This window comes from Salvia hispanica, chromosome 6 (genome assembly GCF_023119035.1).
Source record: "Salvia hispanica cultivar TCC Black 2014 chromosome 6, UniMelb_Shisp_WGS_1.0, whole genome shotgun sequence".
Lineage (NCBI taxonomy): Eukaryota > Viridiplantae > Streptophyta > Magnoliopsida > Lamiales > Lamiaceae > Salvia > Salvia hispanica.
In genome coordinates this window covers 5,214,804-5,285,236 of record NC_062970.1, presented here as the reverse complement: position 1 = coordinate 5,285,236, position 70,433 = coordinate 5,214,804, and the positions used below count along the sequence as shown (strand labels likewise).

The window sequence follows — 70,433 nt, the reverse complement described above, 5'->3', positions numbered from 1 at the left end:
TTTGGCTGGAGGTGGCTGAGTTTCTGACATTTTGATGAGGTTTTTTCACAGGTTAACTGCTTTAGAAATGTATTGGTACTGAACTAATCTTTCTTCATCCTAATACACCTCTCATAGCATTATAAATACCGCTGATTAAGTCTGTTAAAAAGGAAGGAAAAAAAAGCAATCCCATGATGAAAATGTTACAAGAAGTGCTTTATACCCCTCTTTTCTCTAAACAAGAGAGAGAATCACAGTACTTAATTGTAAGTAACAAAGCAGTCAATCCTAGATTGTATTTTTCTTGTTCCATGACAGATAAGAGGGATTCCCCAAAGGCCTGTACAAAGATGATCAACAACAAGAATCTAAGAAATTCATGAAAGAAATTTGAAATGGAGAGAGAGAGAGCAGAAGTGATGAGTGAATTAGTTACCTTGGCTTGAAAACATAAAGAAGTGAGAAGATGATAGCAAAAAAAAGGCTGGTTCCTCCAAAAGCCATGTACATTCTGCCAATGAAGTCATTTTTCCCCACCAATCCAGGTCGAGTTGAGACCACCAGCTTCTTCTTCCCATGGAAGGAGTATGTGTTGTAGTTGTTCTGTATTGTCACTGTAATCTTCTCGTTGGCTTCGAGGTCTGTCTCAATCTTCCCGTATAGTTTTTCTGAATGTAGGCAGAGCTGCAGTCCGCATCCACACCATCAGATCCTCTTGCTGGTTCATCTGTTTGTGTATACATATATATACCAAAGATCAGAACACAGTTATGGAAAGATTCATCATTACTGCTCAAACATTTGACGGAAAATCAATTGCAAGAAAATGAAGAAAAATAACATATGACAGCAGATTCAAAGTTGCAAATAAAAATAGGCACAAATAAAAAGTGTATTTTCTGATTTAGGTGCTGTTTTGGAAGTTATATATGCTAATTGATTGTTCTTGCAAGAAGAAGGCAGATAGTGATAGTCCCATTTGACTAAATATTCAGACAACAGAACATAGGACAAACAAATAAATATTTGCAAGAAAAGAAGCAAAAAAGTTGATTAGGAGGCATACTAACAGGTATACTCTCATCAAGTTTTCCACCCCCAATCAAGGTGCCATTCTGGAAGTTCTTGGGGTAGATATTTTCGTCGAATTTATGAATTCTATCGCTTCTCCAAGCGATGTCCTTCTTGTTAATTGGTAAAGCAGCATCGTTCTTGGACAACATGTAGGTGTCGTTGAATAAACTCCAAGCAACGAGCCCACATGGAACAATGGGCTTACCATCACCTGTCTGCCCTCTGGATCACATTGAGTGGTTCTAGACTCGGCTTTGGGGTTCCATAGCTGACGATCACTTCTACTTTTACGTATCTGCAGCGAGCAAGAGGTTAGTTTTCCTTCTCTTTCAACTATTCCAGATTGATCTAATTCAAACGCGATGATTTCACTGACCTCCTATGGTTCTGATAGAAGTTGTCAAGCTGGTAATACACATAGATTGGTTTCTCATCTTCTTTGGAATCTATAAGGTGAGAAATAGGTCATGTAAGAAGAGATTATGAAATAATAAATGTTGAAAAATGAAAATGAGAGGAGATTACAGTGATGCTCCTGATGCAGGTTTTGTTTGTTGCAGGATCTTTGATGTAGCCAACCTTCTGGTTTGGTGATGGGATGCACAGTCGTCATAACGGTCCACCACCTCAACTACCTACATACATACATATAAGTGTCTGAATAAGATATGTATGCATATATTCATGACAATTGGAAAGAATAAGACAATCTTGCAGATGATGAACAATTACATTTTTTGATGCGGAAAAGAACAGACCGATCGGAATGAAGATTATGGCGAGGCATACGAGAGTTGCAATCACCTAAACAAGAAATGCAAAAGAAAAAAGTGATCACAGACAAATTAGCATTGATTTGCACACACCAACAAATCTATGATGAATGAACAAAGGTTGAGAAAACATACCAATGCAGGAGTAAGAATCGGTTTCCAGGCAGGGAGATCTTGCTGAGTAAATCTTGAATCTGCAAAAAGACAATATTTTTTGACAAACCACCATGAAAAGATATCAAAAATATATATAGCATGCATGGCACAATTGATACATGATTCAATTGAAAATAAATGCAGGGGAAATATGAAATTTTACATGTGGGCTTCTTGGATATCTTATTAGATGCTTGAGAGGATCCATCAGGGAATCATTTGAAGAAATGAAAGATTATTTAGGCGGAAAGATGTCCCTTTTTCAGACAAAGAACATAATCTGGAATTCTTAAATTTGTGCTTTTTCTTTGAAAGGAAGAAGATCAAGTCATGTAATGATATGCTTGTTATAACTTAAACTTATATTACTAGTATTCATCAAACAAAATGGATAACATAAAATAACACACTAGTATAAATTATACTATTAGTAGTTTATTCATTCATAAAAAATAATTTTATTTTTTCATTTTGAACGGTTCACTTAATTAGTTTTTATTTATTTGTAATAAGTTCCTCTTTAATAAGGATGATGAATTATTTTACCAATTTTGTATTTAAATTTGGATTATTTAATATTAAGATTAATTTTTATGGACTAGTAATTTCTTTGACATTACAATTATAATTTTTTAGAACATTTTATCACTTTAAAATAGCATACTTTCCGTTATATAAATCTGGAGTAACTATATTATGCAAAAGTTTAAACTTTTGAAAACATCTTGCCTCAAAATTAATACTCCCTCCGTCCCTAATTAATTGTCACTCTTTCTATTTCAAATCGTCCTCAATAATTGACACACTTCACTACCTCACTTCACTCACTCACTTCATTCACTCACCTCATTTTAAATTCATATTCCACTAACTCACTTCATTCACATTTTATTATAAAATCAATATAAAAGTAGATCTCACATTCCACTAACATTTAAGTTTTAACCAAGTTTTCTTTACATTTCTTAAAATAAGCTATCCACAAAGAATGACAATTTATCTGACGAAAGGAGTAATTTAAAATAAAACAAATTATTTCATTGTAGTACAACACAAGAAGGCATATATTTAATGTTTCTAGAAAATAGTGAGTTTGGCTGTGAGTGACATTTTGAGCTACAAATTTGCCATCTTTAACACTACCAATCAACATTTTTACAACTCAAGAACAATTTGGTGGCCATAAAAATGGCTTCTTTCCACGCCCTAATCCCTTGGAATCCATTATTCAGACCCAATTCTACACCCACTACCACTAATAGAAATATTACTACTATTTTTAATTTCAACAATGGGATTGGAATCCATTCATTCAGTTGTAAAATTCATGGTGGGTGCAGATTTTATTGGAATTATGGAAAAAGTTTCGATCTTTTTGCGCCTTCTTCTTCTTCCAATGGCAACAGACTGGAGGCAGCAGCAGTTGCTGCTGCTGATAAAGAATACGAGGATGAAGAATTTATTGTGGTTAATTTTTACCGTTTTGTGCTTGTCAAAGACCCTGAAGAGGAGCTCTCTAAGCACCTCCTTTTTATGAAGGTGTTTCCTCTCTCTCTGTTATTCATTTTTAGGTGAATCTTGCTTTGCCCTTTTCTGCAATGTAAGTTCACTCATGTCCTTGAGATTATTATCTGCTGCAGCTTTGCCCAATTGTAGAGTAAATAGAATATATGCAGAGAAAATGTAAGAGATTACAAGTAGTAGTAAAATTTAATTGCCAGAAACATTGATCTCTTGTAGTTCTTTGGCCAAAAATTGGCCTTATCAAGAAATTCCAATGTGTATTGTTGCTTCTTCTCTTCTCTCTTTGTTTTGCCCCTTGTGTGAGTTGGGGGGATGGGGGGTGCTTTCATTATGTAAGATCAGCTCTTTGTTGGGGGATTAAGAATTTCTGATAAACATTGTTTATTTGTTGAATTAGATATGTTTAATTTGACACATGATGAGTTCAACTTTTGTTTTTTCTCATACTTATGTTGGAACCATTGCCATATCAATAAATAACTATGTGCCTTTGATGCTCAATATAGGATCGTAACATACATGGTCGCATATACTTGAACGAACAAGGGATTAATGCGCAGGTATTCTGTTTATCTTCCTTTCCTCAGTTATTTCACCAGGTGTGTGTTGTCCTCAATATTAGTTAGTTCCAATTAAAATGCAAGATTTTCTGATCATAGATTATTGAATTGAAGCTAGCTGCTCTGAGGTTATATGAGAGTTAATTTGTCTTCGACTGATTCTTTTTAGCATATATGTTGAGCTGTTGTTGGCTGAATCTCTCTCTCTATTGCAGTACAGTGGACCATCAAAAGATGCTCTTGCATACGTTGAATGGGTTAAGGAAGATCCCAAGTTCTCTGACATATTGGTGCAAATCTCTCCGGCCATAAACGGCCATGCTTTCCCAAAACTGAAATTGCGTTACAAGCCATCACTTGTGCAGGCAAGCTGAATAGTACCCCCTCTGTCCCATTTGAAATGAAACGTATTCCTTTTTTGTCTGTCCCATTAAAAATGAAACATTTCTAAAAATGGAAACAATACTCTCTCTACTTTTTCTTCTTTTTACTTTACTCTTTCTTCATTAACTCACAAAACAACACTACATAAAATCTCGTGCCGAAAAACAAATGTTGCATATTTAATGGGACAGAGGGAGCATATAATATGCCTCATTGTTGTAAAATTTCTTACTTTTGATTGAGATACCTTTTGACACCAAATATAGTCCTCTCAAGTAAGTTCCACTAGCCGAACCAATCTCCCCCCCCCCTCTCCCTGTCTCTCTCTCACACACGTAGACACTCACACATTGTCTTCATTTTGCAAAAGTAGTATGCTCTGTACATTCTTTGAGTGCTGATGTACCTGAATTGAACCCAACGATTGTATGTAGATCCTAGGAGCTGAAGTAGTAGGATTTTCATTGTATTTGTAATGCAGAATAGTCATCTTTAGATCTGTTTCTCATGATAGTTGGAAGAGGGCATTTCACATCTCCCTTTGCTCGACCCATCAATGCGGGCTACACCTCTTACACCTTCTGAATGGAGGAGCAAGCTGGAGGAAGCAAACAAGATTGAAAATTCATTGGATACATCAAACTCCAACTTTGTGCTACTAGATGTGAGAAATGGTACAGTCCTTTTCCAGTCATAATTAAGGCCTTCTGCTCAATGTGTACCTCAGGTTTCCCTTGTCGTTACAGAAAAGCTTCGTGCTTTTTTCAATTAAAATAAACTGTAGAGCTAACAATGTTCTTGAGGTTTCCTTATTTGTAATTGTTGTAATCTTTAACAAATACCAGTAGCACTTGTTCTCATCCTATATTGTTTGATTTATGTGATTCCACAAGTTTGCTTTCCTTTAAATTTTAGCTAGCTTTATTATTGTTTCACTTACATTCCCATTTGATTGGTTTAGCAATTAGTTAAGACTTTCTGTGGTATTAGGTTATGAATGGGGGCGTTGGTCACTTCAAGGGGCTCATCGTCCCGATGTTGATTGCTTCAGGAGCACTTCATTTGGCTTATCCGAAACGGAGACAGAGGCAAGCCCACCTCCATCTTGCTATTAAAATTAAACCACTTGCTGAATATTTCATGTTGCATGTATGATGAGAACAAAACTGAGTTTCTTGCCTTTGCTTCTTCGAATTTCTATTACTATAATACTGCTAAATATATTAGCACTTTATTGTTTAATCAGGTTAGACCTTCAGACCCTTTAGCTGATGCTGATAAAGAGAAGACAGATGTATTGATGTACTGTACAGGTGGCATTCGCTGCGATGTATACTCCACAATTCTTAGGTCAACCACATTAACATAACGCCAATGGTTATTGCACATTCTCAGTTTCTTGGATTTGCCTGAAATTGTTGGCTGTGACAGACAACAGGGTTTCAAAAGATTGTATACCCTAAAGGGAGGCGTCTCTCATTATCTCGAGAACGAAGGTCCTGTGGGATGGGAGGGGAATCTATTTGTTTTGACTCCGTCTCTCTCTGCCACCTTCCACATACAAGCCAGAAGCCGGTTCACAGCAACAAGTGTCTCACTCATTTGCAAAATGTTACATATGCTCGTCTCAAGTCTCTGAGTTGAGGCACGAAACTGTGCGAATCTTGATTGCAACCTGCTCTTCCTGTAAGTTCTGTTTCTTGTTGGTACCTAGTGCTCAGATTGGTGATCTTGAGCGTACCATGATGAAGTCAAATAATCATACAATCTGATGCAGATGCTGTTCGGAGTGTGTGGATGGTTTGAGAGGATGCTGCTGCGTGAAGTGCACTGGTGCTTCTCGTCTGAGGCCTGTGCTACCAGGGTACCAAAGATACCAGAAGTGGCATACTTATCGAGATGTTGAGCTGCAGAGCGGTGAAATCGATCTTCTTTGAATGCACAGGAAGAAGGGAAAGGAAGGTAAATGTGATGAGAACAAGAGTGGCATTTGTTAGTGGAGATTGATTTGTTTGGTTTGAGAGAAGAGAGGCAGCCATGTTTCTGATGATTGGAGCTTTTACAAGCACATAATACTATGATTTTGGTGGAATACATAGCCATAGAATACATGTTGAGAATTTCGGTTGTAATTATAAAAATCAGCCATTAAAACTTTTTTACATTTTTCTCAATTTTTTCGTGATGAAATATTCTGATTTGTGAGTAATATGTTTTTGATTTAGACACACATATTTTATGGGTGGTCTTGTCCTACAATTTTCCGGATGTGACTTATATACATTTTCATCCAAATTAGACAAAATTGAGAAAATGTGTTAAAATTCATGAATTTTAAGGCTGATTTTTAAACTTAGTTTGACGTTGTACAAATGGATTTTTTCCACAATATTACTACACATTTAGCAACTAATTTTTCGCATATTATCTATTTAAACACGGAAAGCTGGTCAGTAACCAAGGCACAAAACCCGACTAATAAGGTGTCGATGCGTTACACTTCCTAATTTTGGAGAATTTCTTTGTCGTTTAACTAACAAAAGCGGTTTGTTTATTAATTGTTGACCTAGAATTTGACAGTTAATCTTTGAGTTGTTCTTTGGATCTATTTATTGAACCCAACTTAATTGGACCACAATAACATACCGATTAGAAATGACATAATTTCTATATAGTGCTCATGCATGCACATATGGTTGTATACGTGTCTCACTAACGACCAACAACGCCAACATCGAGTTCTAGTCCGTTAGTTATAATTTAACAACAACAATAATAATAGTAATTAGTTTTATGAGATTTAATCTATTTTTATTAGGATTTTATGTGCGTAAAGTAAATAGAAAGCAATACTATTAAAACTATTTTTAATAGTATTTTTAATACTATGTCATCAAATACGGAAAAATGAAATATCATTCAACTTTAATACTATTAAAATGATTTTTAATTTTGAAAAATTTCAGGAAATAAGAAATTATTTTTCTAAGTTAAATCATTCTATTATGATTAACTTTTATAATTTGGTTTAATTGTATTTTTCATTTCAAAACTTTATTTTCACAATTAATTTATATAAGTATAAATAGTTGTGAAGATAAAATTTTTAAAAAAAAGTGAAAACCAAATTACAAAATTAATCATAAAAAAAATAAATTTAATTTAAAAAAAACAATATTTTTTTATTGAACTAATCAAAAAAAAATTTAATATTAGAGTTAATTGTGTTTCATATTTCAACGTTTATTCATTTTCAAGCGTTTATAAATAAGACAATGCACAACACTGTATAATTTCATTTATACCCTTCAATTAAATTTATTATGAATAAAAACCCCAAATAAAATTTCAATCTACTATACAAAAATGCAGAACGACGTCGGGGGACAACAACTCCCCCTCCCTTTAAATAGCAGACAGCCTTCTTCTTCAAAAGATTTTTAGAGAAAACGGAAAATAGCTAAAAGGGGGGGTTTGATCCATTACTTTGCAATTCACGTCATTTTGTGAGTGCCATTTTCAACTTTTTAGCATTTCAATTTTGATATTCTTTGACCAACTTTATTAATCATCGTTTTGGGTAAATTCTTCAAAATTGACAGATTTTCGACTTCATTCCTGTTGTTGTTGTTCAGGGTGTTTCGAGTTATTTTTGTGCATTGTTAGTTTTTGTTTAGTTAAGTGGGTTTTGTTTGATTAAGACTAATTTTTATTTAATTTCTGTTTTTTTTCGATCTAGGTTTGTTCGACTGTTTCAGTGAAAGGAGTTATGAAAAGGTTGAGTTCGTCGAAGCTTTGCGGGGTTTTTATTTTTGAGTCATTATAAATTTTATTTATCATGAACAATTGTTGGGAATTTAGGTGGAAAAATTAAATTTTTTTGTTGGGTTTGTTTTTCTTTTAAAAAAGTTATGTCATACCTGTTTTCAACTTTAACCTGGATGATGAAGAATCAAAATTGTTTTCTGAATTAATAAAAAACAATTTTCATTTATACATTCCTTTATGTTTTAATTGATTTTCCTTTTTGATAATTTATTTGGGTGTCATAAAACCCGTTACATAGATACATTTTTTTTGTTTGGGGATATGGATTAGTCGTTTTTCTGGTGGGGTTACGTAGATAAACATTTGTTGTGTAGCGTGGATACAAATTACTTGGTTTTTGGTGATGTTACATATATGTATATACATCTGTAGTGTTGCCTGGATACAAATTAGTCGGTTTTTTTTGATGTTGAAAAGATACACATTTTTTTGTATTTTCCGGGGAAAAAATTTGTTGTTTTTTGGGGGGGTTAATAGCTCATATTTGTCATGATGCATTAACACATTTGTTGTGTTGCATGTATACAGATTAGTCGTCATTTTTTGGACGTGGATAGAGATGTCGTGTATAGATATAGATGAATTGTTCTTTTGTTTTTGGCGGGGGGAAGGGGGTTAAAATGCACATCTGCCGTGTTTGTAGATACTGATAGATTTTTTGGTGAACAATTTAAATACTAAGCCAGAAAAATTTGGGGCCTTCCAAACAAAAGAAGGAATGGATAATCTCTATTTTTAAAGACAAATTTGTTAAGTCAGGGTTTGATTTATTAACGAATCTTTTTGACACACTGGTCATCTTCTAATAATCATGCTAACTAAGTGGGCACGTCTATTAGTTTTGTCCCAGCATCAATTTATGAAATTTAATGTGATCTAACCCCAGTTACTGTAATTTGAATAGCATCAATTTGTTGGCATGTTCAATTGATCATTTATTGCTTAATCTGGCCTGGATTTAAATGATGATTGCTGATGATTTTTATCCATAATATTTTCTCTATTGATCAAGATAGATTGGAATTTGCTTCATGGATGAAATCGAATACCTTTTTTTACAATAAACCTCCTTTTATATGTCATAAGCTCCTATTACTGATATTACAATGACCATTTACGGCAGGAAACTTTAAGGTATCGGAGCTGGCGGAACTTGTCGTGTGAGTAAGACACACGAGTCGAAATTGAAGTGGCATTGACAGTAGTGGTGATTGTGCAGTGGCGGAGTCTCAGATCTTTTGTTAAGCAGAAGGGTAGAAATTGAAGGAAATTTGTATCTGATTTGTCGCTGAAGCATCAATTGCTTCTTTGGCTGTATTAAGGAAATAGAAGGAATCTGTATCTGATTTCACAAATTAATTGGGTTCCATAATGGAGTGGTCAGAAGACACTATTAAGAAGCACGACAAAGAACTCCGAGGGTTCGACTGGGATAATCCCGTGGCCTGTCATATTGAGGAACTATTGACAAAACATTTAAGTGCAATATTGTGCAGTGCAGTGAAGAAGATTGTTGAAAGTGGGTACACTAAAGAAGTTGCTGAGAGGACCATTTTATATAGCATCCTCTTCAAAGGTAGTAAAGACATTGCATTCAATGTTGTCGACAGTGCTTTGACTATACTAAAGAGGGAAAAGGGGATGAGTATTGGAATGAAGTTTCCTGTATTTGAGAGGTTGCAGAGCCTAGTAGACTACACATTACTGGAGATGATTTGTGTGCTTCGAGAGGTTAGGCCTTCCTTGAGCGCATCAGAAGCGATGTGGCGCCTATTAATAAGTGATTTGAGCCTCGTGCATGCATGTGAAGCGGATGGAGGCATTGTGGGTGGTTCTTGTAGCCAGGAAGCTTCTGGAGACAGCCGGGCACTTCCCCAGGCTAATGATTGTTACTCTTCAATCCGGTTCGACGAAACTCTGCAGCAGTACATCGTTGAAGATATTAAAGATGAAGCCATTCAGATACTGGTCCCCCACAAGTGCATGATCGAGAAGGAGCTCCAAGGATGGACTGAGTGGGCTAACGAGAAGGTCATGCAAGCTGCACAGAGGCTTGGGAAGGACCGGGCAGAGTTGAAAATGTTGAGGCAAGAGAAAGAAGAGAAGGAGAAACAAGCTTTGGTTGATAGTACCATAAAGCAGCTGTCGGAAACGGAGTACGCCATGACCAATGCTACGGGTCAGATTCAGATGGATAACTGCACTATCGCTCGCCTTAAGGAGGAGAATGCTCTGTTGATGAATGATATGGAAGCCGCTAAGATGCAGGCGATGAGGGTGGCCACTAACCTGCATTCTGCTACGGAAAGAGAGCAGGAGACCCTCAGGAAAATGCAGTCATTGGATGCTGAAAAGGCCATCATCCAAGACCAACTCACGGATCTCAAACACCAGATAACTGCACTTGACAATCAACTAGAAAAAGCTAGAGGCCGCAAGGATCAGTTCAAGGTATGCCATAAATTGTTTTTTTTTCTATATCAATTAGTTTGGCAGTGTAAACATCTTGCCTTTGATGGAATTAGAGTAAGTTCAATCTCCAAACTATGCACACACAGCGCGCGCACGCACGCACATGCACACACACTCACAATACTTATGTGTTTATGTTTGTGTGACATTAATAAATCATAATCTGGGATTGATATGCACAAGTTTTTACCTTTCTACCATTTCAGGCTTTGTGGAAGCAGGAGGAGGAGGAGAACACAAAAGCCCAAAAGAAAATTGATTCCTTGAGGAGGAAACTAGAGGAAGAAGAGGCTGCGATGAAAATTGAAGCCGAGAACATAAAGCAAGCAGCCGAAAAGGAGATGCAGAAATGCGCTGAAGACATCAAGAAGCTTCAGAAAATGGTTATGGAGCTGAGTCTAGAGTCTGAAAAGTCAAAGATAGCAGCATTCAACATGGGCTTCCCGGGATCACGGCTTGCTAACGCGACGGAAAGGTTGGCTGTCTTTCTGGACAACTTCAATGAGGCTCCAGATGTGAAACCAGAGAGGGAGTGCGTCATGTGCTTGTCAAACGATATCGCTGTGGTTTTCATCCCGTGTGCACATCAGGTTCTCTGCGCTCAGTGCAACGTGATCCATGAGAAGCAAGGGATGGCAGACTGCCCTTCTTGCCGGACGGCCATCCAAAAGCGTGTCTCTGTTAGTTATCGCCCTGATTAGCACCTCAGTTGGTTGTAGTTGGTGCCCCTTTATTGCGTTTAATACAAACTACAGTTTTAAATAGTTTAGAGTTCAAGAATCAAAAAGAGGTTCCGAATTCATGAATGAAATCAGGGGAGATGGTTTACCTCGCACAAGCAAGCACTAATACGCACACACAAGCACCATTTGATTTGACATGAGTTTTAAGAAAGTACTGTGGACTAATTAATATCTTCTTTATTGAACTAATAAAAATAAAAAAAATAATCTGAATATTAGAGTTAAATTATGTTTCATCTTTTAAAGTTTGTTCATTTTCATATATTTATAAATAACAAAATGCGCAATAATTTCATTTATTGCCTTCAATTAAATTTATGCGGAGAAAACTCCCAAATAATATTTCAAAATAGATTCTATAAATAATAAAAGGCGGAACGACGTCGTGTATTGGCAAACATCGTTGCTTCTCTTCTTCTTCAGAGAGAGAGAGAGAGTGAGAAGATACTAACAACTCAGAAAATATGGTGCGTTCGATCTATCACTTGGCAATTCATACCATTTTGTGAGTTCCCTTTTCAACTTATTAGCATTTCAATTTTGATGTTCATGGCACCAACTTTATTAATTAGCACGTCAATTGGTTGCAGTGTTTAGTACAAACTGCAGTTTAGAATTCATGAATGAAATTTGTTTAGTATAAACTGCAGTTTAGAATTCATGAATGAAATTAGGGGAGATGGTTTACCAAGTAATATACACACATAAGCACTAATACGCACACACAAGCACAAGCACATGCACATGCACACGCAGGCACAATTTCACACATAAGCACTTGATTTTTTTCTATGCCACTTCTTAATTTTTTTTATGTCAAATCTGTATAAAAATATCTCCTTTAAAAGAATTAATAGTGAAATGGGATAAGAGGTGCTTAAATTGGCAGGGGAGCACTAGTGTCTTTTCACCCTTAGAGTCACGACATTCTTTCAAGGAAAATCTAAATTATTTTTCGGATATATACAATTAATAAAATAATTTTTTCGTTGGTGATCATTTATATAATCAAATTACATAAGAAAAACAAGTATGTATGTGTCTAATTTTCTGTTCTCTTTGTAAGACCTTGTTAGATTTTCTAATAATTCTCCCATTTAGGTATTTGTGTGCTTGATTTTCAGTGTTGTTAAGTTTTCTAATGATTAGTTTTATGTGTAGGTTGTAATATTTTCATAGTATTTTAAATGTATTTAAATTTTCTAAGTTGTGTAATTTTATATCTAATAAATAATAAATTTTATACTCCCTCTGCCCACAAAAAAATATACCCCTTCATCCCAAGGAAAATGACTCCTTCCTTGGGCGGTACGAAATTTATGCAACTATATTTTCTGTGGGAAGTGGAGAGAGTAAAGTAAGAGAGATGCAATAGAGTAGAGATAAATGTGTTTCCATTTTTAGTAATGAGTTATCTTGGTTGAGACAAACCAAAAAGGAAAATCGGTCATCTTCAATGAGACGGAGGGAGTACTAGTTTTGTCATTTTGGGCCGTTCACCAAAATTAGACTAATTCTAAAAATGGAAAGCTTTAGACCAATACTCATCACCAAAATTAGACTAATTTTAAAAATGGAAAGCTTTAGACCAATACTAACTGTACACATCATTCTAAATGTAGACCCCACAACTAACACTACTTCTACCACATTTTTTTCCTCTCTCTCTTACTTTAACAATTTCACATTAAAACTCGTGCCGTTTACAACTTTGTCTATTTTTTGTGGACGGAGGGAGTATATAATTATACTGCTCCATCCGTCCCTAATAATTTGGCACCATTTGACCCGGCACGGAATTTAAGAAATGTAACCGAAAGTGGATTGAAAAAGTTAGTGGCATGTGGATCCTATTTGTATGCATTAGTTTTATTATAAAATGTGAGTATGAATGAATTAGTGGAATATGGGGTTGATACGCTCGGATTTTGCACTGTTTTAAGACCATTATTTGGTCCATTTTTTTGTCAAAGTTGCATTACATGTCCATTAATTACATATTTTTATCTATTATAGTACTTTGATGTGTTTTGTGAGAAATGTGCAAAATATAACCTAAAAAGATAGCAAAAAGTCGAAGATGGAAATCTGGAGTATTTGATCCGTCCAGCGGGCCGCTGCAACTCAGCCGACGACCGCTGAACAAGTAGCGGTCCACTTCGAAAAAATTGGGCTGAAAAGAGGAACACGCCCAGTGACCGCTGGGTTGGGTTGTGCGCAACGACCGCTCCAGGAGATCTAGTAGCTACGGGATGATCGCCAGTGATAGCTGAAACAAGTGTAGCGACCGCTGATCAAGAGACAAAAGCAACAGAACAATTTGCAGCGACCGCTGAACAAACGCAGCGCACAGAATTGACATACTTTATCTCTAAGATTTACCATTCTGTGCTGAATATTTACCAAATTAAGGGGCCCGAAATTAAAAGCTATAAATACCCCCTCAAGCTTTATCAATTGAATGATCTTTTGTTGCATAATTTCCAGAGAGAATATTTGAGAGTTTTTCCATTGTTCATCAATATCAGGAGCAGTTTGAAGAAGGATTCAAGAGAAGATCAATGCTGCAAGATTCAACCTTTGAGTTCTATCATTTTAGTTCTTATGTTTTCTTATTTTTCCCTACAAACTATGTTTTTAGATTATTTAATCATGTGTAACTAAATTAATAAAATTCTAGGGATGTGTTAGTAACAACTTTGGTTATACAATTCCAATTTATTTAAAATTCGTTTTGTTCATTACTTTACTTCTATTCTAAGTGTTGGATAATTGCTTCACGTTTGAGTAACACATTCTGTGATGATCTATTGGCTTGCAACATAATCGTGAGAGGACGTTTGCGAGTTAGAAGAGCTTAGTTGACGTTACAATTAGCTTCCCTTAAAACGACACTGTTAATTGAGAGCGAGGACATTCTGAGTCTTAGGAGCTTTTAGCAGTTAATAATCTAGGGTTGACTCCCCTAGTGTCTGTAATCCACTTTGTGCCGCATGAACAATATATTTGTGCCTCGTTCTAGTGATATACGAATTGTGCTAGGGTGTTGTAGTTGGAATTTGTATAACGATAACTATGAAAGCACATCCTTGGAATTTCCTTATCTCATCTGATTTTTCTCTGTGTTTTTTTATCTGCAATTGTTACTTGCTCTTGTTTTTACAATTTTCATTTTCAAAAAATTCTAAACATTTTGTTTTTCCAAATAGTGAAAGACGCTTATTAGAATGTAGACAGTCTGTGATCGTTTTCCCTATGTTCGATATCCAACTACTGATCAATAGCTATACTATATGGGTGGTCTATTACTAAAAGTAGTAAAACATAAGATGTGCCAATTAATTGAGGAGAGACGAAAAAGAAAATCAATGTCAATTAATGGGGGTCGAAGGGAGTAATAACGATTATCTACGTAAACAGTATAGTACGTATTATTTCACTATTACTTCGAATTGTTTTCTTGGTTTTTTGAGATGTCCAAATACGTAAGTTCATAGTAGTGTAATTTTTTATGCAATGCAGATAATTACTGGAAATATCTAGAATAAGGAATTAAAATAGAAAATTGAATTATGAGAAAAGTATTTAAAAACGTTGAGAAACTGGAAAGAAAAATTAAGAGGAATTGTGGAAAAAACTAAGCAAACTTACAATTATTAATCCAATATCTCAACTTCATAATCAGTAGCGGATCCGAGATTTCAACTCTTAGGGTAAATTATTATTAATAATTTTGGGATTATTTGCATCATTGAAAGTAGTTGCGACATGTTACTTTTATGGGACAGAGTGAGTGGTTATTTTTAATTAGGTTATTTTCGATTAACTAATTAACTATTCAGTTATAAATGATCATTAAATAGGTTAACCGATTATTAATCGGTATTGAAACTCGCTTCTTTTGCATGCGCATTTATATATTGAATCGCGGACTGGTCAAGTAGACTCTCTATGTTGGTCGTGGTGAATCTCTAGACCTAGTCTCGTGTCGTTGGACGTGCAATCCAAGCGTTTTCAAAACCATAAGCTACTGCTACTTGCTAGTATAGAGGAGTGAGGATCAATCCCACAGAGATGGTGGGCTATCGAGAGTTGTTTGTGTGAATAGGATGATCTGGGGAAGATTGGCCGCTGCCACGCAACTATTGAGTGATTTAAGTTTAACTACTTAATTGGAATGTAAAACTAGTAACTGGACTTGGGAGACGAAAGTAAACTATAACTAACTAACCAACTAGACTGCAGAGGTATGGAAAGAAAATATAACATGAAAATATTTTTGATCATTTTAATAAAACATGAAAGAAAAAAAAAACAATTGAAACTTACTAACCAAGCTAAAGACTTTCCTAAAATAGGCATGCAACTGAAAAAAGTGAAAAGAGGACCACTACTTTATCTGACCTGCATACTAGAAAAGCAAAAACATGTAAAGACAAAAACAGTTAAACCTAAGCTACTTTTCTGATTTTGTTGTGGTTTTCTACTTCATCTTCCTCATCTATCTACACAAAACAGAGCCGGAACACACCATAGATGAATTGACCAACTGGAAAACATGTAGACAACACGGATTTAAACATCTAAGCTAACTGGCCAACTGGAAAGCACGTAAGGAGCATGAATCTAAACATTTAAGCTAACAATTATGAAAAGCATCCAACAAGCTTAAATAAAAGGCAACATCACGAGATCTAACTAAAACTTCCACTATGCAAGAATTTAAACAATATCCACCGGATAGTGATAAAATGCAAACTTATATATTGTACAAACTCAAAACTCCTCAGCACAGGTTCAACATAGTTTCAATACAATATCAACACAGTGTAAAATTCCAAATTTTAATGTCAACACAGTATCAACACAATATCAACACATCATCTATCATTGACTACCGTTGAAATTTTGTTGACATTTTCCTGTTGATGCTTTTTTGTGATCTGTTGACATTTTTCAATGGTCCAGATCATAGTTTTGAGTTTGTACAATATTTAGAGTTTTCATTTGATCACATCCCTCCACAGTGGAAACATGAGATTCAACTTAAAAAAACAACGAGAAACCAAAGCATCAAATACAAAAGATTTTCTAAAGCTAAGATGTTCAAACACTTCAAAAACTTGAAATCTAAAACTGAAATGTGCAGGAACTAATCTGAACGGCTGGAACAAGCTGGAAACAAGCTAAACTAAGAAAAATCTGGAGTAAAAATAATCTAAACTAAGAATGTGGTGGCGTTAAGCGCCCTAGAGAGCTTTCTAACTAAGCAAAACTAAGAAGATGGTAGCGTTAAACGTTGCTTCTTTCTCAGCAAGACCCTCTATTTATAGGGAGGCTTGGCCCAAATCCCTAGGGTTACATCCTTCAATAATTTGACATTTCTGCCCTTAGGAATTTCTCAAGCAGTTACCTGACTCCATGGTGTAGTCTAGAGGTGTCAAGTGGGCCGGGCCGGGCCAGCCCGGGCCGGGCCCGCTGAGCCCACTGACATTTAGGCCCGGCCCAGCCCAGCCCAGGCCCATGTCTGAAGCGGCCCGGGCCGAGCCTGGGTTTTGGTATTTTTAATGAGCCCAGCCCGGGCCCGGGCCCATTTGACAAGTGGGCTGGGCCGGGCCGGGCCTAGTTTGCTATTTGATTAAATGGCTAAATAAAATTATACTTACATTCATTGCATGCATAATAAATTATAGAACTATGAAAAAAAAACAATTATTGAACTATGATATGGTGTGGAGTAATATAATTATAGGTTAATCAATCAACTAATTACACGCATATAAATTAATTTTGCTCCTATAATCCCACTATTCCCACAAAATTAGGAGTTACATATGATATATGAGATGCTACTATTATGGAACTATTTTAAATATTACTAGTTATAAATCAAATATAACTACTATCTATAATCATGCAAATCAACTACAATTATGTGAATCAAATGTAATTGGAAATCAAATTTAAATAAGTGTTGACTTAAGTTAGTAATTAAAATAATTGATTTTTTTTCATAATATTATTAATAAAATTTATGATTATCTTTAAAATATATAAATATAAAATAACATGCAATCTAGTAATAAATTAATAGAAAAGATATGAATATCTAGAGATAATATCTAAATTTTTTACCCATATGAATACACGTAAGATAATAAAGCATAATAGATAATACATATTTATACATATCACATAAATATAAATGTCTAATCAATCACTTTATATATGGAACTAATCTCTTCAATTATATAAATCAAGTAATAAATTCTAAGATACGCTATTTTTAAAAGGAAAAGTAGTTAACAATTAATCTATATAACCATGGAAATAAAATTTGAAAATATAAGTTTTGATTTAGATTGATTAGGTAATTTATTTAATACTAAATAAAATAAAGAATATGTATAATATGATATGAAAAAAACAAATATATTCATATAATTAAGAATATATATACTATAAAATTGAGATTCTGCCGGGCTGGGCCGGTCCTGGGCCGGGACCGGGCTTTAAGTGGGCCCGGGCCCGGGTTTGAAGAAAGGCCCAATTGGAGCCCGTTTAACCTACTAAGCCCAGCCCAAGCCCGCTTTATTTCATTGGTGGGTCGGCCCGTTTGACACCTCTAGTGTGGTCTACTGACCAATTTGCACTCTTATGCTCAACTTCTTCTTAAATTTTTTACTTTTCTCGTATAACTTGCCATGTCAGCGAGCCATTTGTTCCCCTTAAGGCCTTAATAGTTGGCGACTTCTTCTTTGGTCGGTCTTCCAGACGTAGCCTTTGCAGACTTTTTTGCTGTTTTTTTACTTCTTTCACCAATAGCACCCCTTTTACGAATATATACCCCTATTTCAATTTTTAAGGGTTAAGATTATTAAAGTATAAGCAGATTTTTGTAATATTGATTCAAATTTCTAAAACATTATTATTGTCTATTATAATCTGATCTCTTCCAAAATATTAATTTCAATTTTTAAGGGTTCAGATCGTTAAAAAATAAGCAGAATTTGTAATAATGATTCTAATTTCTAAATCATTATTATTGTTTATTACTACTCCTACTATAAACTGAATTGGCTGGAAAAACGAAAATATAAAAGCAACTTCTATGGGAGTAGGACCATAAAATTCAAAAGCAACGTCAAAAGCAAAATTCCAAAACGCTTAAATTCTTCGACGGCGGAGCTCCGACGCCGACGACCGCCTGTGGTGGTGCGGCTTTATTTGACCCTATAACAAGGCGTAAGCTTCATTCGCTTCAGAGTTTCATATCCACGAGCCCTAACCGAGATGAATCACACCAACAAGAAGAAAAAGATCAAAAACGAACAGCAGGAATTCGAGTTCTGCGAGGTTTGCAGATTGAACCACAACAACGGCCGCCGCCACAATTTCTTTCCAAGCCACAAAAATTCACTCTCCAGCCTCCTCGCGCGCTTCCAATCGAAGCTTTCCGACGTCAAATTCTTCCTCAAAACCCCGATGCTGATCCTTCCGGAGCACGCGCACCTGAATCGCCTCTGGTGCGTGTTCTGCAATTGCGACATTCTCGAGCTTGATAGCCAATTCGCTTGGTCGGTAACTCTAGGGTTTTGCATCATTCGCTGCTTTGATATTTTTGCTGTCATTTATGTTGTTTCTTAATTGTGCTTGAGGTTATCAGTAGCAATGCAGTTGGTCATTTGGCCAGTGAGGAACACTGGAAGAGAGTGAAGGGGTTTATGTGGAAATATGGAGGTGGAATGGACCGTGTTGATTTGTTTCGCATTACCGAGGCTGACTTTGCTAAGGTACTTCTGAAAAATATTGAGATTATGGTTTGACGTTTGTGCACTGATTCGTTATTCGTTTTTGATGAATTGGATTTTTTTCGCAACCTTGACTTACTTGAAGAATGCATTATGTTTAGCCCTATGGTTTTGGAACACGATGCATCTTATGATATCTAAGAATGCAGTTTGAATTAGTGTGACTATCAGCTTCTAATTATGGCTATGTTATGTTCTATTATTATTCTGTTGAATGATGTAGCTCTGTCGTCTATTACCAGTGATATACCTTTGATATTGTTTGAGTTGTTTAGTTATTTCGATATCCCATTAATATGTTTTGGGTGTTATTCAGGTAATTGTTACGTCTGTTAACATTTTAGCGGAGCTGTTGTGTCTAAAATTGTTTAATTCTCAAGTGATGCATAGCTTATGTGTCTTTTTTGTTTTATATTGCAGTGGGAGAAGAAGTGCAAGTCATTGAAGATGGAAGCTGCTAAAACAGAATCAGTTGGAACATTGAATGATATCCACAATAAACATAATGCTGAATTTGTTAATAGTTCTTGCAACAATAACTTCGATGCTCTTAATTCTTGCATTCCAAAATATGTTGTACCTTTACATAGCTATACGAATAAGAGAACTCCATTTTCCAGTTCGGTGTTATCATCTTCTGTCTCTGATACTGGCCCTTCATTGTATAATATACCTGGAGGCAGCCATGTACAAGATGCACATTACTTGATGAATTCAACAGGTATACCCACATGCAGTTTTGTTTTTACTTAAGTTTTAAATGAATAATTCCTGTTATCACAAGTTTGCTGTAGAACCGATGATAGTGTTTTTGATATTTTCTTTATGTGTTTACTAGGTTATGTTGATAATCAGCATTTCCCCAACTCTCTTGCTAGGGAATACTCATCTTATGGTGATGCTAGTAATGGATCTGTAAGTTTACTGTTTAGCATAACCTATCACTTGCCTTTGTTCCTCTAGATTCATTGACAGATTCATGGTTGTTACTCTTCATTCTTTTCCTTTGGATTAGCAAGTAGTATTATTATGTGTTACTATAAGTGTTTCTACTGCAGGTATATTCAGGAGCAGTTATCGGTGAGGTTTCTCCAGGTAACTGCCCCAAGTTTATTTTTCTTGCCTTTGTTGTTTTTCTACAGACAATACAACTTTGTCCAGCTACTGCATGAACGGATTTTCTTCACTCCCTTTTCTTGAACAGGTTTGGTGAACTTGACTCACATTAGTTCTACATCTAAAGTTGCTTTAGAAGGAAATGTCCACACTGGAGCACCTCCGCCATGGCTTGATGGAACAAAAGGAGATTACCTTGATCCTGCACTGAAACCAGAATCGAGGGACGCTGTTTCATCCAGAGCAGGGAAGTCAAAGTTGAACCCAAAACGTGTTGGAGCTGCATGGGCAGAGAGAAGGAAACTTGAGTTGGAGATGGAAAGGAGAGGGGAACGTGTTAATAACAACTTCGATGCAAATTGGCTCCCCAATTTTGGTAGAGTGTGGCAGTCTGGCACAAGAAAAGAATCTAGGAAACAATTCCAGATCGAGAATGATGCAATCCGGGAGCCGGATAATCATTTGGAGGCACCAATGCCAATACAGCCTTACATCAGCAAACGAATGGTAAATTATGCACATCTCATATGTTGAGCGCTTTTTATATGCACCTGATGAGGCTATGAAGTGGATCTTTCTACTACTTCTTCCTGCCAAATGTTCACAGTAGTTACATCCATTTTGAGATTCTGTTCCATTTTCATAGTGTTTTTGCTCGTTCTCTCAGTTTATGTTTTCTGGAAGTCTCATTCTTTTGCTATGTGCATACTAAGCTATGAAATCGGTGTCGAGTCTCTTGTTGACATTTTACCATTGAACTCCTAGAGCCTACTCATCCAATCTTTGATCTGCAGCGTAAGGATGCAACGCAGGATACTGTCGACAAGTCTATATGATGACGAAGCATACTGCCAAGTGCCAAAATATGTGCAGAGTGATCATCCTGTACGATGCTGAAGTGGTGCACCGCCAAGATATGCAGTGAATGATCTTCCCGAGAAGCCTATATGATGCTGAACCTAGGAGAATGATTCTCTCTCCTTGGCTCTCGTGAAATTTTGTCAATATAGATTTACTTCTTCTGCCATTACTCAATCAAGCATTGTTTTGTCTGAATATAGATTTAGCACTCACTTTGGTGTGTGCATCCTTTCATTGAAGATGTATAATACTGTGAGTCTGTGACATGATTTATCAATTTTTGGAATTCTGGGAACTGTTTAGCTAATATGTTTCGAAATATATACATGCGCATAAGAAGTAATAATTGTTCTAAAAATGTAGTACTAGTAGTAGTTTTTTTTTTGCAGTACATAAAAACCAATGTTCAATAACATTTCCAACCAAAGTTGAATAATAGTATTGCACAGCAACTGTATAAAAAGCACACCATAACTTGAACTTCATGTATGCACTATCAATCATATTAAAACACATACTCCTACTAGTATTACTATTATTCTTAAAAATTTATTTTCACGCATTATTACTCATATAATCATCCAATCAAGTAGTTCATGCTTCAAATATACATATAGTGATATTTCTAGATTTATGAATACAATCAAGTAGTTCATGCAAACCCAAACTGAAACCACAATTTATGAAATACATATAGTAATATTCGTTAATATACATATTGTAATATTCATTGAATACGATCCCTCGTCTTTCTTGGGCGGCACAAGATTTTATGCAATTTTATTTTGTGTATGAGGTGGAGAGAGTAAAGTAAAAAAGATGAATAAAATAGAGATAAAAACCAGTTAAAAAACCAGTCATTTTGGGGTGGATTGGTACAAGTTTGAGCTTTCGTTGTTTTAATCCGTATACTAATGCTTCTTGCACGCCTTTTTGGAGGCTTGTTTGCAGCTCTTGGATATTGATGCAGAGGAACTTGGTTTGAGCATTGGGGATAGGCAAGAGTGTCCAATTCTGGAATCACCGATGGGTCCCAATGTTAAGTGGCCCGTTGTCTGAATCAGCTATTCAACTTATCCTAGAGCATTTGCTTTACAAGACAGCAGACTTTTTTGTTGAAAACTCGGCTTGGAATTGATCTAAATTTCAACATTTAGTGCCAAAAGAGGTTGTTGAGATCATAGGTGCTATTATGCCATGATGTTGTCATTTGAGGTCCATCAACATCTGGAGTATTTTCTATTCAATCGGCATATGATGGATTCAGGGAAGACCAAAGCCCGATGGTTTTCCTGCCATGGAGAAGAGTTTGGAGTTGGTATGGTCCTCAACGAATAAAAATATTTTTTTGGTTGTTACTTAATAATGGTGCATTGGTTAATGAGGAGAGAGCTTGACGACAATTATCTACATCGGCGTCTTGTAGTATGTGTGGTCATGACTCAGAGAGTGGATTACATATGCTACGTGATTGTCTTGTTGCGAGACAGACATTAGACATGGGAAGGCTTGCTAAGATATGGTGAGATTGATGATTTTTTTGATAGCAACCTAAGTTTGGCAGAATGGATTGTTAGAAACTTGAGCTCTAAGCTATTGTTGGGTAGCGGCAGTGGTGCACATTGTTTGGCGTTGGATGTTGGCAAATTTGGAAGAACAAATGCAACTTCATTTTTAAAGGGGACAAGTTGAGTCCAATAAGTATTATGGCACGGATTATGACTATGGTAAGGAGTGTGGAAGAAGCTAAATAAGTAGAAGGTATAGGAGCTGGAGTGAATAGAACGCCGATAATGGTACGTTGATCTCCCCCTTCACTTGATATACAGATGTTTCTTTGGAAGGGAGCTCGGGTTGTGCCTTTGGGGGAGGACTTTTCCGTGACGCTACAGGAAGTTGGAAAGGTAGGTTTGCTACCAATATTGGAGTTTGTTCCATTTTGACTGCAGAAATTTGGTGTATATTTTATGGGTTGCAGCTAGCCAAGACTTTGGGCTTTCGAAAGTTGGAGATAGAGAGTGATAGTTTTGTTGGAGTTTTCTATGATTATGGGGTGCCTCGAGGTATCCATCTGTTGTCGGGTAATTGTGCACAGGGTGCAGTAGTTATTGAAGAATTTTGATTCAGTGGTGGTACAACACGTGCATAGAGAAGGGAACTTTGTTTCTGACTTTATGCCCCTTTATGCTTATAACTTTCAGAGGGGAATGCATGTGTTAGAAACCGTCCCTATGGACCTCCATAGTTGGTTCTTGCATGATAGAATAAGCGTTTCTTATATTCGTTAGTATGTTTTGATATCAGACTTTGTCTACGTTAGTTACAAAAAAAAACGATAAAGGAGTTTCCATTTTTGATAATGGGTCAAAAAATCTCAAGAGTGACAAATTAAAAAGAGAATGGTTCATGGTTTCATAATAAAAATATTTATAATTAGTTTGGTTCGGTTATTATAACTAAACTGATTTATTTGAAACATAATGCAATGAAATTGTTGATGATCAAGCCTCATCAAAACTCGGGCATGGTAAAACAAACTTTAATTTTGATATTTAAATCTGTGATAAATTAAATCTCCAAATCTAATACAGTAATGCTAGTACTCCTATTCCATCGTATATAAGTTTGTTGATATAATGTAGTATATCAACATAAAATCTAGCTTCCATCGTGTATCTAGATTGTTTTTATTAATTATATTGGTTACGTACTAAATTATTTAAATCTTATTATTTATATATCTCATCAAATTAAATCCCCAAATCTAACTCCTACTCATATATAGGTTTTGCTGATATCAGCAAATTAAATTCCCAAATCTAGCTTCCATATAATCAAATGGTAAATATATAAGTAAAATATAAATAGTGCATTAAAATCAAAGGTTGAATCAAATTCAATAATTCAGTTGATTGAATTCAATTTCTACAATGGCGGCTGCACACGATAGTGTGATCTTGGGGTGGAAGATGAGCTGTATGAATATTGGGATTTCCCGCCCAACGCAATTCTCCCCGGTCTTCCTCCATTCCTTCCCCGCTTCAGTTAGGGCTGCGATTTTCACGAAATTGAGGTGTCGCTCCGCCACTACAGAGGAGGCAGCGGCGGGGAACACTGACATCTTCTCTGTGACACCGTCCACCGCCGCGGATTTTGACTACCTCGGCGAGAGCACCAAGGGCGACCTCAATCTCAATTCCGGTACTTCTGATTTAAGCCTCTCTATCCACTCATTTTGTCATTCCACTAAGCTTTACGATAGTAGTATGTGATTATATTTGTAGCAATTGATGGAGAGGCGGGTTTGGACGGACCTATTGAGGACGTGGCCAAAATGGAAGCTCAAGAAGCCGAGCATTTGCTTAATCACTTGGGCATTCCGGTTTCCCTTTTTCTCTACTCTTTATCAATGCCCATTCAGTCTTCATACAATTCGCATGCACTTTAGGCTAAGTGTCCCTTCAAAAAACTGATTCTTTGGGTGATGTAACATCCTCGAGCTTCAAAAAATTTGATCAAGGAATAAGTTCTTTTAGGGTACTAACCGAAACTCTCACATTGTATAGATCCTGATGAGAAGTGATCATATCTCCTTTATTACCGTACCGAAACTCTCAAATATATCGTTTCGGAATAAACAAAGTCACAAAGCTCCACACATTGTTCACACAAGCTTTATTCTTTCTTATGATACTGGTATCTACTGAATTTTAGTTTAATGGGCATTTTACAGGATCCATTTTCTGCTAGACATTCTGCCCGTGGCATTTTTTGCAGCAGGACACTTAATCTGCGTTCTATTAGTGCCATTGGCTATGACATGGACTACACATTGATCCATTATAATGTGGCGGTAAGCATTCTTCTTCTACTAATGTTCTTAACTAAAGCTAATTGGATGGCCTTCATTTCATGTGTTCTATGATTATTTTTCTATGAATTATATGACCAAATAATTATGTTTAGTGATATGAAACTTGGAACTGCATCATGATGAACGTATCCATACGTTTATCATGAATTTCCTTCTCGATTGTAGCATAGTTTTCCTTCTTGACCTGCATCTTTATAATGATAAGAGTAATGCAGCAATTGCTGAAGTCACAAAGAGGAAAAGCTTTCTTTTATATGATTCGGCTAGAGTTTGAAGCTGTATCTTGGATGTGGTATAATCTACATTGGCGGGATGAATCTTTCCTTTCTAATGCTTCATCTTTTCTCTTACAATTCCTGTAGTTATTAACAAAAAACATATCATCCATTAACAACTGCTAGCTTATATAACTTAGGCTGGTCCCCTTATAAATTAACTTCATAAATTTATAAATACTTCAACTCAATAATTGTTTAATCATGCATTGGTTGGTTATATCGAAGTGTGCTATTTGAGTTGAAATTTTTAATGATCAGAACGAATGTGCCTTTGCAGGCATGGGAGGGAAGGGCTTATGACTACTGTATGGAAAATCTCAGAAATGTTGGTTTTCCTGTTGATGGACTTGCATTTGACCCAGATCTGGTATGCTGCATATTTATGTCATCTTCTTTTCTTATTAGTTATTACTATTTCCTTTACCTAGCTTGTGTTTGTAGGTCATCCGAGGCCTAGTTATAGATAAGGAGAAAGGGAATTTAGTTAAAGCGGATCGATTTGGCTATGTTAAGAGAGCAATGCATGGCACTAGAATGTTATCTACTCAAAAAGTGAGGTTTGTCCCAATCTTTTCTTCCCTGCGTATTCAATATTTGTTGTGAATGGTAAAACATCTTTCCGAACCAATCTGAGTAAATGTAAAAGAAATATCAATCAGGTAGAGATCCAAAAAACATATTTTTGAAGAATTAATGAACTATTATAATATTCAGTTATTCACCATGAGTTACTATTTTAATCTTTGAGGGTGACACACTCTGAATCTCTACGGTAGTTAAAGTTTCTATTTATACTGGGTTATTATATTTGTTTTTAGTGGAACTTAAGTAGAAACTCATATTTACTCTATTGAATTTCTTTGAATGGAAGTGAGATATATGGGAGAGAACTTGTTGATCTACGAAAGGAAGGCCGGTGGGAATTCCTCAATACACTGTTCTCGGTTTCTGAGGCAGTTGCCTTTATGCAGGTACTCAGCTTCCAGATTTTGTGTCAATGTTAGAATGAATAGCACTCTCAATTTCCTATGTCAGTGATTGGTGTGCCATCCACTTTATAGTTATTTTCCTCACTTCGGGAAGGCACCTGCATGAGTCCTGTGCCTAGGCTGAAGGCTCCATGAACTCTTTAAACCTCTAATATGGCCAATAATGATTACTTGCAATAATGCCATGATGCGCTTCTATTTGCTTTTAATGTGCAAAGAAGAAGTCAGATGGCGGGCTATTTAATGCCGTACCTTAAACCTGCAATTACTTTCTTGCTGCTTTTGAGTACGATATAATCAGACCTTTCCGTTTGAAGTCTCACTACTTAGGACTTACAAAACGAAAAGTTATGTAGTCGCCTATTACACTCCAAATAGCTCAGGGCAAAGTTGTTCTTACCTTGCAGATGGTGGATAGATTGGATGAAGGTGCCATAGCCGCAGACCTTGGTCCACTTGACTATAAAGGGCTTTACAAGGTTTAATATTGAAAGCATTAAATGGGACTTGGCTTAATACTTGTTATAATTCCTTCAACTTTATGTATTGGATTCAGGCTGTTGGAAAAGCACTCTTTAGGGCACATGTTGAAGGCCAATTGAAGGTTTATATCTTTTATGCTTTTGTCTTTTCAATAACCAGTTTCACATGCATCATCTAATAAAAGGATTCATTACAGAGTGAGATTATGTCCAAACCTGAACTTTTTGTTGAACCTGATCCTGAGTTACCTTTGGCTTTATTGGACCAGAAAGAGGTATATATCCACATCTCACAAGAGTTTAAGCAATGCATGGTTGTTAGATATCTATACTTGTGATTTGTGAAGAATTGCTTCTTAGCAGACTAAACTAGCTGATATGTAACAGGCTGGCAAGCGGCTCTTGCTTATTACCAACTCAGATTACCACTACACTGAAAAGATGATGCAACATTCTTTCAATAAATTTCTCCCAAATGACATGAGCTGGAGAGATCTGTTTGACATTGTAAGTGAACCCCATTGAGTAGCTATATCTATAATGTGCCTGGATTCTCTGGACTATTGGTTGATTGGAAGTTGTTTATTGTTGGTTGCAGCGATTGTAAGTATTGATTTCTTGAGGCCTGAAATACATAAGTGACTTATTGTTTCTATAGGTAATAGTCTCGTCCAGGAAGCCAGAGTTTTTTCAGCTGTCACAGCCAATGTACGAAGTGGTGACTGATGAAGGTCTTATGCGTCCATGTTTTAAGGCGCAAACAGGTGATTGCTAATGATGTTTTAAACATTCAATTTTATATTGGTCTTTAATGTCATTCTTACACTGCCTCTGTAATTAAGTCGTGAACTCTTTTAACTATTTGCATGCTTGGTGCACTGCTATCAGGCTGGATAGGTGTGGATATTTTTTTTGGTCAGGAGTCATGTTAGAGTCCATTGAGCAGTATTTATGACAAGTTAACCCATTCATTATAGCTAGTAGCATGGCTAGGAATGTTGTCATATATAGGAATGACTTCCTTGGACCTAATGGCTAGCTCAAATTTTGCAATAGGAGGGTTATCTAGTTTTTAGTTGACTAATTGATTGTATGACACTTGCTTATAATAACTACTATTTTTATTGGGAGTTTGGGACGGTTTGTTCTCATATTGAAGTCTTGAAACAACTTTTACGTATTTATCTTGCATACCAGGGGGAGTATACTCAGGGGGAAGTGCTCAGATGATTGAGAACTCACTTGGCATTCATGGAGATGAAATTTTGTATGTTGGTGATCATATATATACAGATGTTAGTCAATCCAAAGTTCATCTTCGGTGGCGTACAGCACTAATTTGTCGAGAACTGGAAGACGAGGTTTGTAACTGCCTATATCTTTCAATGAGATGCTTTATGTACCACCACCATATGAATCCCCAGTTTTGACTCTCATTGCAGTATAGTGCTCTAATCCGTAGTCGAGATCACCGTGCCACACTGATAGAGCTTATAAATCAGAAGGAGGTCGTGGGAGACCTCTTCAACCAACTCCGCCTTGCTCTTCAAAGACGAAGTAAAGGACGTCCTGCTCAGGTAACTTGACCACCTGTTTGCAAGGAATATCTTTTGTCTATTCTGGTATTAATGCTGATCTGCTGTGAGATATAATTATGTGATTACCTCATACCGATTATTTAATTTCCATCAGACCATTGCTGCTACTCATATGGAAAACAAAGAACTCGCTGAGAGCATTCAGAAGCTACTCATTGTGATGCAGAGACTGGATCAGAAAATTGCTCCGCTGTTGGAATCAGATGGGGAGCTCTTTAATACAAGGTTCTGTATTTGCTTGCTTCGGGTTGAATCGGTGTTTCAAAATCTGAAACGATGGCTATTTATAATCGTTTCAGGTGGGGTTTTCTCTCGCGAGCAGGCCTATGGGACAAAAGCCACATAATGAGGCAGATTGAGAAGTATGGGAAGCTCTTTGGTTGGTTTTTTCTTGTATATCATCATCGTTCATCAATGGTATTAAAAGATGTGTTTTGTTTTTGTAAAACTTCAGGTATGCTGATATATATACCTCAAGGGTTTCAAATTTCCTCCACTATACCCCTTTTATGTATTTCAGAGCCCAAGAACAGGTAATGTCTATTTTCTTTATTATCTTGAAGTTTAAATTATGATATTCTAACTTGTTTTGAACTATTGGATTCAGTCTCTTGCTCATGATTCCTATTCATTCCCTCATCACAAGTATAATGATGACGAGTCAGCTTCATATGAGTGAGAAGTGCTCCATACTTGCATTGTTGTGTAATCTTATCATGTTTTGCCTTATATGTAAGTTTATCAAACAGCCTCTTTATTGTGTAGTAGTATAATGGTAGTGGAATATTTATCTTTTCTTTATTTTTTTCACGTTTAACTCGCAATCTTTTCATCTATTCTAAGAAAAATCCTCCCTAAATATGCATGGTATAAAGACTTGTTATATGTAAATCTTTTATTCTGGACACAATAATTAAAAAAATGATGTTTGATATATAAAGTGAAGTGGGAATAAAAATGAAAAAGAAGATAGAATAAGTAAGAGAGGGAATTATAAGAATAAATTGTACCGATAATTTATTTTAAAATATCTTAATAAGAAATATTATCTTCGTTCCTGAAAGTTTGTCCCATTTTTCTATTTCCGTCTCTCCTACAATTTGTCCCGTTTCACTTTTTATAATTTTTGGTTGTGAACCCTATATTTCACTAATTTATTTATACTCACATTTTATTATAAAACTAACTAATATATAAAAGTAGAATCCACATTTTACTAATTTTTTTAACTCACCTTTCCATACATTTTTTAAAATCTGATAATATTTGGGGGACGGCTACGTACTAGACTACTAGTAGCAAAAATCATGGAATGGATGAAATAATTACTATATATCTCTATTACAGAAAGAAATAAAATGTTTTGAGAATTTTTATCTAGTAGATTTCTGAGATTACAATAAAATTAAAAATGCAAAAAAATAAAATAAAAAAGAAAGAAGACAATGGACTAAGTACTTAGGGATTAGGAGTTGGTGTTAGGATTTTAGCAAGAAGCGGAGAATAGAGTGATGTTGATGGAAGGTAATTGAGATGACGATGAAGAAGCTAAGATGGGCGATGGAAGGAGAGTTCTGGGAGCTGGACTCCTCGACGCCGGCGACATTGGACGGAGTGGCGCGGCCTGTGGCAGGGGACCTTCCTCTTCCGCTGGGGTTAAGCCGCGGAGCGAGGCTGTCGCGCCCCAAACAAATTGATTTCATGCAGCGCTTCATGGCGGCGCCGTTCGTCCCCTCCTTTTCCCATGGAGTTGGATTCTCCCTGCAACGCCTCCTCTCTCTCCCCTCCTTTGCCCGCGATGCCTGGTTGGTTAAATAGCTCCCCGTTCTCGTTCTCTCATTCATCAAATTCAAATAATTCATCTCTCTTGCAGTTTTACCACATTGCTAGGGCAATTCAATGTTCAAAAGTTTGCAGCTTCTCTCAAAAAATCGGAGAGCATTTGGAAACACTTTTCCGACCCCCAATTTTACAGCCTAAATCTGTGCTGGGAGTGGTTGATTACACCTCGAGATACTCTGCTGCTCACTTCAGAAGCACAAGCTGACCACAAAACTCCAAGGAAAAAGGCAATTTTTCATCACAAGGCAAGCAACTTATTAATTGAAAGTATTCATCTTGATCGATAACAACCAACAAGAAATGATGATGATAATACTTTTGAGGTTGACCTTGGTAGATAAAATTAGTACTATAGGTTAATCTTGTTTACTTAGATGGATTGGAAATTTGGGGATATCCCAATGCCGTTGATAACTCCTATCATTTGAGCTAATTTTGGTTGATTCATGTCGCATTGAAAAGAAAAGGATTGGAGAAATCCTAGTAATGAGGTTAGTGTGATGTTTCTTGTTGCAGTTTCCAAATCATAACCTAACCGTGGAGGCATCTTCTCCATCACTTTTTGTTGATGATGATGGTAATTACTGGGATGTGCCATTCACATTGGCTATGGATGTGGGTTCAATAGCTCCTCATTCGGACACTAGCTTTCATTTCTGCATCAGCCACAATGCAGGTTCTCCTCGCCCTCTCACCCCAAACCAAATACCTCCTCCTCCCACTTTACTTCCTGGTCTCTCTGCTAAATCTGCCTTTTCATTCAACAAACACTTTGACATTTGGAAGAGTGAGGCTCCAAAGGCAAGAATGGTGCAACCATATGATATACTGCTCTCTAATCCTCATGTATCAGCATCAACAATCCTAGGTAATCAAAATTTATTTCTCTTGTTTCAAGGTTAAAGCATACACATTTGTACTCACTAGTTATATGCTGAGCATTGCTGCTTATCTTGGAAGTTTGGTAGGATAGATAACTCATCTATCTTGTAGTTATTAGATAAAGAATGGCCTAAAATGTGTGTGCTTATCACGTTTTGTTTATCTATCTTCCCTATTAAACTGCCCCTTAGATTATATGTTGAGCATTGCTGCTTATCTTGAACTTGAACCAACCAAACCAATTGCTTGGACCTTTTGATTTGTTCAACATTCTTATTTTGTTTTTGCTTAGTAACATTTGGCTTCGTTTTTAACATTAGGTAGTGTAATTACTGCATCTCTTGGTGAAAATTCAATGACACCCCGTGGACAAGATGATGATACATTCAGGCTTTACGCCAAAGGAGAAAATTATGCCGCTTCAGCTGATCTCTTTGCATCTGCATCCCTTTCTGCTCAGCTTGGAAATTTTCAAAAGAATTTTTTAGATCTTACCCGCTTTCATGCACGACTAGATATACCTTCAGGCTCCAAATTCATAAATGGAGCCTATAAGGTTGCTCGGGCACTTTACAATTCCGAAGCACCAACTGCAGAAGCACTTCAGACAATTACCCCTTCTGCCACCCTCTCATTTCAGCAGCAGGTAACCTTAGCTTTTGATTCTTGAGATATTATACAGACTGCTTACCGCTTATTATATGGCAAACTGCATCTCACTCTTATACATGTGCTTTGAAATTACGTTTCTCGGCTTATTATTATTGAATAGTAGTATTTGTATTTATTTCCAAGCACATAGGACAAATATCATTTCCATATCTATGGGCGATGTGCCCAAGGGTAGCATGCGTTGAAAGTTTCAGCCCTTGTTTAGTTCATTAAGGCATAGTTGGCTTTAATTCAATTTTCAGCTCATGAAGTGGGCATGCGGTATCGTTATGTAGGCTTGCAAAATCTATGCGTATTCCTATATGTGAAGCTTATGTTGGCCGCTGTCTTATAAATGCAGATGGCTGGACCTTTCAGCTTGAGAGTTGATAGTGGAGTGAGTGTTGATCTGAAGAAAGAGTGGTACTTGAATGTGAATGATCCCGTATTTGCTGTCGAGTACGCGTTGCACGTTCTTGGGTCGGCGAAAGCTGTTGCTTGGTATTCCCCAAAGCAAAGAGAATTCATGATAGAACTCAGATTTTTTGAGACTTGAGGAGACAGGAAGATGCTTATAGTTTCTTGTATTTTGATAGTAGACTTTGAAACTCTCATACTTTTGGTAGTAGCCTTTGATATTTTTTGTACAAGGGATTCACTTGCAGCTTCAAAGTGTTCTTTCTTGTAAAGAATGAAGGGAGGCTTTGATTTGGGTTGGGTTTCTTCACAACCTATTTTGTTTACTTCTTTTATATTGAATCCAACAACAATAATATTTCCATCATTTCAACCTATGATTAGCGAATAATGCACCATAGCAATTTTCTACCTACATGGAATTTTCATATTTTCTTAGGTTTTATTTAAAAAAATAAAAAAGACTTGTAATCCCACATTGACGTTTGATGAAAATTTATCAAACAAAAACTTATATAAACACATAAATATATTTTCTGAGTTCCAACCTAAAAAATCACTTTTTAATCCATATTTGACCAGATGAATACATGAATGATTTTGGCTGAATAAATTTTTTCTTCAATTTGATTTAGTCAAATTATCTTTTTTATTAGTATTTAATAAGAAAAATATTTTGAGTATCTATAGCTTAATTAGGTCATCAAATTTGTATTCGATATATTTGGATTTCCTAGATTTTATTTTATTATATCCCCTAAATGAGTATTCAATATTTGACTATAAATGAAATCATAAATCTGTTGCTTTTTTGAAGGACAAACCTAAATATAAAAAAAAAATTATCAACGCATTATTCAGTAATGAATGATGATAGGGGAGCGTAGGATGAAACAATGAGCGGCTGAGATTTGTGGTAGGCGATATTGGTTTAAACGGGCTACTTCTCCACCAGACTCGGAAGAGGGCCTTCTCTCTCTCCGGAAACCCTTTCCCTCTGTGGTGCCATCAACATTGTGTCTCTGCATACATCAATTTCCTTGCAGGTAAACCTTGCTTCCCCGATTTCATGACTAATTTTCTAGGGTTAATTTGTTACTTCTCTCTTCTTTCTCCGCTGATTTTGCTGAATTCTCAATTTCTCGCCCTTTTATGATTCCGTTTTACTATGATTGTTTCTTCACTGCCAATTCCATGAATCTGTTCTCTGTTGTGTTTATGTGATTTTATTTTGTGTAGAAGTTGTGGTTGAAATCGATTATTATTCGCTGGGGTTGTGCTTATGGCCACTAAGAAAATCATAGGCATATGCCAATCTGGTGGGGAATTTGTAACAAACAAAGATGATGGGTCCTTATTTTATACTGGTGGTGAAGCCTATGCCCTGGACCTCGACCAGCAAACTCAATTGAAGGATTTTAAGCATGAACTAGCTGAAACTTTTCAGTGCTCTGCTGATGGCATGGCAATTAAATATTTCCTCCCCGGTAATCGAAAGACCTTGATCACCATATCTAAAGACAAGGATCTCAAGCGTATGGTTAACTTCTTTAAGGATGCTGATCAAGTTGAGGTCTTTGTAATTGCTGAAGAAGCCGCTGGTCGGAATGTTTCCAACATGCCTGCCACTGCCAGTAGGTAATTCTACTCTTCAACTATGAACTATTACCTAATTATAGTATTATCGTATGTGGTTTTTGCTGTATTTTAATAAACAGCTAGCTCTGATTTTTTTGTTTTCCTGAAATTGTGCAGGTCAAGCAGGACAACTGTGTCTGAGACTGCTGTAATTCCTTCTGATGTTCCTTTGGATCTAATGCAGACCGATGATGCAATTGTTTTGGATGAGCCTATTGAAACTGTGCCGCTTGCTGCGTGCTCTTTTAGCACTGAAGATAAGCATCGGAGAGCAGCAACTCAGTGGGAGAATATTATCACTGGTGTGGACCAAAGGTTCAACACTTTTGCTGAGTTTCGCGAGGCTCTTCATAAATACTCAATTGCCCATGGGTTCACCTACAAATATAAGAAAAATGACAGCCATAGAGTGACTGCCAAGTGCAAGACAGAAGGTTGCCCGTGGCGCATATATGCATCAAGGTTGGCAACCACTCAGTTGATATGCATTAAAAAGATGAATCCCGAACATACTTGTGGGGGAGCAACTGTGAAAGCTGGATACAGAGCAACTAGGGGGTGGATAGGAAGCATTATCAAGGAGAAATTGAAAGTTTCCCCAAATTATAAGCCAAAGGACATTGCTAGTGATATCAAGCGCGACTATGGCATTCAGTTGAACTACACGCAAGCTTGGCGTGCTAAGGAAATTGCAAGAGAGCAGCTTCAGGGGTCATACAAAGAGGCATACTCACAGTTGCCATATTTTTGTGAGAAGATAATGGAGACTAATCCAGGTAGTCTAGCTGCATTCAGCACTAAGGAGGATTCCAGCTTCCGTCGTTTTTTTGCATCATTCCGTGCCTCAATAGCTGGGTTTCATCAGTGCCGTCCTCTTCTTTTTCTTGATAGCACTCTGCTCTACTCAAAGTATCAAGGAACCTTATTAGCTGCAACAGCTGCCGATGGAAATGATGATTTCTTTCCCGTTGCATTTGCTGTTGTTGATGAAGAAACAGAGGATAACTGGCATTGGTTTCTGTTGCAACTCAAAACTGCTCTCTCAACATCAGAACAGATAACCTTTGTCTCTGACTTCCAGAAAGGCATAAGGGAGTCATTGCTTGATATATTTGGAAAGGAATGCTATCACGGGTATTGTGTACGTTGTCTAGCTGAGAAGCTCAACAAAGACCTGAAAGGTCAGTTTTCTCACGATGCAAGGCGCCTCCTGATCCAAGATTTCCATGCTGCTGCATCTGCACGGAAACATGACGAGTTTGAGAGATGTGTTGAGAACATAAAAGCTATCTCGGTTGAGGCATATAATTGGGTTATTAGCAGTGAGCCACACCACTGGGCCAATGCATTTTTTGGCGGGGCTAGGTATAACCACATGACATCCAATTTTGGGCGAGAGTTCTACGATTGGGTGTCTGAGGTAGATGAGCTGCCTATAACGCAGATGGTTGACGTGCTGCGTGGGAAGATCATGGAATTAATATACAGGAGACGACTTGAATCAAGCCAGTGGGTGACTAGGTTAACACCTTGTATGGAGGAGAAACTTGCGCAAGAGAATTTGAAAGCAAGAAACCTCCAGGTATTGCTATCACATGGCAGTACATTTGAGGTGCGTGGTGATAACTCGGTCGAGGCAGTTGATATTGCGAACTGGGATTGTAGTTGCAAAGGGTGGCAGCTGAGTGGATTGCCTTGCTGCCATGCTGTAGCAGTTCTTGGCAATAACGTGTATGATTATTGCTCAAGATTCTTCACAGCAGACTGTTACCGCGGAAGCTATGCAGAGTCTATAAACCCAATGCCAAATGTGGAGAAACCAGAGACAAGTGAGGCTGCGCTTGTGACGCCGCCTCCTACAAAACGGCCACCGGGCAGGCCGAAGTTGAAACTGGTGGAATCTGTGGATATCATTAAACGGCAGCTGCAATGCAGCAAGTGCAAGGGCTTGGGCCACAATAAGAAGACTTGCAAGTAAGAAGATTGAATGAGTATCATATCATATACTAGTATCATGCATATTTTCCTTTTTTTGGTTAAAATCTTATTCTTATTTTGGTGTTGGTTGTTTGTTAATTGACATAATTGGTGTATCGTTGTTGCAAATGCAGTAAGGTGAATGGAATTGAGGAAGTGGCGGTACAACATCCAGTGTTGGTTGGGCTGTTGGAAGAAGAACCGGAAGGAAACACACTTGTTAATTAAAAGGCATGCATGTGGAGCGAGCTAGCTATAGCTTAGTTTTAGTTTAGTTTCTGTTCCATTCCATAAAGACAAGTGAGAGAGAGAGAGAGAGAGTGAGTTGATACGGAATTGAAGATGATTGTAGGAGAGTTGATTGTTTTTCTTTCTTGTTGAGCAAAATGGTGTTAAAATTTGAGGCTGGACTGGACTCGTGTTAGTGATGTTGATGTACATGTACTTAGATGTGTTATAATCAATTTTGTAGTTGAAAGTTTCTCTCTTTGATTCATTGTGTTTTCAATTGCAATGCAGGTTGTGTAGCACTGATTTGGTCTCTCGCTCTCTCTCTCTCTCTCTATTGTAACAAACCAATTAAGCATATTGAGGTGGGAATTGATTAATAAGTTAAATGGAGTAAAAGATATAGTACTATGTAATAATGTGAATGTACGAAATGAGATGATAACTTAAATTAATACTGCAATGAATTGGAAATTTGAAATGATAAAGACTGAGGCGGTTAAGAAGCAAATGAGTAGTAGAAGATAATGGAGATTGAATAGGTGGAAAGTGGGGGTTGTAACCGGTGGCCACGTTTGGAGGCAGTGTGCCACTTGTCCCTCCACAACGCAGGCAGAGGTTTTCATGCATTTTATTTATTTCATATATACATATATATAAGCTTACAACAATCACATCCAAACTCAGCATCATCTTCATCTATAAATCTATCATCATTGAACTCGATCTGTTTGCGATTGTAAGACAGAGAGGGAGAGGCTGTTGATGCCGCATATGTGGGTATTGCTTCTAGTGACGCTAGTGTTATTTGTGCTTGTGCTAGTAGTGGTAGCAACACGAACTCAGTAAAATCATGAAAGCCACAATAAAGCTAGTGTTGTTCTTGTTGGCGGTGGTGGTGCTAGTGAGCGTGGGAAGCGGCACCGCAACAACCATCAAGGACGACAAGGACGAGTCATGGGCCGAATGGGCCAAAGACAAGATCTCCGAGGGCCTCGGCTTCAACGCCGACGACGCCAAGGACAAGGCCGCCGATAAGTCCAAGCACGGTTACGATGCCACAGTCGACACCGCCCACGACGCCAAAGACAAGGCCGCCAACACGGCCGAGCATGGCTATGACGCCACAATTGACGCCGCCAAGTACACCAAGGACAAGGCTGCCAACACAGCCGAGCACGGCTACGATGCGGCCAAGTCAGCTAAAGACAAGGCTGCCAACACAGCTGAGCACGGCTACGAGTCTGCCAAAGACAAGGCTGCCAATGCGGCCGAGCACAGCTACGATGCTGCCAAGTCTGCCAAAGACAAGGCTGCCAACACGGCCGAGCACGGCTACGATGCCGCCAAGTCTGCCAAAGATAAGGCTGCCAGCACGGCCGAGCACGGCTACGATGCCGCCAAGTCTGCCAAAGACAAGGCTGCCAACGCGGCCAAGCACGGCTACGATGCCACAATGGATGCGGCCGAGTACGCCAAGGAAAAGGCTGGCAACGCGGCCGAGTACGCCAAGGACAAGGCTGCCAGCGCGGCCAAACACGGGTCCGATGCCACAATAGACGCTGCCAAGTACGCCACCGAGAAGGCTGGCAACGCGGCCGAGCACGGCTACGACGCTGTTAAGTACGCCAAAGACAAGGCTGCGGACGCGGCCAAACACGGGTCCGATGCCACAATCGACGGTGCTAAGTACACCAAAGATAAGGCTGCTGGTAATGTACTCATGATTTTATATATGCATACCAAGAGGTTGAGTTTGTGTACTCATTTTAACTTGATTTTTGTGTAGGAAGCGGGCAGTATGCTTCGGAGAAGGCCGGGGATATGAAGAAGACGGCGGAAGAGGAAGTGAGTTGGACCAAGGAGAAGGCGAAGGAGGCATTTGAGGCGGCTAGATTGAAGGCTGAGGCAGCTAAAGATGCGATTGCATCGAATCTCAAATCAACCAAATCAAATAAGATCAAGGACGAGGAGCTCTAATCATCTTCCCTCTTTATCTAGTTACACTTGTTGCTGCCTTGTTTGTTTGTTTATAGATTCCAAACCCTTTGTTCTACGTGTATCACTAGTATTTCATAGTACCAATAAATATAGTTTCACTTATATGTTGGGTTCCACAACATTACTATCTGTACCTGTCAATTGTAACTGACAGCTTGCCTTCGCTTAAGAATCGGCCATCACCAATATTGCATCGTACAGAAATCAAATTAAATATTTTGGTCCTAATTAACTAGGAGAAATTAATTTCTCAAATCTCTATTATTTTTTTTTGGTTTAACTACGTGTGTCTCGGATTCGTCTTTCGGCGTATTTTGACCAAACTACTCGATCGGGCTTGTGGATTAAGGCAGAAAGACTTCCAACCTTGAACCCGTGATCTCTTAGGGCGGAATTCGACCAATTCTGTTCTACCGGGCTTGCGGATTAAGGTCGAAAGTTTTTTAGCAGGTGGCGGAGTTTGAACCCGTGACCTCAAAGGTCACCACACAGCTTCGTGCTGCCAGCTGCCTTATTGGTTCTCAAATCTCTATTTTTATTGTTGCTGCCTTATTGGTTCTCAAATCTCTATTTTTATTGTTGCGTCACAATTAATTGTTTGAGACCCGTCTTACTTGTGCTCACAAACATGAGGAGAAAAAATTCCCTAGTTTAAACATACCAAGGTGGAAAGATAATATGAAAGATGATGTGGTGTGTCCCATTTATAATATATATTGACAAATGGAAGGGGTACCTAACTTTAGTGTCTCGCCTCTAATATTAGAAAAATTTCGCAAAAAGGGATTAATTTTGCTAACCTTAATTTAGGCTTCAATTCGCTGATCTTTCAGAATATGAGATTGAGGCACGCGAATTTTTCAAAATAAGAATTTTTTAATTTTTTGTCATTTTCTCTACTTTTATCTTATTATTTACCTCTAACAATTTATCAAGTGACTAAACTAACCCTTCAATTTTTTACCTAAATTCTGCGTGCTTGGTATGGCGGAATAGAATGGAGGTTGGAATGAAATGAAGATAGGAATGAAATGTTAATTTCCTTGAATTTCTATTGCATTTTCATCCATTCACTCATTCATTCTCCATCACACCAAGCAAATTAATAGAATGAAAGTAGGAATCACATTCCATTCCTGTCATAGTACCAAGAAGCCCCTAAAAATCAGCCGCTTCTAAGGGGAGACTCCCAAGCTGTCCGTCTCTTTGTTCCAACTAATTTGAAGACCAAATTTCAAATTAAACCCATGAAATATTTATCCCAAGGAACCAGAAACAATCTGAATTCTAGGTTATTGGGAGAAAATTGCTAAATGGGTTAGTGATGCACTATTTATTAGCACTAAAAATTCTTGCTATACAAGGTAGATCTAGTATAACTAAAGGTCAGTACCGGGATATCGAACTCAGGGAATAAGATTGCAACTGTCTATCATATACTAAGCGTCATGTACTATTTAGAGACATATGGTTTTTGGGTTTGAATTTATAAACTAGACATAAAGAAATAAATAAATAACAGAAAATATAAAAATAAATAAAATACAAAACAGGCTAAGGAATGCAGAATTTTAGGAACCACAATCAAAAGCTAAAATCCAAAAGACTTCCTTGAATTACAATATCTAGAGTTACTAAGCTATCACGTATGTAAAACTATATCTTCTCTCGAAGCATATAATTTGTAGATTGCTACCTAGAACCGAAGTGTCCTTCCTAGAACTAAGGCAACAACTCCTAAAAGCTCCTAAAATAATTTTGCTTCATTCAAAGGCTCAAATCTCTCGATTTTATTGGCAAAGACGTCAATTTCTCCTCTTTCAAATTAGACTACTCACTTCTCAGTTCTTGTAATAAAATCCACATGCATTCATAAGATGGCCAGTCAAACAAATGTATAAGCACAAGAGAAATCGAAATAACTACAAGAACTAACAAGGAAAACAATTGAATTAATAACTCAAAATCATAGCATATTACCAAAAATTCTACAAAATATGTTTAATACTCATAGACAAGTAAAACAACAAAAAGTACTAGACATGAAGAAAAACAAAACAAAACCCAAGGTTGAATTATGCAGTCTTCAGTGTTCTCTTGCCTGGATCTGCAGAGCTCCGCTCCAATGGAAGATGGAAGAATAATATGTGGAATATGAGATGGAAGAATTATAGGGATGGAGAGGATTGGAGGCTCTGAGATGAATATTATGAATTAGGTTATGGGGTATATATAAGCTTGAAAATGATTTATAATTGATAAAAAGAGTATCCTCCAAGTAAGAGAAAAGATGTAATTTCGAATCCTACAATTAATAGGAGAGATTTGATATCATAAGGCAACAATTTCTTTCCTTTCTTCAATTTCCGCCAATTTCCGCCTAATTTTGACTGCACTGCGCAACGTTCGTAAAATGGCCATAACTTTCTCCACAGAATTCCGATTTAGATGTTCAAGGTACCCACACAAAGCTCTTTCGAAGATGAAGAGAATGGTGTGTATTAAGTACTGATTGGACTTCAAACTCGTTGGCAGATGGTCTCGAACAGAGGCTGTTGTACCTTGGCCTTTTTACACCCTTTTTTCTATCTTTTTCTATCATTTATCAACAAACACATCAAAATACCAAAATATATAATATATGCAATTTAAGAACATAATTTGCAAGATTGATATTGAAAACGAGCCAAATCTAGGCCTTAAAAACATGCAAATCCCGTGTTTACCAGTTAGGTATAATTAATCAAACCAAGAATCATCCCAATCTGTGTTTTGAGTTTGGATTCGATCTGCAAGGTTGATTTAGTGTGGGGAAATGAAGATTAGTTGTTTATTTACACCATTAATTTGGAAGTTAGAACTATCTCTGATTTTGCAATTGCAGATGTGACTTTGAGATTAATTGATTCAATGTGCAAAATCAACAAATTGTTGACTGTAGGATGATAGACTCTTCTTGATCAAGATATCCGAAACTATTGATTGCACTTCTTCATGTAAGTTTTATGTCTCCCATATGTGACATGTGATAGAATCTCAAATAGAATTGGATTTTAGTAAAATAAATATATTTGGTATAAGACACATTTTATCCTAATTAATTGACTATCAATTAATTATTGTCACATCAAAATAATCATATTATATTTCTCCAAAAAGAATATATGTTCATATATATATATGGCAATTGATTGCCAATCAATGGAAAAGATTGATTATATAATCTTTTTATGGAATGAATATTCATTCCCTTGCCCATCAAGTAAAAGAAATGTGCATATATATATTATTAAGATTTGATTAGAATTGATTGTGATCAATTAGTAATAATAGACGGAAGATCATATTCTTGGTCAATAAGAAACGTATTTACTAATTATTTTGGGTCTCTTTGATGGAAAGAGCTTTTACGGTTTGATAATTAGGGTTTGTCCTCTTTCTGCCTATAAATACAAGTGTGGTGATCCCATCAAATTACACACATTAAGAGAACACATAAACGAGGGAAAGAGAGAGAAACAAATCCTAGGAGTTGGACATAAACGAGGGAAAGAGAGAGAAACAAATCCTAGGAGTTGGAGCTGCGCTACTACACCAAAGAAAGTCCGAGGAAGTTCTCTCTGTCTTTCCCAATCGCTTCCCCTATGGATCGCCAAGGTATGTCTCGATCCTATTATGTTTATGATTTACGTGAAATACATGTTGTTCGAAGATCTTGCTTTATGTAATCTTGAATATATGATGATAAATAATGTCCAACATGTGGTATCAGAACATGGTTGAGAACTCATGTATTTTCGTATTATTGAAACCATAATTTATGTATTTTGTTTTAAACCTATGCGTGTTGTGAGACAATTAATTGCGTTTATTGTCTTATGTTTGATGAATCCAGTAACCTTTTCATTGATGAATTACTTTTTTGAATTCAAATAAGTCAAAATCTTGGAATATAAAATTACAAAATTACACAATTGAAATATAATGTTTGTTTCCAAATTGATTTTGTTTAGGTTTATATAATTGATTTGGGTATGTTAATTGTGTCATATACGCGCTTATCATGTTTATCTTTAGTTGATGAATTAAGTTTGTAATTCTGTATACATAATTGTGCACGTATTTTTTAGAATTGCTATTGAATTGAATTAGCTCATGTGAATTCTATTTATATATATGGAATTGATTTGGGTATTTTGACTGTATATATACTTTATGTAAATTGAGTTTGAATATTTGCATTGATGAATTGGGATTTCAATTAAATATTTTATGATTATGTATCTACCGAAACGGTGGAATGAATGATTACATAATTCAATTCTCATTTTAACATGTATTTTGATTATATTATGTTTATTTTGCAATCACCAAAGTGAAGCAAAATAAGAAGAGTCTATAATCAAACTCATATTAAAATTTGTTTAAGCAATTAATCTCTATATGTTCTTGATTATATTATGTTTATTTTACAATCACCAAAGTGAAGTAAAATAATAGTTTATAATCAAATTAAGTGAAAATCTGCTTAAGCAATTAATCACTATACATTCTTGATTATATTATGTTTATTTCGCAATCACCAAAGTGAGGTAAAATGAGAAGAGTTTATAATCAAGTTAATATGAAAATCTATGTATGCAATTAATCATTATGCTTGTTGTGGCTATTCATTAGGATTATAGGTGAATGAGGATTTCCTTGTCCAATTGACCCTAATTTCCTTACCTCCTCAATTTGGACATTCCAAATTGATTCCTTTATAAAGGTGCGTATGGACTCTTCAAAAAGAGTGGAAACGTGTTAATTTTGCAGGAGGAGCATAAGATGAAGAAGTATGGAGATGAGGTCATCTCTTGCTCTATGCTTACCTGTGAAGGAGCATCTAAAGATTAATATTCATTGAATTTATCACATTCTTATGGCATAAAGGCTTGGATCATATTTCTAGTGAAAGAATTAAGAGGCTTATAAAGGATAATATTCATTCGAATCTATGCTTTACAAGCAATCCCAGTTTGTGTGGATTGTATTAAATGTAAACAAACCAAAAACCTGATACTAAAAATGCCTGGCTTGATGAGCTCCTTAAATTATATATACAAATATTTGCGGACCTTTGATGTGTTTGGTGGATAAAAATATTTTATCACCTTTATTGATGATTTTTTTTCACGTTATGGATTTATTTATTGCAAGAAAAATCTCAGGCACAATTATTTTATGACTGAGGTTGAAAGACAATTAAATAGAAAGGTGAAAATTATTCGATTTTATAGAGGTGGTGAATTTTTGGGTCGTACCACTAAAATAAGTCAATTACATGGACCTTTTGACAAATACTTAGAAAAGCATGACATTTATGCTTAATATACTATGCCAAGTACGCCTCGTGAGAATGATGTTCTTTGAGAGATGAAACCGAACTCTCATGGAAATGGTTAGAAGTATGTTAATTCTACCTTACCCATATCGTTGTGAATTTATGCTCTTAGAACGGCTATTTATCTATTAAACCGGGTTTCTATTAAGGTTGTTCCAAAGTCTCCTTATGAACTTTGGACACGTAGGAAAACCTAGTTGCAGCACCTTCATGTTTGGGGTTGTCCAGCAGAAACTAGAGTATATTCTTCGCAAGAAAAGAAATTGGACTTTAGATTGTTAGTGGTTACATTATGGGTTACCCAGTAAAGTCTAAAGGGTACTTGATTTTTACCATCTTTAATCATAGCATGAAATTGTTGAAACTAGAAATGCAAAATTCTTTAAGAATGATGAGATCGATGGGAGTTTTTAAAACTCGTGATGCGATGCAATATGTGAGATAAGGGTAAATTTCCTCTTCTCTCTTTTCCTTAAGTTAAGTGTGCTAAATATTGTTGAACAATCTAACAATATTGAAGACATTTGGAGCAAACCCAAACCACTTAATGATGATGCCGAAGTCATTGAACATAGGTGTGGAAGAAGCATCTCAGAAGTGTCATTAAAGGCGTTCTCAATAAAACTTGAAAGGCTGGCCATTGGCCATTTTCGATATCCGTATGGTATATCTTTAAGAATATGAATGTGGCATAGAGACACATAACAGTCGATTTCATATTCACTAGCCATTAAGTGTAATAATTCTAATAAATGGATTGATGCATGATAGAAGAGTTAAAATCTATGGATTATAATAAAGTGGGACCTTGTAGATACCTAATAGACAAAAGTAAATTGGGTGTAAATGCTGGTGTGGAGACCAAATTGACATAAATGGTTTAATCGAACGATTTAAAGCCAGACTTGTGGCCGAAGGTTATCTTCCATCAAAAGATAGCATTAATTATAAAGAAACACAAGTATCAAAGAAGGACTCACTTAGAATCATTTTGGCATTTGTAACCATTTCGGCTTGGAACTACATCAAATGGATGTGAAAAACTGATTTTCTAAATGACGATTTGTAAGAAGAAGTTTATGAAACAACATGAAAACTTCATTAAGAAATAGATAGAAAATTTTTGATGCAAACTTAAGACATCAATTTATGGACTTAAACAAGCTTCTTGACAATGGTATTTTAGATTCCACATAAACACTGTCACGCTTTTGGTTTTAAAGAAAACACTGTTGATCGTGTATATACCTCAAGGTTAGTGGGAGCAAGTTCATATTTTTGGTTTTGTATGATTTTAGTAAAATAAATATATTTGGTATAAGACACATTTTACCCTAATTAATTGACTATCAATTAATTATTGTCACATCAATTAATCAAATAATCATATTATATTTCTCCAAAGAGAATATATGTTCATATATATATATGGCAATTGATTGCCAATCAATGGAAAAGATTGATTATATAATCTTTTTATGGAATGAATATTCATTCCCTTGGCCATCAAGTAAAAGAAATGTGCATATATATTATTATGATTTGATTAGAATTGATTGTGATCAATTAGTAATAATAGACGGAAGATCATATTCTTGGTCAATAAGAAACGTATTTACTAATTATTTGGGTCTCTTTGATGGAAAGGGCTTTTACGGTTTGATAATTAGGGTTTGTCCTTTCTCTGCCTATAAATTCAAGTGTGGTGATCCCATCAAATCACACACATTAAGAGAACACATAAACGAAGGAAAGAGAGAGAAACAAATCCTAGGAGTTGGAGCTACGCTACTACATCAAAGAAAGTCCAAGGAAGTTCTCTCTGTCTTCCCCAATCGCTTCCGCTATGGATCGCCAAGGTATGTCTCGATCCTATTATGTTTATGGTTTACGTGAAATACATGTTGTTCGAAGATCTTCCTTTATTTATATTCAATTATGTAATCTTGAATATATGATGATAAATAATGTCCAACACTTCAATCATTCATGGCGCTGGCAGAATTGGTGAATTGAAGGGGCGCAAGTTTAATTTTGAAAACTGAATTGATGGTTGGAAATCTATATTGCTTCAGCAAGAACGAAGGGTAAGGTTGTAAGAAGTGAATTTGAGAACTGAAAAATGGTGGAGAGAGATGAAGTTGTTGAACAGAGATGGAGCTAAAATAGATAGTAGAAGTGTGGGAGAAAGGTACACAAATAAAAATGTGGAACAGAGAACACGACGTGCGTAGAGAGGAAATATACTGCTGAAAATGGTAGTTTAGTCACTTGATAAATTGTTGGAGATAAATAATAGGAGTAATAAAACAGTAGAGAAAAATGAAAAAAAATTAAAAATTCCTTATTTTGAAAAATTCGCATGCCTCGATCCCATATTCTGAAAGATCAGCGAATTGAAGCCTAAAAATACGAAAGGTCAGCGAAATTAATCATTTTTTCCGAAATTTCTCCCAATATTTGCTTTTCTTTCATTTTTCTTGAACATTAAATTTTCACAATTATCATTTTTTTTATTTTGTAATTTTAATTTTTATTAGGATTGTGAATTAAAATAGTTACTTGTTAAAATGATATACCGGTTTTGATCGATAAATAAGGGCAAATGAATATTAAACCAGCTATGAAGTTAAAGAAATAAAATCATACTCTCTATCTATTTAATATAGAAAAAATTAAAAAGAAAAAGAAGTGTCAAAATATCATTTTAGGTCCATCAACTATGGGTTAATAACTTAATATCATTTGAGGCATTTTGAATTTTTTTTGGACGAAAATGCCTTAAGACCTTCAAAGATCAATTTGGACAATTCTTTTGCCAATTATCTTGCGTTAGAGACGTAGAATCCAACAATTTTTAACGGCAAATTTTTATATTTAAATTCAATTTAGATGTTAATTGTTCTCCATTTTGAAATTCATCTCCGAATGACAATCCAAATAAATAGCTATCTAATTTCAAAACAAATAAACTAAATAGAATTCACTCATCACCTATAGTAAGTTATTAAAATGCAATTTAGGTTGAAAAAATAAAATAAAATATCAAGTCCCAATTCACTATCATTAAATAATTAGTCATTTAATAATTGAAAAACTAACACATTTTTTATGGCAAATTTTATTTATATTTAAATTCAATTTGGATGGTAACTGAATAAAATAGTGGTAAAAAAATGTTGGACTCTAGGTCTTTGACGCAAGATGAGTAGCAAAAGAATTGTCCAAATTGTCTTTTGAAGGCCTTAAGGGTATTTTCATGCGGATAAAAGTTCAAAATACCTCAAATGATATTAACTTGTAGTTCACGGACCTAAAATGATATTTTCAAAATTCACGGACCTAAAATGATACTTTGGCTAAGTTCGTGAACCTAAAAAGATGTTCCCTCATTTACAAATATGGTTATTATATTGTAATTTTGAGTAGTACTCCCTACGTCCCGGCTAAGATGACTCATTGCTTAGCCGGAACGAGATTTTAGGAGTTATTGGTTGAAGTGTTTAATTGGAGAGAGAAATGGTGTGTAAGTATTAAAGTAGAGAGATAAAGAAAGATGAATATTTTAATAGGAGTGAGAAAAAAGTGGTTGAATGTATTAATTGGAAAGAGAGAGAGTTACCAAAAATGGAAATGTGTCATCTTAGTTGGGACAAGCTTAAAAGGAAAACGTGTCATCTTAAACGGGCCGGAGGGAGTATATTTTTAGATTATTCGTTTGATTTAGAAATTAAGAAAATTTTTGATACAGTACTTTTTTCAATTATTCCTTATGATTCAGATTTAGGAAACATGTGTGTGATTTTGATGCCAAAATGTATTAGTGTACATTTACTTTTTATATTTTTTATTGCATACGTCATAAAATTCGGCATTCACATCATACATAACTATTTTATGAGAAATGTGTGTAGTGTGATGAAATGTGTGTATTGTGTGTTGTGTGTGAAAAATGTGAAATGTCTTTAGTGTATGAAGTGTGTGTAGTGTGTGAAAAATGTGAAATGTGTGTAGTGTGTGAAATGTGCGTATTTTGTGAAATGTGTGTAGTGTGTGAAATATGTTAGTGTGTGTAGTATGTGAAGTGTGTGTAGTGTGTGAAAAATGTGAAATGTGTGTAGTGTGTGAAAGGGAAAAAAAAAACAGAGGGAAAAAAAGGCGCCACTTGTGGGGACAGAAAATAAAAGGCGACAACTTTAATATGAAGGTAGGGATGTATTATTCTTACACTAAATATTTGGAAAACACAAAACACTTGTCGTCTATTAGATCTTGTAACACCTCAAATACGACCTTAGAAGAAGTATAATCTTTTGTTTAAATTGGTTGATAATATTGGCTTTTGACTGTCACGAATCGATTTTGGAAATAGAAATAATTAATAGATATAGTTAGTAAAAGTTACAAAGTCTAATATGATGGAAATTGAAGAGATTAGAAGCTAAGTACACATTTTTATGGGTTAGTATATATAGGTCGTACTATGTTATTAAGAATTCATTCTATTTCCTAAAATAAATATCTTTCTTAATCTAGTTAAAAAGTGGCGAGAAAATTTAATTAGCAAGTGAGATCTTTTAATTCATGATTTATCTAGAATAGTCTAGAAGTAATAAACAATTAAATTAACTCTAATAATGCCATTTGCCCAATCCTTTCACCACTTAATAAAATAAAGAATTTTAGACCACCTATATAAGAATGAATAGAGTCATTATTTGGGGCACCTCTCGGTATTTTTACCCCACATACATACAATCAAATTCTTTTTTCAAATTTATACACTCTTTTGATGATAAATTCGTCGGAGGAATGTATACAGATCGATGCACTCCAAGGAAGTAAGAAGAGAGAAGATAAGTCTACGCCACAGCTGCTGTTCGACGGTTTTCGGCCGATGCCTTGTCTTCTCCATTGTCTTCGTTCTCGGATGCACACAGTAAGATCTTTCTTTAGAGCCCTTAGTTTATTTGATACTAATTTCTTGATTGGACTACGGAATTAATTTATGTAGGCTATAGATAATAAGCAATTTATATGAACTTTGAGATGGAGTGTCTCTGTGCCTGGATTGAAGTCTTGGAATTATATCCATATGATTAATTTTGCTTAAATTGAATAAGAGTATGTTTGATTGGGTTATAGATATGGTGAAAAAAAACATTAAATTTGAAGCTAGAGAGATCTAGAGCTAAATTGAGAACTTCGTTTTATAATTGATAATTGATCTTATATAGATTCTATAAACCCATAAACAACAAAATAAAAAGAGGGAATCCTGACCCACATTTGTTCATTTGCTATAGTATTCCAGATGAAACTCCAAAATTATGTTAGGGTAGGAACATTGTTAGTTCAATGATCCTCCGCCATTTGAATACAAGTATAATTGAAAGTACTGATACAGAGTCTCCAACCTAACGAATTGTCATACATTTGACATGCAATAGCCAAAAATGTAGTCTTCCAATTGAGATGCTTTAGTAGAAATATAGTCATACATACGAATCACTATGTTACTAGTGAGTTATAGATTAAGCAGGTACACATTAAATAAAAAGACATGAATTCTCTTGATTTGATCTTAAGATAGGTTATGGAGTTTATTAGAAATTTCAGTGGGCACTTGGTATATTTCATGAATTTGGCTAGATATTAAAGATGAAAGGGAATAAAGTTGGAATAGTTAAAGAATTTATTTAGACGAATCGATCATGAAAGGAGGATCTTAGACAAATATATATGTTAATATAAATTTATGGGAAGTTTTCTAAGGATGATTACTAGTTATAACAATTGTTTCACTTAAAATTTGTAAGCTGTGAATAGTTAATAGTGATAGTGAATATTGGTAATTTTATTTTAAAGGTATAATTAGACGAGATGAGTAAGAAGTGAATGTATATATTTCATAAATGATGATGTAAAGAATGTGCAAAAATTAATTTGAGAATTAATTATAGCAATATGGCTAATTTAACGAATTTATTAAAGTTATTAACATTGGCTGTGAATAGTGTCGGGTGATTGGTGCTAGAAGCTTTGTCCATCTTAACTAGATAGAATGATGTGAAATAAGTATGAAGATGAAATATGTGGAGAATTAATTATATGGAGGGTAAGTAGAGCGAATTATAGAAGTTACTTAATCATTTAGTATATTTAGTGAGTTTATAACATATTTGGGATAAAGCCATGATTAATTATCAGTCACTATTGACTGCTATTATAATACTGAAAGATGAAGAATAAATGAGACTAGAGTATAAATATATAGTATATTATTTTAATGAGGACTATTTAGTAATAATTAAAGAGAGTATACTAAATATAGAAATCTAGATTATTGTTAAAGCTCATAGAATAAATGTGAGGTAATGAGATTATTATTAGTTGCATGTGATTATTAATCAAAGCAAGAAGGTTCTCAGCGACAATTAAAGGAAAAAGGATTAGGAGCGACCAGATGTTAAGGTAGTTAATGGCTTAAGCTCATAAGCTTATCAGGTAATATAATTAGCATTAAGAGCTTAATTCTCTTGTGTGGTGCTATGTGCTACTATTAGTTAATCGGTAAGCTTATGATTCCGCTTGATTATTTATGCATTTGCTATATGTTGGCATAATTCAACACGAGGTATAGAATTTGGAAATATTAGATGAAATATGGTAATGAATAATTTGACTAATGAATTGATAATGAGATGGATTTACGTGTCAGCATGATGATTAATGTGATGCCACGTGCTTGGTTGATGTCGTTGGGAATAATGAGTATGTCACATGACGTTATTGATTCGATCGGGCCACGCGCGGTGGCAATAATATGTTCTGTGCACCATATCTACTCATGGGGCTATAAGGCCAGGCGGTTTATGATATTTGATTATTTGCCCCATGAGCTATACGGCCAGGCGGTATAAGTACGTGGGTGCACCATGTTCACTCATGGGGCTATAAGGCCAGGCGGATCAATATGATGATGAATTGCCTCATGAGTTATAAGGCCAGGAGGTACATGTATGAATGCACTATGTTGCAGCTTATTCGATCGGTCCACACGCGGTGGAAATACTATATGATTCGATCGGGCCTCACGCGGGGGCATATTATTGTTTGAGTACTCATGTTGTCGCCAAGCACATGGATAAGAGCTTAATGAGGTGATGCGTGTGCGGATGTTGAACCTGATTATGTGTGATTGACTGACAGTGATTTAATTTGGTGAATTATTTGTATATTCAAATGAATAGACTGAGCACATTGATGGAGCTATGAATGCGATGTGTGAAATAAGCATGATATGGTTGTGATATGTGATTTGCGATGGCTATGTGCTTATTGATGTTTATTGACTTGACATTTGAACTTGTGGTTAATTGATTAATTTAGATATTCTATGGTTATGTTGTGTGCCGTTGGTTTTTGAGTATATGCTAGTTTATAGGGAATATGATATCAAATTCTGATCCGAACTGATAAATAAACATATTACGAATATATACGTAATACTGAGATAAATAGCGGATAAACAAAATTAGTAATGTAAGACTTGAGGAATATAATAATGCGCTTATTACTTGTAGAGGATTAGGATTAAAGTCTTAGAAGTATAACAATTTTGTTGGTTCAGAGAAGTGTCAATTGAAATTCCTTTATACCAGGTTTGCACTGCGACTGCATCCTCATAGAGTTACTGATCATGGTTTGCGGCGTATGTGTCCAATTTCGTTAGATATGACATGTGTAAAATTTGAATACTTGCAATAGTAATAGCTTCTGTTGTGTTTGTAATGAATTTTAGAACTCTCACGAATAGTTTAATACTCCCTCCGTCCCATGTTATTTGCACTTTTACTTTTCGGCACGTCACAAACTTCTTAAATTATTTATAGTTTAAGTTAGAATTAATGCATTTAATTAATATGGTAGTTTAAGTTAAGAGGTCCTTTATTAAGTGACGTCTCATTACACTTAAAATTTTAACTTAATTACATAAAAAAATCAATCTCAAATTTACGGCCTAAAATGAAAAGTGCGAGTAGCATGGGACGGAGGGAGTAGTAAGTTTTGATTTTAAAATTCAGCATAATTTGTGGTACCTTATTTGTAGCATCTCCTATTTGGTTACGTATGAGGGATATTACAGATCTTGTGATCAAACGTTAGATTAATGCAACGTGTCATCCAATAATGCAATTAGCGCAGATAATAATTTAGATTTTTAATCTAATTTTAGATTTCCAGTCTAATAATTTACCTCGGCTAATAATATAGATTTTTAATATATAGTAATGTAACGTAGCACAACCATGCAATCTAAGGATCAAAGAGTTATGATTTGTGCTGTGTTTTATACTAAGAAACTGTAAGGACCCTAACACATTCTATAAGAGTAAATTTTGTTCTTGATAAATCGGATATTATAAATAAATTGATTTTTTCCTATAAAATCAGTTTATCCTTGTTCATAAGGTGGTCACATAGATTTATCCTTCTTATAAGATCCAAAATTATTTCAAAAAAAATGACTGATGCTAAAATAGGATTTTAAGAGATATTGAGGTAGATGTAACATAAAATAAGAAAAAATAGAAAAAAATAATAAAAGAATTTTTATTGGAGAATGGGTCCTACTTATTTTATTTTTTCCACTTAATAACCATTCACCAATCCTTCACTTAAGTATTTATGAATCACTCATTTTATTTTTTTTCCCCTATTTTTTAGTAGTTGATCATTTATTTATTTTGATTCAATTAAAATATGAAATTAATTAAAATCCAAAAACTACATTTTGTCGTAGGCAAATCCAGTAAACACATGTGTTGAGGGAAACCCTTCTTTTTGTTCATTTTCGAGTTGCCTAATAAGATTGCTAGGGCGATTACAATTCAGCCTCGTTCATATGGCTCGTGTTGGTGAGTAAGATGGAGTACTATGCAATTAGAAAAATAATTAGGCATTATTCACTTGTTCCACCTCCTCCAGTGGCAGGGGCGCACAGGTCAAACCGCCGACTCGTCCTTTGCCTTCGTGACGTAGTTGGGCATTATTGCCGAGGCGCGCACACACAAGTTCAAAACATCGTTTCTCGGGCCCTCCATTCGCGTTATTGCATTGGAAAGCATGTGAATGCTTAGATGTTCCTTACAGTGTAGGTTATTAGTGTGTGAACACAATTGAAATATAGGAATATTGCTTCTTCATGCGAAACCGGGAAAAAGTGGCCATCTCAATTTCCATCAACTTTCTACAAACGAAAATTTACCTGACTAATTAGACTATAGTGATTTAGAGGTAAATCTTTGTTTATTGTATTTATTAATTTATTTATAACATTGTGATAGTGATATGCGCATCATAGTTTGGCCTATTAATTTTGGAATTAGATAGTAAATTTGGGCTATATTTTGTAATTTACTATCTTTGTTTCATTACAAATGAGAGATTTTTTTTTTACATGTGTTTTGGAAAAATCATAAAAAATCATACTAATAAGTAGTTTAAAACTAAGTGAAGATAAGCGTGTGAACGCAATTGAAAAATTGGAATACTTTGCGAAACTGGGAAATAGTGGCCATCTCATTTCCGTCTACTTTCCACCTACGAAAATGTTCCTGTGCTACTACTTTTTTTTTTATCAATTGATTACATGACTAATTATAGCGATTTAGAGGTAAGTCATTGTTTATGTATATATTGGTTTATTTAATAACATTGTGATAGTGATATGTGTGCATCATAGTTTGGCCTATTAATTTTTGGAATTAAATAGTAAATTTGGACTATAATTTGTAATTTACTCCCTTTGTTTTATTACTAGTGACAATTTTTTTCCACAAGTGTTTTAAATAAATCATACTGATAAATAGTTTAAGTGAGGGTAAGCGTGTGAACGCAATCAAAAAATTGGAATATTGCTTCTTCATGCGAAACCGGAAAAAAGTGGCCATCTCAATTTCCATCTACTTTCCAAAAACGAAAATGCTACTGTGGAGTACTACTTTTTTTTTTATCGATTACATGACCAATTATAGTGATTTAGAGGTAGTAAGTGTTTGTTCATGTACTCCCCTCGTCCCATTTAAGATGACACGTTTTCTTTTTTAGTTTGTCCCAATTAAAATAACACATTTTATTTTTTGAAAACTTTCTTTCTCCAATTAATACACTCAACCACTTTTTCTCACTCCTATTAAAATATTCTTTTTTCTTTATCTCTCTACTTACATCCACATTTTCTCTCTCTAATTTAACACTTTAACCAATAACTCCTAAAATCTCGTGCCGGCTAAGCAATATGTTATCTTAGCCGGGATGGAGGGAGTATTTATTAATTTTAATTGATTGCCTATTATTCTTCTTATGAAAAGACTATTGAACCCTTCTTCATAAAGTTGACTTTATAGGAAACGAAAAAATATGTTAGACAACTAATGAGTAGTGTCATAATCCTAGTTAATGGCCCAACTCCGCTGCTTGGAATGGGCAGACCAGAAATGGTATCCAAAGCCCAATCGAATGATGTGGGAAGTCCTGATGACGTGACAGACTGTGACAAGTCCTCGATGATATGGCAGGAAGTGTTTTTAGCTAATTCTAGTGCTAGTCTATTGGCTAGGGTGTGCTATTGTGGATGCTCTAAATGGCCTTCTGATTTTCTATAATGTCGCCTACTTTAATAAATACCCTCTCAATATTTTTAGACAAAATAAATTATTTACATGTTTAATAGGAGTAGTTTCTTATTAAGATCCAAAATAGTTTCACAAAAATTCACTAATATGCTAAAATATGATTTTGATGTGGGTCTTTTGGAAATAATTTGGCTAGAAAGCCCATCTATATAGATACTTTCTTCTTCGTATTTGAGTGATGAGACATGATTTTAAGAGATATACTCTCTATCTCACAAGAGAATATGCACTTTAGATTGACTATGAGTTTTAATTCATAATTGATTTTATTGATAAAATAAAAGAGGTATAGAAAGAAAAAAAACAATTAAGTTTAGTTGGACATTTTTTGCCTCATATCTCGGGCCATCCATTCATGTTATTGCATTGGAAAGCGTGTGAATGCTGAGCTGTCCCTACGCAATTAAAAAAATGGAACATTGCTTTTTCTTGCGAAGTACTCCCTCCGTCAGCCATTAGGAGTCTCATTTTTTGGCGGCACGAGTTTTAAGAAATGTTAAGAAAAATGGGTGGGAAAAAGTTAGTGGAATAGGGGTCCCACTTGTATATATTAGTTTTAAATGAAATGTGAGTGGAATGAGTTAATGGAAGGTGAGACTTTATTACCATTTATGGTAAAAGTGAACCGAGACTCCTATTCGTAGACGGACTAAAATGAAAAAACGGGACTTCTATTCGCGGACCGAAGGAGTAGGTAGGAGTGGACGAGTGGTCTTCTTTTTAATTAGTTAGATGCATCACAATTTCCATCTACTTTCCACAGACAAAAATGCTACTCCATTTTTTATCAAATGATTGAATGACCAATTACAGTGATTTAGACATAAGTCTTTGTTTATGTATTTATTTATTAAATTTAATAACATTGTGAGAGTGATCTGTGCATTATAGTTTGGCTTATTAATTTTGGAATTAGATAGTAAGGAATTTGGGCTATAATTCGTGATTTACTACAATTTATGTGAGTTTTAGATTGATGATTTTTGATTTTTTTGTTCATTGCAGTTATCTCGAGTGCCTCATAAAATTGTGATACCGTTATATACATATAAAAAAACTTTAAAATTATTATTGTTATATTAATAATAATAATGAATTTCTGCACCGACGCTACTGTTTATCTATCTTCGCTTCCATGTTTTTGAGAAATCCGTTTTAGATACACAAAATAGAGACAATATGGAAATCTTTAGTTAATGTGGGTGTGGAAGACACAGAATTGACTCTATTTCTACCATTCCCAATTGCTGTTGATTTTGATAAAACTATTCACAGTCGTTTTTTATAGTATTAAAAAACCTACTAATATTCTAATAAGAAGTCGTTGGAAATTTCGGTTTTGCATATTATATATATGAAGCCAGCAGAATTTTTCAGTCCATCATCTACTTCCAATTATAGGGAAATTCTGCTTCATCAAGGTTTCATCTTCTTCTCCATCACTCATTTTTATCATTTCAGTAATTTTATAGTAAACAAATTTAGCATCAGCCCTTTTTGTCAACCTTTGGATTTTTTTATATCTCGAATATAAAGAAGAAGATTAATAGTGGCAACATTTTATTTCATCACTAAAGTTAGTTGCTTTTTTTCCCCAAAAGTTTGGCCTATGAAAATGTATATCTCTGTTTGTCTATACGGTTTCAAAATCACATTTATCTCACAACTATTCATCCTGCCCCATGTGACGAATTTAATTCATACTCCCTTCGTCCCGCTTAAGACGACACATTTTTTTTTTTAGTTTGTCCCAACTAAGATGACATATTTCCTTTTATTTTAAACTTTCTCTCTCTATTTTAATACTTACATCTACCTTTTTTTCTCTCCAATTAAACACTTTAACCAATAACTCCTAAAATCTCGTGCCGGCCAAGAAATGTGTCATTTTAGTCGGGACGGAGGGAGCATTATATTTATATCTCACTCAGTGACGAATTTAAGGGGTATATAAATGTGGAGTATTTGTTTTCATAAGACATTGTACATAATTGGTAGTATAATGGTTAAGTTATTAGTCCTTTAGGGTCTATGGTTCAATTGGGAACATTTTTTTTATTTTCTTTATTGTACTTTATGAAATTTAAACTTTTTAGTAATTTACACATATTATAAGTCCTCGATGAGAACATAGTTTTACTTTTCTTTATCCATTCTCTCTCTCTCTTTCTTTATTTATTTTATCAATTAATAATATTACTTTTTATCACCAAAATAAACTATTAAAATACTTCATAAAATCTAAACTTTTACTAGTTTACATATATTCCATGTTTTATTTATTTTAAAAAGCCTAATTATTTATCTTAGTAAAAATAATTGTGTAATAATTGAAATGATTTTGGATTTTATAAATTAAGGTGTTTCACTCACTTATTGTACAAACCTCACAGATGAATCCTTAATTTAGGGAGTGATATAAATTACCTGTTTACAAATATAAAATTCTTTATTTCTTGTAATTTAATAAGGAGTAATAATGGATATATATGTATGTGCAACCTATATAGTTTATATATAGTTTTTAGATGAATAATATATATAAAATCAATTACTTATAAAAAAAATGATCAAATCATTACAATTCAAGTTTATATATAGTTTTTAGATGAATAATATATATGTATGTGCAACCTAATGCATGTTTATACTTTATAAGAGATTATTATTATTATTATATAAATATTACACCTCCTATTTGAGTATAAATATATCATTTATTTATAATTAAAAGATATATTAATTATATATAACTATAAATATTTAATTTCGCTCCTTCAAAAAATTTTGGATCCACCACTAATCACGCTATTATTTTATCCAATGAAATGAACGTTGTCTTAGTTTATAGTTTACGGTCCTGAGATGTTGTTTGAGCAAATTAAAGTCATGTTTTTTTAACAAACAATATTTTAGTGTATATGTAAATAATCGTTCATTCAATTTGTTATTTTTATGTTTTTAGATATTGTTACCAATATCATCTCCTTTATCAGGATCATTCATTTTTTCTATTTTGGGTAAGATTGAACATAGTATCTTCTTTCATGGAAAACAAACAAGAAGAAGAGAAGATGAAAAGTGTGTCGAATCTGGTCCAAGATCTGAAGGGGGAAGTTGAGATTAAAGATTCCATAACTGAAGAGGAGCTTTCTGCAACGCACCAGAAACCAAAGCCGAATGTTTTAACGGTTAGAAATTTTTATTATATTGATACAAGTATAGTTCAATTTTAGTCCTAAACACATTATCAAAATATGAATTTGGTCCAAAACATTCATTTTCTGAAAAACAGGTCCCATAACAGATAGTTTAATTATACATTATATAAAAATCAAAGTCAGTTACTAATATCCCTAAGCAAGTGGTTTGTACTTTGTAGGGGAAAAAAAACATTAAAACTAAAGCAATAGATTTCTATGGGTGGACTTATTCTCGATATGAGTTACTTTATTTTAAAGCGTATATTTATCATAAATGTATGTGTCATGGGGTTGGGTGTGACAGACAGTCTTCTTCCTTCAATCTCTTGAATGTGGGAAGCTCCTTGACCTACAATTCACCTTCTAGGTCTTCAATTCAGCTCCAAATCGGATGTGTGGAAGTTGGGGATCGAAATGTGTGAAGTCCATTTTATACTTGGAGTGAAAAATAGGCAAAGTAAGGGCGTTCTGTCTAGGTCCCGTAATGCTGCAAAACGCCCGGGCGGGCGTTTCTGTGGATGGAAAACGCCCGACCGGGCGAATTCTCTGTATCTTGAAGTGCAATTCCAGCTAGAACGCCTAGCCGGGTATTTCTTCGCCTAGAAAATGCCCGGCGGGCAAATTCTCGGTATTGGTCCGTTCAACTCCGTTTAAGCTCGTTTTAGACCTATTTTTGCATCAAGACTTCGACACTCTCGTTAGCTCTAAAAATAGCAAATAAGTGGATGAAACTAGACATGCCCACGGTTCATGAACCGGCGGTTTCGGTTCGGAACTGTCGGTTCCGGTTTGGAAAATATGGAACCGGAACCGAACCGTGAGGCTATTTCACGGTTTCGGTTTCGGTTCGAAAACCAGCGGTTTCGGTTTCGGTTCCGAACCATCAGTTTTTGGACGGTTCGTAGCGGTTTAGGTTCGGTTTCGCGGTTTCGCGGTTTTTTTCCTTTATTTTTTTTTTGCCATGTAGTTTGAAATTATAAAATAAATTGAAACAAGAAAGTAGATAGTTTAAATTGGAGTAAGGTGAAAATGATATCAAATTTACAATTTCAATATACAAATTACAATGTGATATATAAATAAAATCAACATTTAAATAATAAATAAATAAAATTAAAAAAATAGTGTTTTGTGCAATCATTTTTGAAGAGTGCAACCATCACTCACCACCAACCAATGAACCAATCAATTTTGAAGAATGCATATTCATATTTGAAGACTACATAATCATACTTTAAAAATGGTGAGGTTGCATTAACTAAATTAATTGAATTTAATTAATCTTGATTAACTAAAACTAAATCATGTATGATCAACAATGCCAATGAACCAATCAAATTTGAAGAATGCATATTAATATTTAGAATACTACATAATCATATTTAAAAAACGGTGAGATTGCATTAACTATAGCGGAAAAATAAACGAATCCCTCCGTTCCATAGGAGTAATAAATAAATATTATAATTTAAGCTAAACAAATGATCATATAAAAAGAGTACAATTGGAAATGTAAGATCAATCAAGAAAATTACTCATATTAATATTAATTTCATTTTGGAATAACTTAATGGCATTGATTATCATTTAACAATATTTCCTTGAATTTCTAATATAAATTGAATCAAATATCAATATCCCGTTTAGATAATCATTAAATAGGGTTCATAATATGTATATTATATATGATATCTTAAGCCAGCCATTTACTCTCGAGAAATCATTAAATAGGATTTTGTATATCAATTTTACAAAAAATAATCATTAAATAGGGTTTATAATATGTATTGTATCAAACGCCAACCAACCATTTACTCTCGAGAATGATAAAAATTTAAAAAGTCTATGTTAATTAGTCTCATATTAAACGATCATCGGAATTTGATGGGACAACTTGTGAGTTGTGACTATTGAATTTGATGAGTGGAATTTGGATGGACGAGATTTTGATGGCTTTTTAAATCCGGACTATATGTACAAACACCATTCATCAAGATTTTTCAAAGGTATATATCATGTTGGAACCGTGAAACCGCCGGTTCGGAACCGTCCGGAACCGGCGGTTCGGTCGCGGTTTCGGTTCGAAAAATTTAGAAACTGAACCGAACCACGGTTCTAAAGTTCACGGTTTCGGTTCGGAACCGTAACCGGCGATTACGGTTTCGGTTTTAACCGCCGGTTCGATAAACCTTGGGCAGCTCTAGATGAAACCTAAACTTTATACCTCAAATTACTCAATAACTTGTGTTAATCATCCACCTAAACAATCTAAACTATGAGTTTGCCAGAATCCTAAATTAAAGTTATAAAGTATTTCCAACCTCGTGTGTCACGTGGCACGTAACATGCAATATTGTAAACACTACCATGCAGGAGCGGAGCTAGGATGTGGCCAGAGGGCCTTTGGGCCCCTCGCCTGGTCGAAGTTTTCCTATATACTCCCTCCGTCCACCATTAGGAGTCCCATTCCTTGGCGGCACGGATTTTAAGAAATGTTAAGAAAAGTGGATGGAAAAAGGTTAGTGGAATACGGGTCTCACTTGTATATATTAGTTTTAAATAAAATGTGAGTGAAATGAGTTATGTGAAAGGTGGAACCCTATTACCATTTATGGTAAAAGTGAACCGGGACTCCTATTCGCGGACGAACTAAAATGGAAAAACGGGACTCCTATTCACGGACAGAGGGAGTACTTCATTTTCCCCCCAAAAAAGAAACTCTATCATTTCTTGTCCGTCCCCTAAAAATATAAACATTCTATTTAAGGAAATTTCTTTTTCTCTAATGAGGCGGGATCCATTTCTACTAGCACACTTTTCTTTCTATCTCTCTCTTATTTGATCAATTTTGCATTAAAACCTGTGCCGTTTCAAAATTTTTTATTTTTAGGGAATAAATGGAGTACAATATATATACGCAAAATCTGATTATGGTATGTGTATCGATCTTGGAACCCATTGATAACATGTTCAGGTCCTGTTTATGCATTCTGGTTTTTTATTTTTCTATATCTCCTTGGATTCTCTAGTAATTTTATGTACTTCCCTGTCCTATTCAAAATGTTCATATTCTTAAATGACTCGAATTTTAGGTGGAGTAGTTGAGTGTGTAAAGTAGAGTGAAATTTTTTTTCATTCGTCCCAATTAAGTTGAGTTAAAACTTTTATATACAGAAATTAGAAAATTGTGTTGAAAAATAGGAGAGATGAATAAAATAGGAGCGATAAAGAGAGAGTAAGGTACATGAGGAATAGAGTAAGAGTTGTTAAATGTTTTGTTTTTTGTTAAAAAAAATGATTCTACTTAGTTGGGACTTGAGACAATCCAAAAAAGAACGACTCAATTAAATTAGAACGGAGGGAATAGTTGAATATTTTAATGAGGAAAGAAGAGAGAGAGAGTTATTTCCAAATATAGAAAATGAACATCTTAAATGAAATAAACTAAAAAAATATGGACATTTTGAATGGGACGGAGGGAGTACGTCTTACAGGAATAGCTAGTAACCTTGTATGGATAATTTTCATATTTTAAGAATAGAAATTACTACTGTTTTTTTAATACGTATCATATATATGTAAATATGTCACGGGGAGTGATCAATTACTAACTAATTAGCAATCCCAAATTAAGACCAAATCTTAGCCATTAGATTAGGAGATCTAGTGGTTGAAATAATTTCACATGAATTATATTTTTAATTAAGAAAATTATTAAATAAAATTAAAGGGTATTAATGTAAATTCCCTCTCATTAAAATCATATTAAAACTTTAAATTTACGTAACTCTCTCGATTTAAATATTTTTTTCCAAAAAATATATCAAATTAAAGATAATTTTATAAGGATTCCAACGATATCTCAATTGCATATGTTTCGACGACGTTCGGATGATGAAATTTAATACTCCCTCCGTCCCGCTTAAGATGACACGTTTTCCTTTTTAGTTTGTCTCAACTAAGATGACACATTTCCTTTTTGGTAACTTTCTCTCTCCAATTAATACACTCAACCACTTTTTCTCACTCCTATTAAAATATCCATCTTTCTTTATCTCTCTACTTTAATACTTACACCCACCTTCTCTCTCTCCAATTAAACACTTTAACCAATAACTCCTAAAACCTCGTGCCGACTAAGCAATGTGTCATCTTAGCCGGGACGGAGGGAGTATTTTTTATTTTAGTTTTCTCAAATGTTGATAACCAGATTTTTATCAACAAATACATCAAAAAATTTCAATATAATGCATAAAATCTCAATAAAACCATGTAAAAATCTCAATAAATATGTGCATATATTTTCTTGTACTAGTGTTGATATTCTTATGTCAATATTGTTGATATTTGTAATACACTATGTTGATATAAAAAAAACCCTCACGAAAATTATCATATGATAACATAATGACGATATTACCCTTTTGTTGATATTTTGTCTACTATTTATTGAAATTCGTAAGGTTCAATCTCATCCACTCATTTTAAAATCTAAGGGTGTAGATTTGGTCTTAATTTTGGATTATGATGCTATAAGCAATGGAAGATGACCCAATATGTCATAGTATAACATTATTTAAAATCAATTTTGATTATATGCTCTTCGTAAATAAATACTACATCATTTCTCAAAGAATATGCACTTTGAGTTCGACACGAGTTTAATGTAAAATTGGTAAAGTAAATAATAGGTAAAGGGAAAATGTAATTAAAGTATAATTGCAAATTGCATATTCTTGTGAGATGGGCTAAAAAAGAAAGAGTGCATGCATAATCTTGTGGGATGGAGGACAGTATAATATTTGCAAAATTAATTTTAATATTATACTCTTTATTTTCAAAAAAATTATCCTTTGATTATTTTGCCGTCAAAACATGGACATTGTATACATAATTCATAACTTTGACTTAAAATTATACTCCCTCCGTCCCAGATAATTCGTCCCAGTTTTCCATTTTGGTCCATTCCACATAATTTATCCCACTTCACTTTTACCATTTTTGGTAGTGAACCCCATATTCCACTAACTCATTCCTACTCACATTTTATTATAAAACTAATATATAAAGGTAGGACCCACATTCCACTAACTTTTTCAACCCACTTTTCATTACAATTCTTAAAACCCGTGCCCGGTTAAAGTGACCCGAATTATCCGGGACGGAGGGAATAGTAATGAATTTTGGAATAGGTTTGGCTAAGTTAAACCGAAATTTGATTGCGCACCCCTAATTTGAAAAAAAAAATAACTATAGTACTCCATTATATTTGGAATTTTATAGAAAAACAGTCTACTTCTATTGGGGCGAATGGAATACTATTTTATTTTGCATAAATTGTGAAAAAGATAATCAAGGACGTCTAGAGAATAGAGATTATGAATAGAAGTGGGCTTACTGTTGATTTATGCATTGAGTTGAATTCAATCACTTGTTCCTCCTCTTACTTAAGTTTGTTGATACTTTGAAATAGATGGTACCAAAGAAACCATATCCAGAGAAACCAAAAGAAGTGATGCCACCAAAAGTGATGCCACCATGTACGGATTTGGATATGGCGCGGATCAAGGAAAAATTCTACTCTAATCGAATCTACAAAGAGGAGGAGCTTGTGGCTGCAGAGATGTACAAGGATCTTGACTTGTATCTAGCAGCTATAAATGGCGATCTCGATCACTTCAAAATAATTCTCGATAGAATTTCGAGTTATTCTGTAGATGATATTTTGTCTAGGCTGAGCCCTATTAAAAACACATTTCTTCATGTAGCAGCCAAACATAGAAACCAAGACATTGTGAAATTCATAGCTAGTATGAAACCATCTCGTGTCTTGGCCAAAAATGTCCATGGAGAGACTGCGTTGCATCTCGCAGCAAAAGGTGGAGACGAAGCAATGGTAGAAGCCCTTGTGGGAATTCTCTCTCATAATGAGACAGAGAAGCGTAATCTGCTGATGGCAGAGAATGAGACGGGAAACACAGCCTTGCATGTGGCGTTACTTAGTGGTTGGGAATCAATTGCAACATATTTGATCGAGCAACATTCTGAGCTATCATATCACCTAAACATGCATGGGGAATCTGCCCTTTATTTGGCAGCTAAAGCTGGTTTTGTAGAATGCATCTCTTCAATTCTTGAACGGTGCACGGATAAGAAATGCCGAAAACTGCTTTTCAAGAATAAATCTCCCATTCAACCACCGATACCGATTAAACCCAATGAAGCACCTGAAGCACCAAGGAGGGAGAATAAATCTCCCATTCATGCAGCAATTGAGAGGAAGGAATTAGGTATTCATTAATGATTCAATTCCCACTTGATTGGAAGCTGGAAAATGGTTAGATTAGTTTCTTATACTTATCATTTTTTTTGGTGCATCAGTTGTTTTGAAAGCCATATTCAACGCGAAGCCTGAATTAATCCATATGAGAGACAATGAAGGAAGAAATCCGCTACATTTTGCGGCATCTTTGGGTGACTTTGAAGCAACAAATTACCTGCTACAAAAATGTAAGAGCAATGCAACTAGAAGAGACAAAAGAGGTGAACTGCCTATTCATTTGGCAGCACTTGAAGGCCATGTTGACGTCATTCGAGCTATGCTCATATATTGCCCCGAAGCAGAGGAGCTGCTCGACAACTCTGGTCAAAATATTCTACACATTGCTGCTGTGAGTGGAAGATATAATGTGTTCCACTATGTTCTCAACAATCCAAAACTCAACTCCCTCATAAACATGAAGGACAAATCCGGAGACACGCCCCTGCATATTGCCACCGGGAACGATCATCCTAAGATAGTCAGTACCTTAACCTGGGACCAGCGGGTCGACATTAAGGCGGTTAACAACAATGGAATGACAGTCCTTGATGTTGCTTATGAAAATAGGATACATAATCCTTCATTTGAAAAGGTATGTATGTACAGTTAGTTAACTATATTTTCACTCTTGTCACATGTGCACAATATTTGCAAAGAACACAATCCTAATAGTATATTACTAATATCTTTGTGTGGGTTTCAGCGTTTAACTTGGGCTGCTCTTAAAGCAGCATCTGTTCCTCAAAAGTCAGATTCAAGGAGAATGTTGAATGTCGACTTGAAGGTCTATAAAGAAAGAGTAAACACTCTCTTGGTTGTGGCAACTCTGGTCGCCACAGTAACTTTTGCAGCGGGCTTCACCATGCCTGGTGGCTACATTAGCTCTGACACAGGCACTGATTTGGGCATGGCAAGCATGTGGAGAGACACGGTATTCCACGTTTTTGTTTTATGCGACACTATAGCCATGTATACTTCAATCCTTGTTGTCACAGCTCTTATCTGGGCTCAGTTAGGTGATAGTGTCTTAGTCATGAATGCCCTCGAACTCACAGCACCTTTGCTTGGGGTAGCTCTGGTCATGATGTCCGTGGCTTTCACAGCGGGAGTTACCATAGTTCTTACCAAACTCAGGTGGCTCCAAATCACTCTGCTTGCCATGAGTACATCTTTCATCGCCCTATTGCTTCTGCTACTGCTTCCCTTGTGTGCACCAATCACTTCAAGGAGTCGGATTCTACGTTATCTTTCTTACTACCCATTTTGCTTGCTCGTATTTGTTAGTAGCACAAAGCGAAATAACTGAAGTCTTAAGCAACACATATTCCACATTGCATGTGGCACTGTATCGTATCTAGTTATTTATGTTGGTATGCACTTTTAATTATTTTGGAGATTGTGGCACTATATCGTATTTGGTTATTTGTATTGGTATGTACTTTTAATTATTCCAGAGATTGTGGCACTATATCGCATCTGGTTATTTGTGTTGGTATGTACTTTTAATTATTCCAGAGATTGTGGCACTATATCGTATCTAGTTTTTATTTTGGTATGTATTTTTAATTATTCCAGAGATTGTAGCACTATATCGCATCTGGTTATTTGTGTTGGTATGTACTTTAGTCTACTAATAAAGAGGTAAAGCACTTCTTATACTAGAATACATACTTTCTTACTACTACTCTCTCTGTCCTATAAGAATATGCACTTTGAGTTAGACACATGTTTTTAATGCACAATTGACAAAATAAGAAAGAGGTAGAAAGAAAAAAGTAGTTGAAGTATTGTTAATAGAAAATGAGTCCGATGTCATTAGATATGATCAGAGAATTTCTAAAATTTGAAAGTGCATATTTTTGAGGAACAAACTTAAGAGGAAAAAGTGTATATATTCTTACAGGACGGAATGAGTATTATTTATGTGTCATATTTATATGTTGGATTAGAATATTTTGCATTGCATGTGTGTTGTTTGCTTATGAAAATGGTGTTGGAAAAACTTTATGTTCTTAAAAGCTGTCTTGGGGAGAGTTGAATCTTAGCTGCATCCGACAAAATTTGAAGGAAGAAATTTGGTCACGTACCAATAGATTCCAACGTTAAAGTTTAAAAATGTAATTTTCATTGTTAAATTAATGTAATTTAGATTTATTTGTTTATATTATGAAATTGGATAATAATTAAATAAAGATGAAATAGAATAATTAACTTAGTGTCGTGATTTGAGGTTTGAAATGGGATATGAATTGTTGGATTTGTGCTTGGCGCGAAATTCTAGTAAATATTGTTGCATCGTTGGAAATAGGCTTTTTAAAAATAATTGGGCTAGAAAATATTTACAACTAATTAGATGATTGGCCCTTGCTCGGCCTTAAATGGGCAGGGCCGATCGGGCCTATAATTAATTACAATTATTAAGAAATGATTTGTCCCGAACTTTTACTTATAAAAAAGTTCAAATAGCTAAACATAATTGTATAAAGAATATTTGGGAGGAGATGATAAATAAAAAGAATATATCATATTTATACTTTCTTAAAAAATGAAATATACCTTTCCAAAAACGGAACAACTCCAAAGATAAAAGATATAATGAAAAGGTAAATGGTTATTTCCAAAAATTTAGTTGGTAGACTTTATTCTATAAGAATGCAACGGTACTATTTTAAATACTACTCGTATTATGCACTAAAAAGAACTACTACTAGAATATAGCAACGATACTATTTTAACTAGAATCGGTATTTAGGATTATATGACAACAACAAGATGAGTTAACGGATAATTTATTTTCTGATCAAATGTTTCCTTTTCCAAATATTTTAGATTATATGAATAATGATTCGAATGATGAATTTGATGCCATTATAACGGCCGCACAAGAGGAAGAGGTGAGTCGTCGGCGGACGAGGGGCCATCGCGCTCCATTCCGGGACATCGAGTGATTAATAGTGGTAGGCAAGAAAGTCATGAAAGACTCTATCGCGATTACTTCTGTGAGCATCCCGTGTATCCTGCAAACTTATTCCGTAGGAGATTCTGCATGAGTCGTCCTCTTTTTAGCCAAATTGTTGATGATGTGGTAGCTCACAATGCGTATTTTCGCTAAAGATGTGATGCTACCGGTCTTCTGATACGATCCCGCAACCTTCAGTGGCCAAAGCAACCGGTGATGCCGAAGAGCCGCTGGCGTTTGAGGACGTGTTAGACGTGGGGAACGAAACGTCCATCGCAAAGTCGAAACCGAAAAGGAACGTGCGTCCGCCCGAGAAGTTGGGCGACTTCGTTCCCAAATAAGTCCATAGTTTATTTCATTATTTTATTTTTTGCTATTTTCTTTATTACTTATTTTTGGATATTAGTATTTTATTTTGCTTATTTTGATTAAGTGTCGAGCGTAATTATAAGCTCCGTTTCGGGTTTTCTTTGTTGATTCTTTCCCGAGATGAATAGGATTAGGTCGAATCAACCCTAGGGTCCTTAGTTTATAAATAGGGCTTTTGTTCATTAACACAATTATGAATAAAATTATTATTTGCTCAACATACTATTGATATATCAACAAACCCTAGTTATCGTGTTGCCCGACGGAAGAACCACGCACAACTCGAAACTAAGCACATCTGTCGACCCTGCGTAGGGCGCCGGAGAAATCTCGATCGTCGAGCAACCGCCGCCGATCACCGTTGAGGAGGAGGTCCTCAACAACTGGTGCTTTCATCAGCTTACTCATGAAACGATTCAACAACAACAACGACAAGGCGGTTTGGGGGATGCCAAGGTCGGATTCTTTCCCTGCAAACCGGTTCGCGGGTCGCCAGCCGACCGGAGGCCACCGAGAAGAGAGCAGTTATTACCGTTCGCCGCTGGGTGACGGTGAGTTCGAGGGACGTTCGACAGATGACAACCGATCTGTTGATCACGGTGGTAATAAGTTGGACCGTCTGCTAGAGAAGTTCGACAAATTCGATTTATGGAAGGAGGAAACAGATCGTCGCTTTGAGACTCTGGATTCGGACCTCTCTCGCGATGCGGGTCGACAGCCGAGATACGGCAACGGGGACGATGAGGAGTATGGCGATTATCGTTGCACTAAATTAGGAGACAGGGGTTTTCATTACAGAAACCCCAATCTGGGTTTTTGGGACAGTCAGCCCGGGGAATGGGGGCGTCGTGAGGGTAGAGAACGTGAGGGATCAGGCTGGGAGACGGCCAGAGCACGGCAGCCGCGGCGGCAGTTTGGTGGTGCCGATTACTCTAACGATCGCCCTACGTTGTGTTGGGATCCGCCTCAATGATATCAGGCTCATGCATCAGGGTACGAGAAACCAAACCGTGTGAAGATGGACCCACCGCGATTTGACGGGTCAGATGCCACAAATTGGGTCTCGAGGGTTCAATACTACTTTTACCATTTAAATATGCCCGATGCCCAACGACTACACTACGCCGTGATGCTATTTGATCAGCCAGCCGCTGGGTATTTAAATATTGTGCCAACAACGAGTTTGTCACATGGCAGGAATTCTTGGACGACGTGTGACATCGTTTCGACAGACAGAGTTTCAAGGACTATTTCGGGCTGATCGCCAAGTTAACTCAGATTGGAATGGTGCATGAATATCATGATACATTCGAGAGATACCTGAACCGAGTCCATGGGGTACCGGAGTCTAGGTTGTTTACGATATTTATGAAGGGACTGGTAGCGGAAGCGCTAGGTTTTCATAAATCAATTACATAATAATTATGATCTATTTAGCGGATTATTTAGACAAATTCTATTCGCGCAATTATCACATGTATCATGCTCAAAACTCAAATAAATCATGCTTTAAATTAATTGAAACCTAAAACATGCTTTTCTACGGTTTAGCCATTATACCTTGATGATTCTCCAAAGAATCGAAGATGGCTAGCGCCTTCTCCACATGAAGATCTTTAGTACAAAACCACGGATCTTCTGTCTGGTTCCCGGACTGTAAACTGATATCAGGGTGGGCTGATCTCACCAGTATACTAGGACTTAAATAAAGAATACATAAATCCTATCCAACAAATGAGAAAATTCGACCACTCCTTGGAATAGGGAGGGGCGAAAATTTTGAGTATAAATCAAGTATCTTTTCTGTCTCCTTTATTCTCCTATTTATAATAAGTCACATATTGAGCCCAGATAGGGATCTATGGAAGGCTTTGGATATGGGCTCCTCCAATTTGCTTTTTACTAATTAAATTAAACCCAATTTAATATAAGCTTAAAATTGGAATATTACGAGCAGCCACTACAGAAGTAATATTGCACTCCCCATCCAAATCCGAAATTACAAGTACTTCGGGTTTCCAAAAATTAATATTTATTTCCCGCGCTTAAGATAGAAACATCCATTAATTAATTATTTTCTGATATGGACTTAATTAATTAACATCTTATTTATTCCAAGAGAGGACTCAGCAAGAACATCTTATTTATTATTCATAGAGTGATTAAACTCCAACTAGCTAGGTTCCGAATAATAAAACCTTATTTCAAGCTTCTCTTGAGGATGTTATCAAACGAGACTCACCTCGCGCACGATTCAACATAATAGCAATCCTAGCACCGCTAGATATTAATCACCACTACCCAATATACCAGGCTTATTGGGTTGCGAAAAACCCGCACCATTTGGTAAGTCAAAGTAGTGCATAATCAATACCGTATGCTCAATGCTAACGTACATTGATTAAGAAACAAATACCATAATCTAAAGAAGTCACAAAGTTCCTCAAGAGTCATATATTCAGCCGGTTTGGGATACCAAGAGCAATCATCTCTGATCAAGGGACTCACTTTTGCAACCGAACGGTCGAAGCATTGATGAAGAAGTACGGAGTTCATCACCGCCTATCCAGTCCTTACCACCCCCAAGCCAACGGGCAGGCAGAGATCTCAAACAGGGAAATAAAGAGCATTTTAGAGAAGACAGTCAACCCCTCCAGAAAAAATTGGAGCATAAGGTTGGAAGATGCTCTGTGGGCATATCGGACAGCATACAAAACTCCTATAGGGATGTCCCCCTATCGCATCGTCTTTGGGAAGATGTGTCACTTGCCAGTGGGAATTGAGCACCGAGCATACTGGGCAGTACAACAGGTTAATGTGGATGCTAAGGCCTGTGAAGAGGAAAGGAAGCTACAACTACAGGAGCTGGAAGAACTCAGATTGGAGTCGTTCGACTCAGCCATGTGGTACAAGGAGAAAACAAAGATGTGGCACGACAAAAATCTAAGAACCAAAGATCTCCAAGTTGGCCAGAAAGTACTACTCTTCCAGTCAAGATTGAAGCTGATGCCTGGGAAGCTCAAATCAAAATGGGCAGGACCTTATATTATCACTGCATTACGTGCTAATGGAGCGGTCGAGATTTCAGGGAGTATCCCTAACTCCGAACCTTTTGTCGTTAATGGACATAGATTGAAAATATATAGGGAAAATGAAGAGGTGTGTGTAGTGGAAGAAATTCCACTACACTTTAAGAGCATCTAAATGACCAGTAGGAAAGGGGTTTGAAGTTTCACTTGGTCAGCAGCATAGTATTGTACTTACTGACCGGGTAAAACTTCAAATACCCTTAGTAAGGATGTAAATATTGTAAATAATTGTTATTTTAATTTAAGTCAAGAAAGAAAAACAACAAA

General features: G+C 35.6%; 7 protein-coding genes, 1 long non-coding RNA gene and 2 pseudogenes across 10 annotated transcripts; 9 read left to right on the top strand and 1 right to left on the bottom strand.

The window, feature by feature from the left end:
- Positions 1-270: 270 nt before the first annotated feature.
- LOC125194540 lies at positions 271-2,200 on the bottom strand (annotated as a pseudogene).
- Positions 2,201-3,099: 899 nt separating this feature from the next.
- On the top strand, positions 3,100-6,390 carry LOC125194539 (annotated as a pseudogene).
- A 2,961-nt stretch (positions 6,391-9,351) lies between these two features.
- LOC125192243 (putative E3 ubiquitin-protein ligase RF4) lies at positions 9,352-11,581 on the top strand. The gene is made up of 2 exons (XM_048089757.1): positions 9,352-10,732; positions 10,960-11,581. Exons 1-2 carry the CDS (start codon positions 9,653-9,655, stop codon positions 11,452-11,454), a joined length of 1,575 nt encoding a protein of 524 aa, XP_047945714.1. The 5' UTR covers positions 9,352-9,652; the 3' UTR covers positions 11,455-11,581.
- Positions 11,582-18,627: 7,046 nt separating this feature from the next.
- On the top strand, positions 18,628-21,579 carry LOC125192885 (TITAN-like protein). The gene is made up of 7 exons (XM_048090556.1): positions 18,628-19,073; positions 19,163-19,289; positions 19,728-20,028; positions 20,146-20,222; positions 20,366-20,402; positions 20,512-20,930; positions 21,218-21,579. Exons 1-7 carry the CDS (start codon positions 18,790-18,792, stop codon positions 21,257-21,259), a joined length of 1,287 nt encoding a protein of 428 aa, XP_047946513.1. The 5' UTR covers positions 18,628-18,789; the 3' UTR covers positions 21,260-21,579.
- Positions 21,580-24,181: 2,602 nt separating this feature from the next.
- On the top strand, positions 24,182-29,322 carry LOC125192478 (cytosolic purine 5'-nucleotidase). The gene is made up of 17 exons (XM_048090065.1): positions 24,182-24,485; positions 24,569-24,666; positions 25,018-25,137; positions 25,714-25,803; positions 25,878-25,993; positions 26,308-26,407; positions 26,833-26,904; positions 26,982-27,029; positions 27,105-27,182; positions 27,295-27,414; positions 27,566-27,671; positions 28,105-28,268; positions 28,350-28,484; positions 28,600-28,730; positions 28,805-28,867; positions 28,960-29,038; positions 29,113-29,322. The coding sequence occupies exons 1-17, from the start codon at positions 24,215-24,217 to the stop codon at positions 29,182-29,184; spliced, it is 1,863 nt and encodes a 620-aa protein (XP_047946022.1). The 5' UTR covers positions 24,182-24,214; the 3' UTR covers positions 29,185-29,322.
- Positions 29,323-29,774: 452 nt separating this feature from the next.
- Positions 29,775-32,590, top strand: LOC125192340 (protein TRIGALACTOSYLDIACYLGLYCEROL 4, chloroplastic). The gene is made up of 5 exons (XM_048089881.1): positions 29,775-30,310; positions 30,379-30,592; positions 30,864-31,215; positions 31,550-31,875; positions 32,242-32,590. The coding sequence occupies exons 1-5, from the start codon at positions 30,039-30,041 to the stop codon at positions 32,434-32,436; spliced, it is 1,359 nt and encodes a 452-aa protein (XP_047945838.1). The 5' UTR covers positions 29,775-30,038; the 3' UTR covers positions 32,437-32,590.
- Positions 32,591-33,190: 600 nt separating this feature from the next.
- LOC125197363 lies at positions 33,191-36,408 on the top strand. Of its 3 annotated transcripts, none has more exons than XM_048096096.1 (4): positions 33,191-33,343; positions 33,537-33,935; positions 34,053-35,909; positions 36,047-36,408. In XM_048096096.1, the coding sequence occupies exons 2-4, from the start codon at positions 33,580-33,582 to the stop codon at positions 36,138-36,140; spliced, it is 2,307 nt and encodes a 768-aa protein (XP_047952053.1). In that variant the 5' UTR covers positions 33,191-33,343; positions 33,537-33,579; the 3' UTR covers positions 36,141-36,408. The 3 variants fall into 3 exon arrangements, with proteins under 3 accessions (XP_047952053.1, XP_047952055.1, XP_047952054.1); XM_048096097.1 differs by having other exon boundaries at positions 33,228-33,343; positions 33,540-33,935; XM_048096098.1 differs by lacking the exon at positions 36,047-36,408 and having other exon boundaries at positions 34,053-35,913.
- Positions 36,409-36,820: 412 nt separating this feature from the next.
- Positions 36,821-38,243, top strand: LOC125197364 (late embryogenesis abundant protein, group 3-like). Its single transcript, XM_048096099.1, has 2 exons — positions 36,821-37,852; positions 37,930-38,243. The coding sequence occupies exons 1-2, from the start codon at positions 36,994-36,996 to the stop codon at positions 38,118-38,120; spliced, it is 1,050 nt and encodes a 349-aa protein (XP_047952056.1). The 5' UTR covers positions 36,821-36,993; the 3' UTR covers positions 38,121-38,243.
- A 9,989-nt stretch (positions 38,244-48,232) lies between these two features.
- LOC125191853 lies at positions 48,233-50,875 on the top strand. The gene is made up of 2 exons (XR_007171266.1): positions 48,233-48,463; positions 50,246-50,875. It is a non-coding gene; the product is annotated as an uncharacterized LOC125191853 (long non-coding RNA).
- A 4,756-nt stretch (positions 50,876-55,631) lies between these two features.
- Positions 55,632-65,217, top strand: LOC125192974 (protein ACCELERATED CELL DEATH 6-like). The gene is made up of 5 exons (XM_048090660.1): positions 55,632-55,645; positions 57,190-57,415; positions 62,901-63,717; positions 63,809-64,341; positions 64,453-65,217. Exons 2-5 carry the CDS (start codon positions 57,272-57,274, stop codon positions 65,053-65,055), a joined length of 2,097 nt encoding a protein of 698 aa, XP_047946617.1. The 5' UTR covers positions 55,632-55,645; positions 57,190-57,271; the 3' UTR covers positions 65,056-65,217.
- Positions 65,218-70,433: the final 5,216 nt, after the last annotated feature.

What these genes read in the sequence shown, in the direction of transcription:
- LOC125192243 (XM_048089757.1), top strand. Translation starts at nt 9,653, where the DNA reads ATGGAGTGGTCAGAAGACACTATTAAGAAGCACGACAAAGAACTCCGA. An exon ending in GCCGCAAGGATCAGTTCAAG is followed by an intron (nt 10,733 to 10,959) that starts GTATGCCATAAA and finishes CTACCATTTCAG; the next exon opens with GCTTTGTGGAAGCAGGAGGA.
- LOC125192885 (XM_048090556.1), top strand. Translation starts at nt 18,790, where the DNA reads ATGAATCACACCAACAAGAAGAAAAAGATCAAAAACGAACAGCAGGAA. An exon ending in CTTGATAGCCAATTCGCTTG is followed by an intron (nt 19,074 to 19,162) that starts GTCGGTAACTCT and finishes TGAGGTTATCAG; the next exon opens with TAGCAATGCAGTTGGTCATT. An exon ending in CTTACATCAGCAAACGAATG is followed by an intron (nt 20,931 to 21,217) that starts GTAAATTATGCA and finishes TTTGATCTGCAG; the next exon opens with CGTAAGGATGCAACGCAGGA.
- LOC125192478 (XM_048090065.1), top strand. Translation starts at nt 24,215, where the DNA reads ATGGCGGCTGCACACGATAGTGTGATCTTGGGGTGGAAGATGAGCTGT. An exon ending in CTTTATTGGACCAGAAAGAG is followed by an intron (nt 27,183 to 27,294) that starts GTATATATCCAC and finishes GATATGTAACAG; the next exon opens with GCTGGCAAGCGGCTCTTGCT. An exon ending in ATAATGAGGCAGATTGAGAA is followed by an intron (nt 28,868 to 28,959) that starts GTATGGGAAGCT and finishes GTAAAACTTCAG; the next exon opens with GTATGCTGATATATATACCT.
- LOC125192340 (XM_048089881.1), top strand. Translation starts at nt 30,039, where the DNA reads ATGACGATGAAGAAGCTAAGATGGGCGATGGAAGGAGAGTTCTGGGAG. An exon ending in AGGCAATTTTTCATCACAAG is followed by an intron (nt 30,593 to 30,863) that starts GCAAGCAACTTA and finishes TTCTTGTTGCAG; the next exon opens with TTTCCAAATCATAACCTAAC. An exon ending in ATCAGCATCAACAATCCTAG is followed by an intron (nt 31,216 to 31,549) that starts GTAATCAAAATT and finishes TTTTAACATTAG; the next exon opens with GTAGTGTAATTACTGCATCT.
- LOC125197363 (XM_048096096.1), top strand. Translation starts at nt 33,580, where the DNA reads ATGGCCACTAAGAAAATCATAGGCATATGCCAATCTGGTGGGGAATTT. An exon ending in ATGCCTGCCACTGCCAGTAG is followed by an intron (nt 33,936 to 34,052) that starts GTAATTCTACTC and finishes GAAATTGTGCAG; the next exon opens with GTCAAGCAGGACAACTGTGT. An exon ending in CACAATAAGAAGACTTGCAA is followed by an intron (nt 35,910 to 36,046) that starts GTAAGAAGATTG and finishes TTGCAAATGCAG; the next exon opens with TAAGGTGAATGGAATTGAGG.
- LOC125197364 (XM_048096099.1), top strand. Translation starts at nt 36,994, where the DNA reads ATGAAAGCCACAATAAAGCTAGTGTTGTTCTTGTTGGCGGTGGTGGTG. An exon ending in CACCAAAGATAAGGCTGCTG is followed by an intron (nt 37,853 to 37,929) that starts GTAATGTACTCA and finishes ATTTTTGTGTAG; the next exon opens with GAAGCGGGCAGTATGCTTCG.
- LOC125192974 (XM_048090660.1), top strand. Translation starts at nt 57,272, where the DNA reads ATGGAAAACAAACAAGAAGAAGAGAAGATGAAAAGTGTGTCGAATCTG. An exon ending in CAAAGCCGAATGTTTTAACG is followed by an intron (nt 57,416 to 62,900) that starts GTTAGAAATTTT and finishes ACTTTGAAATAG; the next exon opens with ATGGTACCAAAGAAACCATA. An exon ending in ATAATCCTTCATTTGAAAAG is followed by an intron (nt 64,342 to 64,452) that starts GTATGTATGTAC and finishes TGTGGGTTTCAG; the next exon opens with CGTTTAACTTGGGCTGCTCT.